This window comes from Stegostoma tigrinum, chromosome 49, assembly GCF_030684315.1.
Source record: "Stegostoma tigrinum isolate sSteTig4 chromosome 49, sSteTig4.hap1, whole genome shotgun sequence".
Classification (NCBI taxonomy): domain Eukaryota; kingdom Metazoa; phylum Chordata; class Chondrichthyes; order Orectolobiformes; family Stegostomatidae; genus Stegostoma; species Stegostoma tigrinum.
The window spans coordinates 2,727,411-2,799,159 of record NC_081402.1 but is presented as its reverse complement, the minus strand read 5'-3'; the positions used below and the strand labels follow the sequence as shown (position 1 = coordinate 2,799,159).

General features: G+C 51.9%; 3 protein-coding genes across 14 annotated transcripts in view; 1 reads left to right on the top strand and 2 right to left on the bottom strand.

Annotated features, from left to right (window-relative positions):
• Nucleotides 1–5,806, bottom strand: part of LOC125449941 (IQ motif and SEC7 domain-containing protein 2) — a 220,772-nt gene extending 214,966 nt beyond the window's left edge. For both annotated transcript variants that reach the window (XM_059643214.1, XM_059643219.1), the window contains exon 1: nt 5,125–5,806. In XM_059643214.1, the coding sequence (XP_059499197.1) occupies nt 5,125–5,540 (416 nt within the window). In that variant the 5' untranslated portion in view covers nt 5,541–5,806. The remainder of the gene's footprint in view (nt 1–5,124) is intronic.
• A 21,067-nt stretch (nt 5,807–26,873) lies between these two features.
• Nucleotides 26,874–62,357, top strand: LOC125449944 (UDP-glucuronosyltransferase 2C1-like). 7 transcript variants are annotated; one of them, XM_048525858.2, is made up of 3 exons: nt 44,774–44,801; nt 47,535–47,580; nt 60,245–62,357. In XM_048525858.2, the coding sequence occupies exon 3, from the start codon at nt 60,265–60,267 to the stop codon at nt 61,873–61,875; it is 1,611 nt and encodes a 536-aa protein (XP_048381815.1). In that variant the 5' UTR covers nt 44,774–44,801; nt 47,535–47,580; nt 60,245–60,264; the 3' UTR covers nt 61,876–62,357. The 7 variants fall into 7 exon arrangements, with proteins under 7 accessions (XP_059499159.1, XP_048381816.1, XP_048381815.1 ...); XM_048525860.2 differs by lacking the exons at nt 44,774–44,801; nt 47,535–47,580 and adding exons at nt 44,827–44,903; nt 45,230–45,291; XM_059643176.1 differs by lacking the exons at nt 44,774–44,801; nt 47,535–47,580 and adding an exon at nt 26,874–27,017.
• A 4,185-nt stretch (nt 62,358–66,542) lies between these two features.
• Nucleotides 66,543–71,749, bottom strand: part of cenpk (centromere protein K) — an 8,447-nt gene continuing 3,240 nt past the window's right edge. For 3 of the 5 annotated variants that reach the window (XM_059643180.1, XM_059643179.1, XM_059643178.1), the window contains 4 exons: nt 71,465–71,560; nt 70,912–71,044; nt 68,338–68,400; nt 66,776–67,324 (listed from right to left, as the gene is read on the bottom strand). In XM_059643180.1, coding sequence (XP_059499163.1) covers nt 67,166–67,324; nt 68,338–68,400; nt 70,912–71,044; nt 71,465–71,560 — 451 coding nt within the window. In that variant the 3' untranslated portion in view covers nt 66,776–67,165. Of the gene's footprint in view, nt 67,325–68,337; nt 68,401–70,911; nt 71,045–71,464; nt 71,561–71,749 lie in introns of all 5 variants that reach the window. The other 2 variants (XM_059643181.1, XM_059643182.1) reach the window with 2 other exon arrangements.

Sequence of the window (71,749 nt, the reverse complement as noted above, 5' to 3'; positions counted from 1 at the left end):
TGTCTTGCTACGACAGCTCAGAGTCAACCACCTGACTGTGTGGGGAGCAGGCAGGGAATCTGGAGTGATAATGGGAACTGCAGATGCTGGAGAATCCAAGATAATAAAATGTGAGGCTGGATGAACACAGCAGGCCCAGCAGCATCTCAGGAGCACAAAAGCTGACGTTTCGGGCCTAGACCCTTCATCAGAGAGGGGGATGGGGTGAGGGTTCTGGAATAAATAGGGGGAGAGGGGGAGGCGGACCGAAGATGAAGAGAAAAGAAGATAGGTGGAGAGGAGAGTATAGGTGGGGAGGTAGGGAGGGGATAGGTCAGTCCAGGGAAGACGGACAGGTCAGGGAGGTGGGATGAGGTTAGTAGGTAGGAGATGGAGGTGCGGCTTGGGGTGGGAGGAAGGAATGGGAGAGAGGAAGAACAGGTTAGGGAGGCAGAGACAGATTGGACTGGTTTTGGGATGCAGTGGGTGGAGGGGAAGAGCTGGGCTGGTTGTGTGGTGCAGTGGGGGGAGGCAACCTTCAGTTCACCTGGGCCATCTCCAGCACATCCCTCACCTTCCTGGACCTCTCAGTCTCCATCTCAGGCAACCAGCTTGTAACTGATGTCCATTTCAAGCCCACCGACTCTCACAGCTACCTAGAATACACCTCCTCCCACCCACCCTCCTGCAAAAATTCCATCCCCTATTCCCAATTCCTCCGCCTCCGCCGCATCTGCTCCCACGATGAGGCATTCCACTCCCGCACATCCCAGATGTCCAAGTTCTTCAAGGACCGCAACTTTCCCCCCACAGTGATCGAGAACGCCCTCGACCACTTCTCCCGTATTTCCCGCAACACGTCTCTCACACCCCGCCCCCGCCACAACCGCCCCAAGAGGATCCCCCTCGTTCTCACACACCACCCCACCAACCTCCGGATACAACACATCATCCTCCGACACTTCCGCCATCTACAATCCGACTCCACCACCCAAGACATTTTTCCATCCCCACCCCTATCTGCTTTCCGGAGAGACCACTCTCTCCGTGACTTCCTTGTTCGCTCCACACTGCCCTCCAACCCCACCACACCCGGCACCTTCCCCTGCAACTGCAGGAAATGCTACACTTACCCCAACACCTCCTCCCTCACCCCTATCCCAGGCCCCAAGATGACTTTCCATATTAAGCAGAGGTTCACCTGCACATCTGCCAATGTGGTATACTGCATCCATTGTACCCGGTGTGGCTTCCTCTACATTGGGGAAACCAAGCGGAGGCTTGGGGACTGCTTTGCAGAACACCTCCGCTCGGTTCGCAATAAACAACTGCACCTCCCAGTCGCAAACCATTTCCACTCCCCCTCCCATTCTTTAGATGACATGTCCATCATGGGCCTCCTGCAGTGCCACAATGATGCCACCCGAAGGTTGCAGGAACAGCAACTCATATTCCGCTTGGGAACCCTGCAGCCCAATGGTATCAATGTGGACTTCACCAGCTTCAAAATCTCCCCTTCCCCCACTGCATCCCAAAACCAGCCCAGTTCGTCCCCTCCCCCCACTGCACCACACAACCAGCCCAGCTCTTCCCCTCCACCCACTGCATCCCAAAACCAGTCCAACCTGTCTCTGCCTCCCTAACCTGTTCTTCCTCCCACCCCAAGCCGCACCTCTATCTCCTATCTACTAACCTCATCCCACCTCCTTGACCTGTCCGTCTTCCCTGGACTGACCTATCCCCTCCCTACCTCCCCACCTATACTGTCCTCTCCACCTATCTTCTTTTCTCTCCATCTTCGGTCCGCCTCCCCCTCTCTCCCTATTTATTCCAGAAGCTTCACCCCATCCCCCTCTCTGATGAAGGGTCTAGGCCCGAAACGTCAGCTTTTGTGCTCCTGAGATGCTGCTGGGCCTGCTGTGTTCAAACAGCCTCACATTTTATTATCAGGGAATCTGGAGTCATGTGTTGGCCCAGATCAGTGAGCCAATTTAAATCAAGGGGAACTGTGCTGGAGTTGGGAAGTACTAGATCAGCCACATTTGAATTGGGGCACCTCCTCATTCTGAAACTGTGCCCCTGCCACACTATGTTCTAGATTCTGCCCTCAACCCCTGCATGCGTATACAAGGCAGGGATACATCGAGGATCTTGTACACTCCATCTCTAACACTGCACTGCTGAATCTGAGCTCTGTCTCTATAGCAACAATGCAGTCAAAATTGGCCTCAGCATCCTCTCCCACACACATACTTATTCACACTCAATCACACAAACCTCTTCCCCTTTCCCCTATCACCAGCCCCTCCTGAAAGCCAAACCTGGCCTCAGGGAAGAGGAATGAGTCAGAGGCTGCAAGGCAGAAATGCCCAGCAACCATGCCTCAGAGTGGAGTGACCGGGCAGTGGCAGAGAGGAAGGGAGGGCCAATGTTGCCCACACACAATGTCCATTCTGGCCAAACAGTGTGCCCACTCTCCCTTGGAGTGGACCATTCACCCATAACTGCCCCATCCATGCTCCATCCCCAAATCCTCATATGGGGAAACACAAAATGCCAGCTGGAGACTGGTGCTGGGATTTAATCCAGTGTTAAATACAGACCACATGCACTAGCATATGCGAGCACACACACAAACATAGACATCAACAAATGCACACACACACAAACATACATGTTTACACTTACACATGCACACACACAAACACACACTCTCATACAAAACCGCATGCATACACACACACAAAAAACATGCACAAACATGTTCACAGATAAATGTGCTCACACATGCACTTGCACAAAACATGCAAACACACACATACACATGTACACATGTGCTCATGTGCACACACACACACACATGCACACTCATGCTCAAGCATACACACGTGCTTGCTCACTCCCGTGTGCACACACACTCAGGCGCGTGCACACACACACACATGAGCACATGCTCTCATACATGCTCTCACACATGAAAAAACAAATCCACAAACACACCAGACTCCCACAGGCATGCATTCACACAAAAAAAACAACACAGACATAAACACAGATTCACATACACAGACAAACATACAACACTCACACCACAAAAACACATGCTCTCACACAGACACCTCCAACTGCAGTAAAACAAAACAAATTGTTACAGCTGGATGTCTACCCCCCGCTGCAATGGCATCTATTCGAGTGCTGATTTTTAAAACAATCATTGATTCCCAATGCTTATCATTCCGGGGTTCCCAACAATCTACCCACATGCAAGCTGCAAAACACTGAGCTAGCTGGGGTAAGGATATGCTAAGCAGGTTTCAACGGGGATACTCAATGAAACAGTAACTGTTGGTGCAGGATTCCAAATATCGACGACCTCCTTAAAAATAAATTTAGTCTGAGCTGCCCCCAGGACCTCTCACTTGGTGCAAAGGCAGGAGTTAGTGAGAAAACCAACACAAACATGCACAGACACATTTCAGGGCTGTGTTAACAGCATATAGGAAAGAAGCAGTTGGCACAGCAATTAACCCTTTGCGCTCTCTCTCTCTCTCTCTACTGTCAGGCAAACAGATTCTGAGCTTCTTCCCCCACCAAGACAGTGAAATCTGCCATCACAGATACCTGACCAACCAAAATATTAACATCTTCACCACCACTTCCCCGTTATACATCCTGTCCAGTCCACACACCATCCTTCTCTTGGGACAAAGGTGGGAAGGGCAGAAAGGTTTAGTATTTCCAGGAATGGGCTCTTGCCCCAAACTAAGTTAGAGGGAGGAGACAGGGGGTTACAGGGGGTGATGATGGGGACGATGAGACGGGGTAGAGAGTGCCGTAAGGGGAAGCGAGGGAGTGAGAAGGGGAGAGAGAGGGGGTAAATGGGAGATGGAGAGACAGAGTGTGGGGAGGGGCATGGAAACATTGAGGAGGCAGTGGAATGAGGGTATGGGGAATATTGAGGGGAGGACAAGGCGGGGGGCGGTGCAAGAGGGAGTTGGGTTACATTGAAGAGGGAAAAGAAGGCTTTGGTGGTACAGGAATAGTGGCAGGGGCAGGACAGCCATGTACAGAAGGCAGGGGTCGATAGGGAAGTGTGTGTGGGAAGTGGTGGGTTAAGGAGAAGGGGCAACACTGCGATAGGGAGAGTTATGGAGGCAGGGGAGGGAGTTGAGAGAGTTTGGAGTCACCGAGACAGGATAGCGAAGGTGAGTGAGCAGTCAGCAAGGGAGAAGAGCTACCCTTACAGGTCCAGTGGCCGACCCAAAAAACCATCAACTTTGCCAAACGCTCCCCCAGCGGCTGGCCCACCAAAGCATCCTCCAGTCCAGTCCAGTCCAACTCTGACGGCAGATACGGACTGCTGTGCCCGGAGATTGGGGGAAGAAGGGGAGATGATGGGGGGAGGGGGGGGGGAATGATGGGGGGAGGGGGGGGGGAATGATGGGGGGTGGGGGGGAGATGATGGGGGGAGGGGCAGATGATGAGAGGAGGGGGAGATGATGAGAAGGGGGAGAGATGATGGGGGGGAGAGATGATGGGGGGAGATGATTGGGGGGGAAGATGATAGGGGAGGGGGGAGATGATGGGGGAGGGGGTGAGATGATGGAGGGGGGAGAGATGATGGGGGAGGGGGAGAGATGATGGGGGAGGGGGGGAGATGATGGGGGAGGGGGGGAGATGATGGGGGAGGGGGGAGATGATGGGGGGGGAGATGATGGGGGAGGGGGTGAGATGATGGAGGGGGGAGATGATGGAGGGGGGAGAGATGATGGAGGGGGGAGATGATGGGGGAGGGGGTGAGATGATGGAGGGGGGAGATGATGGAGGGGGGGCAGTATCCTGGTATAAAGAGAGACAGACTCCCACACGCGCGCTAGCGAAGCCTGTCATCCTCTCCCTCTGCCTCTCTCCAGCCCACCAACACACACTCACACTCACACACACACTCACACTCACACTCACACTCACACTCACACTCACACTCACACACACACACACACACTCACACTCACACTCACACTCACACTCACACACACACACACACTCACACTCACACTCACACACACACACACACACACTCACACTCACACTCACACTCACACTCACACACTCACACTCACACACACACACACACTCACGGCTTACTTGCTCCGCTGCGGGCTGACGGCACCGTCCGGCGGGTGGGCACTGCTGGTGATGCCCCCCCTGGTGGACTGGCCGGAGGGGGGGACGTTGGCAGCAGCAGCCGCCGATGTGGACGATGAGGCCGTGGGAGCGGAGGTGCCCGGGCTGGCAGCTCCTGCCCCGGTGGCACTGGCTCGCTCTGGCCCAGGAGTAGCAGCCCCGCCGCTGGCTGCGCTCCGGGTGCTGCCTCCCACCGCCTCCCCGCCGCCCCCTTGCCGGAGGCTGCGGTTCTCCCGGCTCAGGCGCTCCAGCTGCTCCTCCAGCTCCTCGATGCGGCGCCTCTGGTTCTCCAGCAGCTTCTGTTGGGTCTCGATGATGTTGTTGAGTTCCAGCAGATACTCCACCGCTCGGTTCGGGCTGTCCGGGGAGCCTTCCATCGCTGCCTACTGCCTGCAGCTACCAGGCGCCTGCCCCGTCCCCGGCTCGCCCAGGACAGCTGCAAAGGCCGGAGCAAAGCTGGTCTGCCCCTGCCCCCTTCTTCCTCCTCCTCCTCCTCCTCCTCCTCCAGCCCCTTCTGCTGCCTCTGCTCCTTCATTCACTCCATGCCCTGCCAGGGGCCGGCATCACAGCTCAGGCTGCCTTGCTCTCCGCCATTGCCAGCCTCCTACATCCCAGCGAGCGTCAGGCAACGCGATTACACCGCGCACAGAGGCACAGACTGAGAGAGAGAGGGAGGGGGTATCACACTGCACTGGATATACCCCCCTCCCCCTTCACTACACACAGGGAGGGGGGTATCACACTGCACTGGATATACCCCCCTCCCCCCTTCACTGCACACAGGGAGGGGGTATCACACTGCACTGGATATAACCCCCTCCCCCCTTCACTGCACACAGGGAGGGGGGTATCACACTGCACTGGATATACCCCCCTCCCCCCTTCACTGCACACAGGGAGGGGGTATCACACTGCACTGGATATAACCCCCTCCCCCCTTCACTGCACACAGGGAGGGGGTATCACACTGCACTGGATATACCCCCCTTCACTGCACACAGGGAGGGGGTATCACACTGCACTGGATATACCCCCCTCCCCCCTTCACTGCACACAGGGAGGGGGTATCACACTGCACTGGATATACCCCCCTCCCCCCTTCACTGCACACAGGGAGGGGGTATCACACTGCACTGGATATACCCCCCTCCCCCCTTCACTGCACACAGGGAGGGGGTATCACACTGCACTGGATATACCCCCCTCCCCCCTTCACTGCACACAGGGAGGGGGTATCACACTGCACTGGATATACCCCCCTCCCCCCTTCACTGCACACAGGGAGGGGGTATCACACTGCACTGGATATACCCCCCTCCCCCCTTCACTGCACACAGGGAGGGGGTATCACACTGCACTGGATATACCCCCCTCCCCCCTTCACTGCACACAGGGAGGGGGTATCACACTGCACTGGATATAACCCCCTCCCCCCTTCACTGCACACAGGGAGGGGGTATCACACTGCACTGGATATACCCCCCTCCCCCCTTCACTGCACACAGGGAGGGGGTATCACACTGGACTGGATATACCCCCCTTCCCCCTTCACTGCACACAGGGAGGGGGTATCACACTGCACTGGATATAACCCCTCCCCCCTTCACTGCACACAGGGTGGGGGTATCACACTGCACTGGATATAACCCCCTCCCCCCTTCACTGCACACAGAGTGGGGGTATCACACTGCACTGGATATAACCCCCTCCCCCTTTCACTGCACACAGGGTGGGGGTATCACACTGCACTGGATATAACCCCCTCCCCCCTTCACTGCACACAGGGTGGGGGTATCACACTGCACTGGATATAACCCCCTCGCCCCTTCACTGCACACAGGGAGGGGGTATCACACTGCACTGGATATACCCCCCTTCCCCCTTCACTGCACACAGGGAGGGGGTATCACACTGCACTGGATATACCCCCCTCCCCCCTTCACTGCACACAGGGAGGGCGTATCACACTGCACTGGATATACCCCCCTCCCCCCTTCACTGCACACAGGGAGGGGGTATCACACTGCACTGGATATAACCCCCTCCCCCCTTCACTGCACACAGGGAGGGGGTATCACACTGAACTGGATATAACCCCCTCCCCCCTTCACTGCACACAGGGAGGGGGTATCACACTGCACTGGATATAACCACCTCCCCCCTTCACTGCACACAGGGAGGGGGTATCACACTGCACTGGATATAACCCCCTCCCCCCTTCACTGCACATAGGGAGGGGGTATCACACTGCACTGGATATAACCCCCTCCCCCTTTACTGCACACAGGGAGGGGGTATCACACTGCACTGGATATAACCCCCTCCCCCTTTACTGCACACAGGGAGGGGGTATCACACTGCACTGGATATAACCCCCACCCCCTTCACTGCACACAGGGAGGGGGTATCACACTGCACTGGATATAACCCCCTCCCCCCTTCACTGCACACAGGGAGGGGGTATCACACTGCACTGGATATAACCCCCTCCCCCCTTCACTGCACACAGGGAGGGGGTATCACACTGCACTGGATATAACCCCCTCCCCCCTTCACTGCACACAGGGAGGGGGTATCACATTGCACTGGATATAACCCCCTCCCCCCTTCACTGCACACGGGGGGGGGTATCACACTGCACTGGATATAACCCCCTCCCCCCTTCACTGCACACAGGGAGGGGGTATCACACTGCACTGGATATAACCCTCTCCCCCCTTCACTGCACACAGGGTGGGGGTATCACACTGCACTGGATATAACCCCCTCCCCCCTTCACTGCACACAGGGTGGGGGTATCACACGGCACTGGATATAAACCCCTCACCCTTCACTGCACACAGGGAGGGGGTATCACACTGCACTGGATATAACACCCTCCCCCCTTCACTGCACACAGGGAGGGGGTATCACACTGCACTGGATATAACCCCCTCCCCCCTTCACTGCACACAGGGAGGGGGTATCACACTGCACTGGATATAAACCCCTCCCCCCTTCACTGCACACAGGGAGGGGGTATCACACTGCACTGGATATAACCCCCTCCCCCCTTCACTGCACACAGGGAGGGGGTATCACACTGCACTGGATATAACCCCCGCCCCCCTTCACTGCACACAGGGTGGGGGTATCACACTGCACTGGATATAACCCCCTCCCCCCTTCACTGCACACAGGGTGGGGGTATCACACTGCACTGGATATAACCCCCTCCCCCCTTCACTGCACACAGGGTGGGGGTATCACACTGCACTGGATATAACCCCCTCCCCCCTTCACTGCACACAGGGAGGGGGTATCACACTGCACTGGATATAACCCCCTTCCCCCTTCACTACACACAGGGAGGGGGTATCACACTGCACTGGATATAACCCCCTCACCCCTTCACTGCACACAGGGAGGGGGTATGACACTGCACTGGATATAACCCCCTCCCCCCTTCACTGCACACAGGGTGGGGGTATCACACTGCACTGGATATAACCCCCTCCCCCCTTCACTGCACACAGGGTGGGGGTATCACACTGCACTGGATATAACGCCCTCCCCCCTTCACTGCACACAGGGAGGGGGTATCACACTGCACTGGATATAACACCCTCCCCCCTTCACTGCACACAGGGAGGGGGTATCACACTGCACTGGATATACCCCCCTCCCCCCTTCACTGCACACAGGGTGGGGTATCACACTGCACTGGATATAACCCCCTCCCCCCTACCACTGCACACAGGGAGGGGGTATCACACTGCACTGGATATAACCCTCTCCCCCTTCACTGCACACAGGGAGGGGGTATCACACTGCACTGGATAGAACCCCCTCCCCCCTTCACTGCACACAGGGAGGGGGTATCACACTGCACTGGATATAACCCCCTCCCCCCTTCACTGCACACAGGGAGGGGGTATCACACTGCACTGGATATAACCCCCTCCCCCCTTCACTACACACAGGGAGGGGGTATCACACGGCACTGGATATAACCCTCTCCCCCCTTCACTGCACACAGGGAGGGGGTATCACACTGCACTGGATATAAGCCCCTCGCCCCTTCACTGCACACAGGGTGGGGGTATCACACTGCAACGGATATAACCCCCTCCCCCCTACCATTGCACACAGGGAGGGGGTATCACACTGCACTGGATATAACCCTCTCCCCCCTTCACTGCACACAGGGAGGGGGTATCACACTGCACTGGATATAAGCCCCTCGCCCCTTCACTGCACACAGGGTGGGGGTATCACACTGCACTGGATATAACCCACTCCCCCCTTCACTGAACACAGGGAGGGGGTATCACACTGCACTGGATATAACCCCCTCCCCCCTTCACTGCACACAGGGAGGGGGTATGACACTGCACTGGATATAACCCACTCCCCCCTTCACTGCACACAGGGAGGGGGTATCACACTGCACTGGATATAACCCCCTCCCCCTTTCACTGCACACAGGGTGGGGGTATCACACTGCACTGGATATAACCCCCTCCCCGCTTCACTGCACACAGGGAGGGGGTATCACACTGCACTGGATATAACCCCCTCCCCCTTTCACTGCACACAGGGTGGGGGTATCACACTGCACTGGATATAACCCCCTCCCCCCTTCACTGCACACAGGGTGGGGGTATCACACTGCACTGGATATAATCCCCTCCCCCCTTCACTGCACACAGGGAGGGGGTATCACACTGCACTGGATATAACCCCCTCCGCCCTTCATTGCACACAGGGTGGGGGTATCACACTGCACTGGATATAATCCCCTCCCCCCTTCACTGCACACAGGGAGGGGGTATCACACTGCACTGGATATAACCCCCTCCCCCCTACACTGCACACAGGGAGGGGGTATCACACTGCACTGGATATAACCCCCTCCCCCCTTCACTGCACACAGGGTGGGGGTATCACACTGCACTGGATATAACCCCCGCCCCCCTTCCCTGCACACAGGGTGGGCGTATCACACTGCACTGGATATAATCCCCTCCCCCCTTCACTGCACACAGGGAGGGGGTATCACACTGCACTGGATATAACCCCCTCCCCCCTTCACTGCACACAGGGAGGGGGTATCACACTGCACTGGATATAACCCCCTCCCCCCTTCACTGCACACAGTGAGGGGGTATCACACTGCACTGGATATAAGCCCCTCGCCCCTTCACTGCACACAGGGTGGGGGTATCACACTGCACTGGATATAACCCCCTCCCCCCTTCACTGCACACAGGGAGGGGGTATGACATGGCACTGGATATAACCCCCTGCCCCCTTCACTGCACACAGGGAGGGGGTATCACACGGCACTGGATATAACCCCCTCCCCCTTTCACTGCACACAGGGTGGGGGTATGACACTGCACTGGATATAACCCCCTGCCCCCTTCACTGCACACAGGGTGGGGGTATCACACTGCACTGGATATAACCCCCTCCACCCTTCACTGCACACAGGGAGGGGGTATCACACTGCACTGGATATAACCCCCTCCCCCCTTCACTGCACACAGGGTGGGGGTATCACACTGCACTGGATATAACCCCCTCCCCCCTTCACTGCACACAGGGAGGGGGTATCACACTGCACTGGATATAACCCCCTCCCCCCTTCACTGCACACAGGGAGGGGGTATCACACGGCACTGGATATAACCCCCTCCCCCCCTCACTGCACACGGGGGGGGGGTATCACACTGCACTGGATATAACCCCCTCCCCCCTTCACTGCACACAGAGAGGGGGTATCACACGGCACTGGATATAACCCCCTCCCCCCTTCACTGCACACAAGGTGGGGGTATCACACTGCACTGGATATAACCCCCTCCCCCCTTCACTGCACACAGGGTGGGGGTATCACACTGCACTGGATATAACCCCCTCCCCCCTTCACTGCACACAGGGAGGGGGTATGACACTGCACTGGATATAACCCCCTCCCCCCTTCACTGCACACAGGGTGGGGGTATCACACTGCACTGGATATAACCCCCTCCCCCCTTCACTGCACACAGGGTGGGGGTATCACACTGCACTGGATATAACGCCCTCCCCCCTTCACTGCACACAGGGAGGGGGTATCACACTGCACTGGATATAACACCCTCCCCCCTTCACTGCACACAGGGAGGGGGTATCACACTGCACTGGATATAACCCCCTCCCCCCTTCACTGCACACAGGGTGGGGTATCACACTGCACTGGATATAACCCCCTCCCCCCTACCACTGCACACAGGGAGGGGGTATCACACTGCACTGGATATAACCCTCTCCCCCTTCACTGCACACAGGGAGGGGGTATCACACTGCACTGGATAGAACCCCCTCCCCCCTTCACTGCACACAGGGAGGGGGTATGACACTGCACTGGATATAACCCCCTCCCCCCTTCACTGCACACAGGGAGGGGGTATCACACTGCACTGGATATAACCCCCTCCCCCCTTCACTACACACAGGGAGGGGGTATCACACGGCACTGGATATAACCCTCTCCCTCCTTCACTGCACACAGGGAGGGGGTATCACACTGCACTGGATATAAGCCCCTCGCCCCTTCACTGCACACAGGGTGGGGGTATCACACTGCAACGGATATAACCCCCTCCCCCCTACCACTGCACACAGGGAGGGGGTATCACACTGCACTGGATATAACCCTCTCCCCCCTTCACTGCACACAGGGAGGGGGTATCACACTGCACTGGATATAAGCCCCTCGCCCCTTCACTGCACACAGGGTGGGGGTATCACACTGCACTGGATATAACCCACTCCCCCCTTCACTGCACACAGGGAGGGGGTATGACACTGCACTGGATATAACCCACTCCCGCCTTCACTGCACACAGGGAGGGGGTATCACACTGCACTGGATATAACCCCCTCCCCCTTTCACTGCACACAGGGTGGGGGTATCACACTGCACTGGATATAACCCCCTCCCCGCTTCACTGCACACAGGGAGGGGGTATCACACTGCACTGGATATAACCCCCTCCCCCTTTCACTGCACACAGGGTGGGGGTATCACACTGCACTGGATATAACCCCCTCCCCCCTTCACTGCACACAGGGTGGGGGTATCACACTGCACTGGATATAATCCCCTCCCCCCTTCACTGTACACAGGGAGGGGGTATCACACTGCACTGGATATAACCCCCTCCCCCCTTCATTGCACACAGGGTGGGGGTATCACACTGCACTGGATATAATCCCCTCCCCCCTTCACTGCACACAGGGAGGGGGTATCACACTGCACTGGATATAACCCCCTCCCCCCTACACTGCACACAGGGAGGGGGTATCACACTGCACTGGATATAACCCCCTCCCCCCTTCACTGCACACAGGGTGGGGGTATCACACTGCACTGGATATAACCCCCGCCCCCCTTCCCTGCACACAGGGTGGGCGTATCACACTGCACTGGATATAATCCCCTCCCCCCTTCACTGCACACAGGGAGGGGGTATCACACTGCACTGGATATAACCCCCTCCCCCCTTCACTGCACACAGGGAGGGGGTATCACGCTGCACTGGATATAACCCCCTCCCCCCTTCACTGCACACAGTGAGGGGGTATCACACTGCACTGGATATAAGCCCCTCGCCCCTTCACTGCACACAGGGTGGGGGTATCACACTGCACTGGATATAACCCCCTCCCCCCTTCACTGCACACAGGGAGGGGGTATGACATGGCACTGGATATAACCCCCTCCCCCCTTCACTGCACACAGGGAGGGGGTATCACACGGCACTGGATATAACCCCCTCCCCCTTTCACTGCACACAGGGTGGGGGTATCACACTGCACTGGATATAACCCCCTCCCCCCTTCACTGCACACAGGGTGGGGGTATCACACTGCACTGGATATAACCCCCTCCCCCCTTCACTGCACACAGGGAGGGGGTATCACACTGCACTGGATATAACCCCCTCCCCCCTTCACTGCACACAGGGAGGGGGTATCACACTGCACTGGATATAACCCCCTCCCCCCTTCACTGAACACAGGGAGGGGGTATCACACTGCACTGGATATTGCACCCTCCCCACTTCACTGCACACAGGGAGCGGGGGGGGAGTGTCACACTGCACTGGATATAACCCCCTCCCCCCTTCACTGCACACAGGGAGGGGGTATCACACTGCACTGGATATAACCCCCTCCCCCCTTCACTGCACACAGGGTGGGGGTATCACACGGCACTGGATATAACCCCCTCCCCCCTTCACTGCACACAGAGTGGGGGTATCACACTGCACTGGATATAACCCCCTCCCCCTTTCACTGCACACAGGGTGGGGGTATCACACTGCACTGGATATAACCCCCTCCCCCCTTCACTGCACACAGGGAGGGGGTATCACACTGCACTGGATATAACCCCCTCCCCCCTTCACTGCACACAGGGAGGGGGTATCACACTGCACTGGATATAACCCCCTCCCCCCTTCACTGCACACAGGGAGGGGGTATCACACTGCACTGGATATAACCCCCTCCCCCCTTCACTGCACACAGGGTGGGGGTATCACACTGCACTGGATATAACCCACTCCCCCCTTCACTGAACACAGGGAGGGGGTATCACACTGCACTGGATATAACCCCCTCCCCCCTTCACTGCGCACAGGGAGGGGGTATGACACTGCACTGGATATAACCCACTCCCCCCTTCACTGCACACAGGGAGGGGGTATCACACTGCACTGGATATAACCCCCTCCCCCTTTCACTGCACACAGGGTGGGGGTATCACACTGCACTGGATATAACCCCCTCCCCGCTTCACTGCACACAGGGAGGGGGTATCACACTGCACTGGATATAACCCCCTCCCCCTTTCACTGCACACAGGGTGGGGGTATCACACTGCACTGGATATAACCCCCTCCCCCCTTCACTGCACACAGGGTGGGGGTATCACACTGCACTGGATATAATCCCCTCCCCCCTTCACTCCGCACAGGGAGGGGGTATCACACTGCACTGGATATAACCCCCTCCCCCCTTCATTGCACACAGGGTGGGGGTATCACACTGCACTGGATATAATCCCCTCCCCCCTTCACTGCACACAGGGAGGGGGTATGACATGGCACTGGATATAACTCCCCTCCCCCTCCACTGCACCCAGAGGGAGAGGCGGACTAGCCCCGCACTGGATACAACCGCCACAACACCCCCCCACAGCATACAGAGAGTGGGGGGGGGGCAGGCACTGCACTGGGTACAGTTCCCTGTAAACCCTCCCCCACGTCACAGTACACAGGGAGGCGGTCTGGCAGGGATTGCACTGGATATAAATCCCACAGCATACACAGGGCGTGGGGAACAAGGGCTGCACATGATATAAACCCCACTGGACAGAGAAAGGGGGTACAGGAACTGCACTGGATATAAATCGCACTGCACAGACAGGGGGGGCAGAGACTGCACTGGATACAAGCCATACTGCAAATAGACCACACTGCACTGGATATAACTGCTTTGCACAGAGTGGGAGGCTGCCATTGCACTGCTTATAACCCCCCACTCCACAGAGTGGAGTTGGGGCAGCTGGCACTGCATTGCATGTGAACCCTTCTGCACAGACAGACAGAGAGGGAGAAAGCTAGGTATCGCACTGGATTTAAACCCCACTAGATAGGGAGAGGCAGAGACACTGGGACACCACTTGACTAACCCCCACTGCAAGCAGACACACTGCACTGGATTTAACTCCCACTGCACTCAGACACACTGCACTGAATAAAACCCCACTGAGCAGAGAAAGAGAGAGAGAGAGGTAGGGACTGTACTGGATACAAACCCCACAGCACAGAGAGAGAGAGGCGGCCAGGCATTGAGATGGATATACACCCCATTGCAAGCAGAGACAGAGAGGGAGAGAGGTAGGGACTGCACTGGATATAAAACCCACAGCATACAGAGATAAGGGCAGGCACCGCACTTGATATAACCCCCAAGTGCAAACAGACACATTGCACTGAATATTGGATATAAACTCCAAAGCGCACAGACAGAGGAGCAGGGAATGCACTGTATATAAACCCCACTGCAAAGAGAGGGAAAGGGGGAAAGACAGGCAATGCACTGGATAGAAACCCTGTTGCACACAGCACAGTGCATTGGACATAACACCACTGCACAGTGAGTTGTGGGAACAGGCACTGCACTGGATATAAATTCCGTTGTACATGGTGGGGTGGGTGGAAGGACCATACTGGATATGAAGTCCACTGGGCATACTGGGTGAGAGGGGAATGTGGCCTGCACTGGATATGAACCCCACTGTACAGATGTTGTGGGGGGGTACAGGCTGACAGGAATGCACTGCACTGGATATAAACCTCACTGTGTAAATCCTGTCTTGGTTTCTAAATGAATATTTTGCATCAGTATTTACACCGGAGAACTTGGGGAAATAGACAGTGCTGACTTGAAAAGTGCCGATGTTACAGAAGGACTGGTGCTCAAGGTTTTAAAACATATAGAAGGAGATAAATCCCTGGGACCTGATCAGTGGTGGCCCAGAATATTGTGGGAAACTAGAGGAGAAATTGTGGGGCCACTAGCACAGATACTTATGTCATTAACAGCAACAAGTGAGGTGGTGCTGGAAGACTGGCAGCTAACGTTGTGCATTTCCTTAATGAAGGCTGCAAGGAAAAGCCATGGAGCTACAAACCCATGAATCTGACATCCGTGGTGAGTAAGTTGTTGGAGCACATTATGGCAGGCAGGATCTACATGCATTTGGAAAGGCAAGGACTGATTAGGGAGAGTCAGCTTGGCTTTGTGGGTGAGAAATCATGTCTCACCAACTCGACTGAGTTCTTTGAAGAGGGGACTAAGAAGGTACATGAAAGCAGAGTGGCAGATGCTGGCTACGTGGACTTTAGAAAGACCTTTGATAAGATTGTGCATGGTGGATTAATTGATAAGGTAAATTGATAAGGTTACGTCACGTGGGATCCAGGAAGAGCGAGCCAACTGGATACAAACTTGGCTTTACGATAGGAGACAGAGGGTGGCCATACAGGGTTGTTGTTCAGAGTAGAGGCCTGTGACCAGCAATATGTCCCAATGATTGGTGCTGGGTCCACTGTTATTCATCATATATATGAACGATTTGAGTGAGACCGTAGGAGGCATGGTTAGAAAGTTTGCGGATGATACCAAAATTGGTGGTATAGAGAAACAATGTAGAAGATTATCTACCGGGCCCATGGGCTGAGGAATGGCAGGTTGAAATTAATTTAGAGAAACGTGAGGTGTTGCATTTTGATAAGACAAACCAGGGCAGGATTTACACAGTCACTGATAGGATCTTGGGGAGGGCTGTTGAACAGAGAAACCTAGGCGGCACAGGTACATAGTTCCTTGAGATTGGCATCACAGGTAGACAGAGTGGTGAAGAAGGCATTTGCTACTTCAATGGTCAGAGCTTTGCATAGAAGAGCTGGGCTGTCATGTTAGAGCTGTGCAAGACATTGGTTAGGCCACTTTTGGAGGGCTAAGTACAATTCTGGTCACCTTGCCATCAGAAGTGTGCTATTACACTGAACAGGTGCAAAATAAATTTACAGGAACGATACCGAGACTATAGGGTTTGAGTTACACGGAGAGGCTGGATTGGCTCAGACTTTTGTCCCTGGAGTGTAGGTAGGAGGCTGAGGAGGGACCTTATAGAGGTTTATAAAATCATGAGGGCCATAGATAAGGTGAATAGCTTGGGCCTTTTCTGCAGGGTAGGGGAGTCTAAAACCAAAGGGCATAGGCTTAAGGTGAGAGGGGAAAGGTTTAAAAGGGACCTGAGGGGCAACTTTTTCACACAGAGGGTGGTGTCTGTATGGAATGAGCTGCCAGAGGAAGTGGTGGAGGCTGGTACAATTTCAACATTTAAAAGACATTTGGACAGGTATGTGGATAGGAACAATTTACAGGGACATGGGCCAAGTGCAGTTAAATAGGATTAGTTCAATTTAGGAAACCTGGTTGGCAGGGGCCAAAGGGTCTATTTCTTTGCTCTAATGCTCTAACTTCAGTGCTCTATGACTCTAATTCAATACAATCATGGCTGATCCAAGCATTGTCATGCCCACTTTTCTGACCTTTCCCCATAAAGCTTGACTACTCTATTGATCAAGAATCTATCTCAGTCTTAAATATACACAAGGACTCTGCCCCCACTGGTCTATGTGGCATGAAGTTCCAAAGTCTCTCAATCCTCTGAGAGAACAAATTCCTCCTCACCTCAATGTTAAATTGGTGCCCTTTTATTCTGAGACAATGCCCTCTAGTCCGAGACTTTCCTGTGAGGAAAGCATTCTCTCAGCATTTGCCCTATAAAGCTCCTTAAGAATCTGATTTGTTTCAATAAGATCACCTCTTATTCTTTTAAACTCCAGTGAGTAGAGTCCCAAACTGTTTAGTCTTTGCTTATAAGACAATCCCTCCATACCAAGGACCATCCGAGTGAATCTTCCCTGATCTGGCTTCTATGAAATGCTACCTTTCGTTAATTAAGGGGACCAAAACTGCTCACAATACTCCAGAGATAATGGGAACTGCAGATGCTGGAGAATCCAAGATAATAAAATGTGAGGCTGGATGAACACAGCAGGCCCAGCAGCATCTCAGGAGCACAAAAGCTGACGTTTCGGGCCTAGACCCTTCATCAGAGAGGGGGATGGGGTGAGGGTTCTGGAATAAATAGGGAGAGAGGGGGAGGCGGACCGAAGATGGAGAGAAAAGAAGATAGGTGGGGAGGAGAGTATAGGTGGGGAGGTAGGGAGGGGATAGGTCAGTCCAGGGAAGACGGACAGGTCAAGGAGGTGGGATGAGGTTAGTAGGTAGCTGGGGGTGCGGCTTGGGGAGGGAGGAAGGGATGGGTGAGAGGAAGAACAGGTTAGGGAGGCAGAAACAGGTTGGGCTGGTTTTGGGATGCAGTGGGTGGAGGGGAAGAGCTGGGCTGGTTGTGTGGTGCAGTGGGGGGAGGGGACAAACTGGTCTGGTTTTGGGATGCGGTGGGGGAAGGGGAGATTTTGAAACTGGTGAAGTCCACATTGATACCATTGGGCTGCAGGGTTCCCAGGCGGAATTTGAGTTGCTGTTCCTGCAACCTTCGGGTGGCATCATTGTGGCACTGCAGGAGGCCCATGATGGACATGTCATCTAAAGAATGGTAGGGGGAGTGGAAATGGTTTGCGACTGGGAGGTGCAGTTGTTTATTGCGAACCGAGCGGTCCCCAAGCCTCTGCTTGGTTTCCCCAATGTAGAGGAAGCCACACCGGGTACAGCGGATGCAGTATACTACATTGGCAGATGTGCAGGTGAACATCAGCCTGATGTGGAAAGTCATCTTGGGGCCTGGGATAGGGGTGAGTGAGGAGGTGTGGGGACAAGTGTAGCATTTCCTGCGGTTGCAGGGGAAGGTGCCAGGTGTGGTGGGGTTAGAGGGCAGTGTGGAGTGAACAAGGGAGCCCCTCCACCCACACATCAACGAATACAAGTCACGGTTGGACGTAGAACAGTTTTTCTGCCGCCTTCGCCTCCACGCCTACTTCTTCAACCGGGAACCTAACCCTCCCTCCACTGACCCCTTCGCCTGCATCCAACACAAGTCCTCCTCCTGGACACCACCCCCAGGCCTCCTACCTTCCCTCGACCTCTTCATCTCAAACTGCCTTCGAGACATTAACCGCCTCAACCTCTCCACCCCTCTCACCCACTCCAACCTCTCCCCTGCAGAACAGGCAGCCCTCCGCTCCCTCCGCTCCAACCCCAACCTCACCATCAAACCCACAGACAAGGGTGGCGCAATGGTAGTATGGCGCACTGACCTCTAAACCGAGGCCAAACGCCAACTCTCCGACACCACCTCCTACTGCCCCCTCGATCATGACCCCACACCCGAGTACCAAACCATCATCTCCAACACCATTCGTGACCTTATCACCTCAGGGGACCTCCCAACCACAGCCTCCAACCTCATTGTTCCCCAACCCCGCACGGCCAGTTTCTATCTCCTTCCCAAAATCCACAAACCTGCCTGCCCTGGTCGACCCATCGTCTCAGCCTGTTCCTGCCCCACCGAACTCATCTCCACCTATCTGGACTCCATTTTCTCCCCTTTGGTCCAGGAACTCCCCACCTACGTCCGTGACACCACCCACGCCCTCCACCTCCTCCAAGACTTCCAATTCTCTGGCCCCCAACACCTCATTTTCACCATGGACATCCAGTCCCTATACACCTGTATTCCTCATACAGATGGCCTCAAGGCCCTCCGCTTCTTCCTGTCCCGCAGGCCCGACCAGTCCCCCTCCACCAACACCCTAATCCGCCTAGCCGAACTCGTCCTCACCCTCAACAACTTCTCTTTCGATTCCTCCCACTTCCTACAGACAAAGGGGGTGGCGATGGGCACCCGCATGGGCCCCAGCTATGCCTGCCTCTTTGTAGGTTAGGTGGAACAGTCCCTCTTCCGCACCTACACAGGCCCCAAACCCCACCTCTTCCTCCGTTACATTGATGACTGTATCAGCGCCGTCTCTTGCTCCCCAGAGGAGCTCGAACAGTTCATCCACTTCACCAACACCTTCCACCCCAACCTTCAGTTCACCTGGGCCATCTCCAGCACATCCCTCACCTTCCTGGACCTCTCAGTCTCCATCTCAGGCAACCAGCTTGTAACTGATGTCCATTTCAAGCCCATCGACTCCCATAGCTACCTAGAATATACCTCCTCCCACCCACCCTCCTGCAAAAATTCCATCCCCTATTCCCAATTCCTCCGCCTCCGCCGCATCTGCTCCCACGATAAGACATTCCACTCCCGCACATCCCAGATGTCCAAGTTCTTTAAGGACCGCAACTTTCCCCCAACAGTGGTTGAGAACGCCCTTGACCGCGTCTCCCGCATTTCCCGCAACACATCCCTCACACCCCGCCCCCGCCACAACCGCCCAAAGAGGATCCCCCTCGTTCTCACACACCACCCTACCAACCTCCGGATACAACACATCATCCTCCGACACTTCCGCCATCTACAATCCGACCCCACCACCCAAGCCATTTTTCCATCCCCACCCCTATCTGCTTTCCGGAGAGACCACTCTCTCCGTGACTCCCTTGTTCGCTCCACACTGCCCTCCAACCCCACCACACCTGGCACCTTCCCCTGCAACCGCAGGAAATGCTACACTTGCCCCCACACCTCCTCCCTCACCCCTATCCCAGGCCCCAAGATGACTTTCCATATTAAGCAGAGGTTCACCTGCACATCTGCCAATGTGGTATACTGCATCCACTGTACCCGGTGTGGCTTCCTCTACATTGGGGAAACCAAGCGGAGGCTTGGGGACCGCTTTGCAGAACACCTCCGCTCGGTTTGCAATAAACAACTGCACCTCCCAGTTGCAAACCATTTCCACTCCCCCTACCATTCTTTAGATGACATGTCCATCATGGGCCTCCTGCAGTGCCACAATGATGCCACCCAAAGGTTGCAGGAACAGCAACTCATATTCCGCTTGGGAACCCTGCAGCCCAATGGTATCAATGTGGACTTCACCAGTTTCAAAATCTCCCCTTCCACCACCGCATGCCAAAACCAGCCCAGTTCGTCCCCTCCCCCCACTGCACCACACAACCAGCCCAGCTCTTCCCCTCCACCCACTGCATCCCAAAACCAGCCCAACCTGTCTCTGCCTCCCTAACCTGTTCTTCCTCCCACCCATCCCTTCCTCCCACCCCAAGCCGCACCTCCATTTCCTATCTACTAACCTCATCCCACCTCCTTGACCTGTCCGTCTTCCCTGGACTGACCTATCCCCTCCCTACCTCCCCACCTATACTCTCCTCTCCACCTATCTTCTTTTCTCTCCATCTTCAGTCCGCCTCCCCCTCTCTCCCTATTTATTCCAGAACCCTCACCCTATCCCCCTCTCTGATGAAGGGTCTAGGCCTGAAACGTCAGCTTTTGTGCTCCTGAGATGCTGCTGGGCCTGCTGTGTTCATCCAGCCTCACATTTTATTATCCTCAATACTCCAGATATGGTCTCACCAGCACCTTGGACAGTTACAGCCAGACTTCCCTCCTCTTATACTCCCACCCCCTAGAAATAAGGGCTAACATTCCATTAGCCTTCCTGATTACTTGTTGCACCTGGGTACGAGTCCCCCGGTGACTTAATGAGTAGGTTTGGGCTCCTACCTAAGGAAGGATGTGCTGGTGTTGGAGGCTGCCCAGACGAGGTTTACCAGAATGAGCCCAGGGATAAACAGCTTGTCATAAGAGGAGCAGTTGAGGCCTCTGCGTCTGTGCTCAATGGGAGTTTAGAAAGATAAGGGGAATTTCATTGAAACTTACAGTATACTGAGAGACCTGGATAAAATGGATGTAGACAAGATGTTTCTACTTGTAGAAGTGACTAGAACCCATGGGCACAGCTCAGAGTGAAGGGACTGAGATGAGGAGGAATTTCTTGAATCAGAGGCTAGTGAATCTGTGGAACTCGTTGCCGCAGAGAGCTGTAGAGGCCAAGTCATTGAGTGTTTTTAAGAGTGTTTTTAAGAGATAAATAGGTTCTTGATTTGTAAAGGGGTTACGGATTACAGGAAGAATGGGGTTGAGAAATGTATCAGCTATGATTGAATGGCAGAGCAGACGCAATGGGCCAAATGACCTAATTGAGCTCCTTCATCTTCTGGTCTTATGCAGCTTATCTCCACTTAACTAACATTCTGTCTTTTTGCCTTCCCTTCCAAAATGAACAACTACGCATTTTCTCACATTCCATCCCATTTGGCAGCAATTTGCCCACCGAGTGAACCTATCAACATCTCTCTGTAAGCTGCTTGTATCCGGCTCACGACCTGCCTTGCCACCTACATTTTTTGTGTTCCATCACTCAGTTGCTCCTCATGCCCCATCCCACAATCGTATCGTTGGCTGACAAACCCTCGGGTTTAATAACATGCCTTGCAGTCTTTCTGTGCAGCAAAATCTGCAGCAGGACAGATAAAGATAACTACTTCCATGAGTGAGGGATTCTAGAACTGTTGTGCTGGGAGTCTGAGAGTTAGGACCATACCATTAAGGAGAGATGTTAGGAAGAACTTCTACACACAAAGGGTGGTTGAACTCTCTTCTACAAACGACAGCAGATGTTCGATCTGGTGTTAATATTTAAATGTGATGAAAATAAATTGTTGTTTAGCAAAGATATGAATGAATAAGGGAAGGTGTCTGGAGTTAGGCTACAGATCAGCCATGATCTCATTCAAGGGCCAAACAGCTGAATGGTCCTCTCCAGTTCCAAATCTCCTCAGACATTCATCTCACACTCTCCTCTGTTCAGTGTTATTTGTGAGCAATGCTGACACCATGGATCTGAACCGAAGAGAGAGCCACGAACCTGCTCAGTCTGGTTCATGTCAATTTGGAGGGTGCTTTCCCAGTCATTAACAGTCTCAGCACTGAGGGCTGGTGACACATGGAAAGCTTGACTGTTAAGGAGAGTTGAGACTTTGACATTGGTGATGTAGTCATTAGCCCAGCAGTGAATCAACATCAGGAATGTTCATTAATTCCAACACTCAAGAACACTGCTGATGTCACTGTCCATTCCGTTCTCAACTAACGTAGAGGGTAACACAACAGATCAGGACTTAGGCCCCTCATCAAGAGAACCACTATCGCACTGGCCCTCTGACAGTGCCTGTTCCCTCAGCCCTGACTCTCCAATAATGTGGTGCTCATCAACACTGACACTTTGATTCCGTGGAGAGTGATAAGCCTGAATTGATTGTGGTCACATCTTTGGAGTGGGGACTTGACCCTATAACCTTTTAAGCCCACATCTGCGTAGTGACATCTACCCACACATATGAGCATCCAAGTTTGTATCTCCCCTTGTTTTAACAGGGACAGCTTTATTGTGCTGCAAAGAGTCATTGCAAAAACAAATATAATCACGAAGCTTGTCCGATCCATCCGAACTCCATTCTGCCCCACTTCTCCCAAACCATCACCCATCTGCACTCTCTACCTACATGCTCCAGTTATGCCCTGTTTTGTTGGAAGTAGTTAATCTTTAGAGGGTTGATGAACACAAGGGAAGTGTAGATGCATCAGGTCGATTGACATTCTGGAGACAATGTGAGAGAGAGGGACGCTGTTACTCTTCCCTGCTGAATCCTAAAAACCCACAAGTCAAAGAAACAGGGTACCAATTGGTATCTGCAACAGGTAGAGAGCCAAAAACAGGTTTCTGTCTATTGCCACCCAAAACAGTGGGGCCCATTCACAAAGTGCCCATCATCAGGGTCCTCAAGCCGTCAAGGTGTCCAATCCCGAACTACCAAAATTACACCTCCATCGTACAGACCCCACACAACACCCGCACACTGTCAGAGGGTCAGTGCTGGAGGAGTGGTCACTGTAAGAGGGACATTGCTGAGGGAGTGGTCATTGTAAGAGGGTCAGTGCTGAGGGGGTGGGCACTGTAAGAGGATCAGTGCCGAGGGAGCGGGGACTGTCAGACGGTCAGTGCTGAGGGAGTAGGGACTGTCGGAGGGTCAGTGCTGAGGGAGCGGGCACTGTCAGAGGGTCAGTGCTGAGAGAGTGGGCAGTGTCAGAGGGTCAGTGCTGAGGGAGTGGGCACTGTAAGAGGATCAGTGCCGAGGGAGTGGGTGCAGTAAGACGGACAGTGCTGAGGGAGTGGGCACTATTGGAGGGTCAGTGCTGAGGGAGCAGGTACTGGAAGAGGGTCAGTGCTGGGGGAGTGGTCACTGTCAGAGGGTCAGTGCTGAGGGACTGGGCACTGTCGGAGGGTCAGTGCTGAGGGAGTGGTCACTGTCGGAGGGTCAGTGCCGAGGGAGCGGGGACTGTCAGGGTCAGTACTGAGGGAGCGGGGACTGTCAGAGGGTCAGTGCTGAGGGAGTGGGCACTGTCAGGGGGTCAGTGCTGAGGGAGTGGGCACTGTCAGAGGATCAGTGCCGAGGGAGTGGGTGCAGTAAGACGGACATTGCTGAGGGAGTGGGCACTATCGGAGGGTCAGTGCTGAGGGAGCAGGTACTGGAAGAGGGTCAGTGCTGGGGGAGTGGTCACTGTCAGAGGGTCAGTGCTGAGGGAGGGGGCACTGTCAGAGGGTCAGTGCTGAGGGACTGGGCACTGTCGGAGGGTCAGTGCTGAGGGAGTGGTCACTGTCAGAGGGTCAGTGCTGAGGGAGGGGGCACTGTCGGAGGGTCAGTGCTGAGGGAGGGGGCACTGTTGGAGGGTCAGTGCTGAGGGAGTGGTCACTGTCAGAGGGTCAGTGCTGAGGGAGGGGGCACTGTCGGAGGGTCAGTGCTGAGGGAGGGGGCACTGTCGGAGGGTCAGTGCTGAGGGAGTGGGCACTGTCAGAGGGTCAGTGCTGAGGGAGTGGGCACTGTCGGAGGGTCAGTGCTGAGGGAGGGGGCACTGTCGGAGGGTCAGTGCTGAGGGAGCGCTTGTTGCCTGAGAAGTAGAAATTGCCTCAGTCAGATGTTGGGAAGCTGAAACGATTGTTTCCTCACCTTAATCCGAGCTTCATTCCCAAACTAGAGACTCCAACCAAATCTCGAGCAACTATCTGAGGCTACACTAGATTATTTGTAAGCTTTGCACTGTATTTATCTCTGACATGAATTTCTGACCTGATCCATATGCCACCCAAGCCCCGACTCCCTCTTCCTATCTGTCCCCTCCTCCAGCCCCCTCCCCAGCCTATCACCTCGTCCAGCTCCTACACCTCCTCCCTCTCCTTGTCACCTCCTCCAGCCCCCTATACCCCCTCCCTATCTCTGTCACCCCCTCCAGCCCCCTACACCCCCTCCCTATCTCTGTTACCCCCTCCAGCCCCCTACACACCCTCCCTATCTCTGTCACCCCCTCCAGCCCCCTACACCCCCTCCCTATCTCTGTCACCTCCTCCAGCCCCCTACACCCCCTCCTTATCTCTGTCACCCCCTCCAGCCCCCTACACCCCCTCCCTATCTCTGACACCTCCTCCAGCCCCTACACCCCCTCCCTATCTCTGTCACCCCCTCCAGCCCCCTACACCCCCTCCCTATCTCTGTTACCTCCTCTAGCCGCCTACACCCCCTCCCTATCTATGTCACCTCCTCCAGCCCCCTACACCCCCTCCCTATCTCTGTTACCTCCTCCAGCCCCCTACACCCCCCTTGCTATCTCTGTCACCCCCTCCAGCCCCTACAACCCCTCCCTATCTCTGTCACCTCCTCCAGCCCCCTACACCCCCTCCCTATCTCTGTTAACTCCTCCAGCCCCCTATAACCCCCCTTGCTATCTCTGTCACCCCCTCCAGCCCCCTACACCCCCTCCCTATCTCTGTCACCCCCTCCAGCCCCCTACACCCCCTCCCTATCTCTGTCACCCCCTCCAGCCCCCTACACCCCCTCCCTATCTCTGTCACCCCCTCCAGCCCCCTACACCCCCTCCCTATCTCTGTCACCCCCTCCAGCCCCCTACACCCCCTCCCTATCTCTGTCACCCCCTCCAGCCCCTCCCTATCTCAGTCACCCCCTCCAGCCCCTACACCCCCTCCCTATCTCTGTCACCCCCTCCAGCCCCCTACACCCCCTCCCTATCTCTGTCACCTCCTCCAGCCCCCTACACCCCCTCCCTATCTCTGTCACCTCTTCCAGCCCCCGACACCCCCTCCCTATCTCTGTCACCCCCTCCAGCCCCCTACACACCCTCCCTATCTCTGTCACCCCCTCCAGCCCCCTACACCCCCTCCCTATCTCCATCACCTCCTCCAGCCCCCTACACCCCCTCCCTATCTCCGTCACCCCCTCCAGCCCCCTACACCCCATCTCTGTCTGCTGCTCTGTTGATGGAAGTTGTCTGCTCTCCATTTATTTGCATCCCTCCCCCAGGGACGGCCTGCCTTACCTACTGAGGGGGGCCTGAGCTCTGGAACACCCCGCCTAAATCTCTGAACTTACCCTCTGCCTCTCCTTTGTACATGCCCTCCTTAAAAAGCAACCTCTTTGGCCAAGACCTTGGCTACCAGTCCCAAACACCACCCATGTGGACCAGGGTTAAACTTTATCATGTCCCTGTGATGCTGTGTTCGGCTGTTGAGGAGGATCAATGAGAAGAAGGTGGAAATGGCACAAATTGGTCCAGCTGGCCAAGTCCACCTGAACAGGAGAGCTCTGTGCGGTCAGATCACTGATCTCCAGATTGTATTGTCATTTTTGCCTGTTGGCCCTTGAAAGGGTATTTTTGCCGCTGAGTGGCTCAATGACAGCACGTAGATTTACATCTGGAGAAATTCTGGGTCTGGAAGGTGAGACCATTGGGCCTAGAAATATTGACACATTTTCTACTGGGATGGGGCAGCTGTGGCCAACAGTTGTAGAGTGTGAATGATGTGAATGAAAGGGTGGATTCTGGTCCTGAAAGGGTGAAAGTTTGGGCCTCTAAGTGGGCCCTGAAGGGTGAATGTTTGGCCTTAGTCCAACAAACATGTGGAAAAAGCACAGTAGAGCTGCTCCCTGCTTATCTTGTCCTTGGCAGTGTGTTCACCGTGGGTTCCCTCACCGAGGGGAGTGAGGTACATCCTATTTATAACTTCTTTAAATGACTCCTCTCTTCAAAGTCCACCCAAGTCTGGCTGTGCATAGCCCTCAGACAGTTCCTCTTGCTCGGGGATACCAAGCATCTACCGTGCTGTCTAGGAAGCTTGCTACAAGGGTCACCGAGGCAACCATTTCCATCTGAGTCAGGATGCGGTGGTGTGTTCCACAGCAAGGTAAGAGATGTTCAAGTTCTCCTCAAAGCCTCCTCGCGGGACCTCCGAGTGGCAGTATCCCTCCTGTGCCCTGTCGCTGAGAAGGTGAGCACAGGTCTCGGACTGAAGGTCTCCACCTGGAAGGAGCACACTGACCCAATGGGACAGACAGGTCCAAGCCCACGCAGGGTTCTCCACAGATTCAAGGAGTCATCGGTCTGCACATGTTGAAGGGTGAGAAGAGAGGGAGTGATAATGCAGGGTATAACAGCCTACTCACTTATCACATCACAGCAGGATACTCAATGATGTGGGCTATAAGTACAGCAGAAGGTGACAGAGATGGGCAAGGGTGTACAGTTGGTGGGTATTACAGAGATAGGGAAAGGAAGAGTGTAGGGGCTTCTGGGGCTTGTAGAGATCGGATGTGGTATAGGGACTGGAGGGGATTATAGACTTCGGGTGTGGTATAGGGGATGGAGGGGGTTATGGAGTTTGAGAAGGGTGTAGTGGCTGGAGGGGTTACGGAGATTGGGAAAGGAAGAGTGTAGGGACTGCAGGGGGTTATGGAAATCAGGAGGGGTATGAGGCTGGAGGGGGATATAGAGATCAGGTGTGGTATAGGAGTTGGAGGGGGTTACGGAGATTGGGAAGGGTGTGGTATAGGGGCTGGAGGAGGTTAGGGACAGTGGGAAGGGTGTAGGGGCTGGAGAGGGTTACAGAGATTGGGAAGGGTGTAGGGGCTGGAGCAGGTTAGGGAGATTGGAAGGGCTTTGGGGCTGGAAGGGGTTACGGAGATTGGGAAGGGAAGGGTGTAGGGACTGCAGGGGGTTATGGAGATCAGGAAGAGTATGGGGCTGGATGGGGTTATAGAGTTCAGGAAGGGTGTAGGGGCTGGTGGGGGTTATAGAGATCGGGTGTGATATAGGGGCTGGAGGGGGTTATAGAGATCAGGAGGAGTATGGGGCTGGAGGGGTTACGGAGATTGGGAAAGGAAGAGTGTAGGGACTGCAGGGGGTTATGGAAATCAGGAGGGGTATGAGGCTGAAGGGGGTTACGGAGATTGGGAAGGGTGTAGGGGCTGGTGAGGGTTATAGAGATTTGAAGGGTTTTGGGGCTGGAGGGGGTTATGAAGATCAGGAGGGGTATACGGGGCTGGAGGGGGTTATAGAGATCAGGAGGGGTATATGGGGCTGGAGGGGGTTATAGAGATCAGGAGGGGTATATGGGCATGTGGCTCCGTATTCTGCATCTAACTCCACACTATCCTTGACCTGGGTGGGTTTGATGGAGACAGTGTAGAGAGATCTTTACTCTGTATCGAACACTGTGCTGTCCCTGTTGCGGGAGTGTTTGCTGGGAGGACAGTCTAGAGAGAGCTTACTTTGTATCTAATCCTGTGCTTTCCCTGTCTTGGGAGTGCTTGATGGGGGAACTACACAGACGGAGCTTTACTCTATATCTGACCGCGTCCTTTCCTGCCCTTTCCCTGTAATCCTTGATTCCATGACTGACCAAGAATCTATCTATCTCAGTCTTAAATTTCCACAAGGACAGAGTCCCCACAGCTCCCTTTGGCAAGGAGATCCAAAAACCCTCAACTCCCTGACAGAGTTAATTTCTCCTCATCTCAGTCTTAAATTGACACCCTTTTATTCTGCCCTCTGGTCCTAGATTCTTCTGTGATGGGAATCATCCTCTCAGCATTTACCCTGTCAATCCCCTCCCCCGATGTTTCAATGAGATCACCTCTCATTCTTCTAAACTCCAGTGAGTAGAGTGCCAATCTGTTTAGCCTTTCCTCATAAGACAATCCCTCCATACCAGGGATATTTTTTCTATTCATTCATGAGATATGGTGTCACTGGTTCAGCTACAGTTTTCATTGCCCGTCCCGAATTGCACTTGAGAAGGTGATACAGAGTTGCCTTCTTGAACCATTACAATCCACAGGCTGTAGGTTAATGTACAATGCTGTTAGGAAGGAAATTTGAGGTTTTGACCCAGTAAAAGTGAAGGAATGATGATATATTTCCAAGTCAGGATGGTGAATGGCCTAGAGGGGAACTTGCAAGTATATATCTACATGCTGCCGTGTATCAACTGTCCATTGCCATTCCAGATGGAATTTGTCAGAAGTTTGGAAGGTGCTCGATAAGGAGCATTGGTGAATTTCTGCCATGCATCTTGTAGATAGTGCACACTGCTGCAACTGAGCATCAGTGGTGGACGGAACGGGTGCTTATGGATGTGGTGCCAATAAAGCAGCTGTTTTGTTCTGGATGGTATCAAGCTTCTTGAGTGTTGGGGCTGCACTCATCCAGGCATGCGGGGAGTATTCCACCGCCTTCCTGTCTTGTGCCTTGTAGATGGTGAACAGGCTTTGAAGAGTCTGGAGGTGAGTTATTTGCTGCAATATTCCTAGCTTCTGACCTGCACTTTTAGCCACTGTGTTTATGTGGTGAATCCCAATTGAGTCTCTGGTCAATGATAACATCCAGGATATTACTTGTGGGTGATTTGGTGATGCTAATGTTATTTCATGTCAAGAGGGCGATGGTTAGATTCTGTCGTGTGGGAGTTAGTCACTGCCTGGCTCCTGTGGGGTGTGACTGTAACTTGGAATTTGTCAGCCCAGCCTGGATACTGTCCAGGTCTTCCTGCATTTGAACATGGACGGCTTCAGTCGCTGAGGAGCGGTGAATGATGCCGATCATTGTGCAATCATCAGCAAACATTCCTACCTCTAACCTCACGGTGGAGGGAAGGGCAGTGATGAAGCAGCTGAAGATGGCTTGGCCCAGGGCACTATCCTGAGGAAATCCTGCAGAGGTGTCCTGAAGCTATACCAGGTACGACTCCGACCAGCAGAGATTTTGCCCCCTGCTACCCATTGATTCTGGGTTTGCTCGGCCTCCTTGATACCACACTCTGTCAAATGCAGGCTTCATGTCAAGGGCTGTCACTCTCACCTCACCTCTGGAACTCAGCTCTTTTGTTCATGTCTGAAGCAACGATGGGGCCACAGGAGGAGACTGAGATGGATCATCCACTCGGCACTTCTGGCTGAAGATGGTTGTGAATCCTTCAGCTTTTCTTTCGCACTGATGTACTGGGCTCTTCCGTCATTGAGAATGGGGAGATTTGTGGAGCCTCTGCCTCTGGTGAGTTGTTTAATTGTCGACCACCATTCCCGACTGGATGTGGCAGAACTGCAGAGCTTAGATCTGATCTGTTGGTTGTGGGTTCGCTTAGCTCTGTCTTTCACTTGCTGCTTTCGCTGTTTGGTGTGCAAGGAGCCCTGTTTGGTAGCTTCACCAGAATGACACCTCAATTTCAGTCATGCCTGGTGCTGCTCCTGCGCTCTCCTTTGAACCAGGCTTGATCCTCTGACTTGATGGTAATGGTTCAGTGGGGATTTGCTTGGCCATGAGGTTACAGATGGTGCTGGACTGCAATTCTGCTGCTGTTATGGCCCACAGTGCCTCATGGATGCCCAGTCTGGAGTTGCTGGGTCGTTCAGTCTTTCCCAGTTAGTGTGGTGATACTGCCATACCACACGATGGCGGCTATTCTCAAGTTGAAGGCTGGGCTTCATCTCCACAAGGACAGTGCGATGGTCATTGTTATCAGTATTGTCAGGGACAAGATGCGTCTGCAGCTGGCAGGTTGTTTAAAGATCAGCTCAAGCATGTTTTTCCCTCTTGTTGGTTCCCTCACCACATGCTGCAGACCCAGTGTTGTTTTTATCCTTTGGGACCGAGCAGCTCGATCTGTAGCACTGCTGCCGAGCCACCCTTGGTGGCAGACATTGATACACCCACCCAGCATACATTTTGTGCCCTTGCCACCCTCACCCTCAGTGCTTCTCCCAAGTGTTGTTCAACATGGAGGAGAACGGATTCATCAGCTGATGGAGAATGTGCATGGCAATCAGCAGCAGATTTCCTTGCCCATGTTCAACCTGAAGTCGTGGGTCTTCACGGGGTCTGCAGTCAACGTTTAGGACTCCCAGAGCAACTCGCTCCCGACTGTACACCACGGTGCCCCCTGTCTGCTGGGTCTGCCCAGCTGGTGGGACAGCACATACCCAGGGATGGTCATGGCAATGTCTAGGACGTTGTCTGTATGGTATGATTCTGTGAGTGTGACTATGTTGGGCTGTTGCTTGATTAACCAATGAGACAGCTTTCCCAATTTTGGCGTTAGCTTCCAAGTGTTAGTGAGGAGGACTTTGCAGGTCAACTGGATTATTTCTACTGTTGTCTTTTTCAGGGCTTAGCTTGATGCCAGGTGGTCCATCTGCTTTCATTTCATTGTTGAGACTTCATTATGATTGATACAACTGAGAGGCTGGCTAGGCCATTTCAGAGGGCAGTTAAGAATCAACTACATTGCTGTGGGTCTGGAGTCACCTGAAGGAGACCTGCCATTTGAATAAACATGTGAATAGGGAAGGTTTGGATGGATAATGGGCCAAACACAGGCAGGTGTGACTGGTTTAGTTTGGGAACATGGTTAGTGTGGACTACTTGGACTGAAGGATCTGTTTCCATGGTGAATGACTCTATCTATCTAAAGGGCATCAGTGAGCCAAATGGGTTTTTCAACAATCAACAGTTAGCTGCCTCCAACAAAATTATATCCTTCCTTAGATAAGGGAACCAAAACTCTTCATAGTAGTCCAGATGCTGTCTCACCAGCACCTTGTACAGTTACTCTTGCACTCCAACCCTGCCCCAAACCCCAGAAATAAGGACCAACATTCCATTAGCTTTCTGATTACCTGCTGCCGCTGTGTGCTAGCTTTCTGTGTTTTGTGTACAAGTTCCCCACACCCCCCAAAATCCGTTTGCAGCCTTTCTCCAATTATGCAGAGGCAATGAGGAACAGAAAAGGTGATACGGCAACGTGGACGGTGATGCGGGAATGCAGAGTAGAAATGCGACACAGGAACATGGAAGGCAATTTGGGGACGGTGGAAGGGATGGAATCGAGGCCACCAGCCCTGGTATCCAGGCAGCAGCGTTACACTGCAACACCCTCAGATTTAATGACACCATACTCACACCCACTTACAGAAAAACACAAAGGAATTTGGCAGTTTGCCACAGTTAGGGAAGATCTCGGCTGCGTGAGATATAGGAGTTGTGGAAGCTGCATGAATCGACTAGGGAGATAGGAATGGGAGGATAGTTTGGAAGAGTGTGATGGGGGAGGTTCGAGTGAAGACGAGAGGGCCCCTCTTCATCACTGCTTTGGCCTAAAGATTTGGTGCTTTCCTCAGGCTGGAGGCATAACCAATCCCAGATTAACAGCAAGAGAGATAACTGTTCTGCATTTACATCAACTACTGTACAATTAGATCCCAAAGGGTGACAGTTTTGTTAGTGACCCTATACACAGCTTAGTTATTAACCCACACATTGCCTGTCACTATAAACAGGGCCTGTGTGGAACACCGTAAAGAGGGACGGTCACAGCTGAAGAACCGCCAGACAATCGGAGGATCAATGCTGAGGGAGCGCCACAGTGTCGGAGGGTCAATGCTGAGTGAATGAGCACTGTTGGAGGGTCAGTGCTGAGGGAGCGCTGCACTGTCGGAGGGTCAGTGCTGAGTGAATGAGCACTGTTGGAGGGTCAGTGCTGAGGGAGTGGGCACTGTCAGAGGGTCAGTGCTGAGGGAGTGGGCACTGTCGGAGGGTCAGTGCTGAGGGAGTGGGCCCTGTTGGAGGGTCAGTGCTGAGGGAGTGGGCACTGTCGGAGGGTCAGTGCTGAGGGAGTGGGCACTGTCAGAGGGTCAGTGCTGAGGGAGTGGGCACTGTCAGAGGGTCAGTGCTGAGGGACTGCACCGTCAAAGAGGATGTGCTTTGGCTGAGATTCCTGATACTGCAATTAACATCCCGCAGCCCTCTCTGTCTCCACCTCCTCAAATAGCATAAGCATGTGCTCTGTGAAGAAGTCATTTTATTTGTAGTTACATGTTCCCCTCCTGCTGATGTCAACCACAGCCTCTTCACAGCCCTCGGAAGAGCATCTTCAAGGGCTCCTATCCCATCAAGAGCCCTTACAGGGGGATGCAGCCAGGAGCAGTTACTTAATTTCACTCAGTGAGTGCATGAGGTGTTTTAATGTAATTTCCTGGTTGCCGAGGGAACCAGTGCGCGCACACATACACACAGACACAGACTCACATATACAGGCACACAGATACACACACTCTTCCCAGTGCTGTAACTGAGTGCCTGCAACTGCCCACGCAGCTTACAACCATACAGTGCATGTGGGCTGCTGACTGGAGATGTGTGCATCATCTTACTACACAAGTCACAGACCACCCCCAGATCCCCATTCCGTCCCTGTTACCAGCTCACACTGTGTCACCCCAACCTCAACTCCTACCTGCCGTGAGGAGCACATCAACAAACACTGCGACTGAACAGCTCGCAATGAGTGCCAGAGACACCAGCAGAGAGCCACTTTACACAATGATGAGCCCCCAATGAGGGTGCATGCTGAGAGAGTCAAAGGGTCAGCGCTGAGGGGATGGGCACTGTCAGAGGGTCAGTGCTGAGGCAGCGGGCACTCTAGGAGGGGGCAGGCATTGTCGGACAGTCAGTTCTGAGGGACTGGACACTGTCAGAGGGTCAGTGTTGAGGGAGTGTGCACTGTTGGAGAACAGTGCTGAAGGAGCAGGCACTGTCTGAGACAGCTGGCACTGTCGGCAGGTCAGTGCTGAGGGAGTGGACACTGTTGAGCGATCAGTGCTGAGGACGTGTCAACCCTCAAACAGTTTGCCCCTCCCTCAGCATTGATACTCCAAGGGGTTAGAGGAGGTGACAGAGATAGGGAGGGTTGTAGGGGGCTGGAGGAGGTGACAGGGATAGGGAGGGGGTGCAGTACCTAGAGGACGTGACAAGGATAGGAACGGGTGTAGAGGCTGAAGGAGGTTACAGAGATAGAGAGGGATCTTGGGGCTGAGGGAGGTTACATGGATAGGTAGGGACTGCAGGAGTTTGCAGGAATAGGACGGGTCTTGGGGCTGGTGGAGGTGAACAGAGATAGGGAGGGGTTGTTGGGGCTAGAGGAAGTGACAGAGATGTAGGGGCTATATATGGTGTAGGGGCTGGAGGAGGTGACAAAGATAGGGAAGGCTGTAGGGGCGAGAAGAGGTCGCAGAGATAGGGAGGGGTACAGGGCTGGAGGAAGAGACAGAGTTGTTGATGGGGTATCAGATGTTCCTGAACCAGAACAAAATGTGGGGGAGTGACCATGGGTAGATGGTCAGAAGTAAATATGTTCAGTTCAGAAGGGAAGTTAAGTGCTGACCCATCTCAACGAGGGTCCAGCTGAGAAGATGAAGTGTAGATGAAGAGAAATTTCTCTGTTGCTGTCCTACAACCTGCCTGGAGACAGCCTAACATCTCTGTGTCCTGCCATACCATGCATGTCCATAGGGTGATAACACGGTATAGAGCTGGATGAACACAGCAGGCCAAGCAGCATCTTAGTAGCAGGAACGCTGATGTTTCAGGCCGAGACCATTCATCAGAAATTTCTGCTTGGCCTGCTGTGTTTATCCAGCTCTACACCTTGATATCTCTGATTCTCCAGCATCTGCAGTTCCTATTATCTCTGATACACTTCCATAGGGCGGTGCTCATCACTAGTAACGGCTCCCACTGTGTGATCATGGACTGACTGAATCTGCACTCCGGCCTCTTGGCGTTCAGATGTTTTGAAGCACTATCTGTAACACCTTCAGAAACAACACCCCACCTTATTTCTGACACTTCCTCCAGCCCCTACATCCTCGTCCCTATTTCCAACACTTCCTCCAGCCCCTACACCCCTCCTATCTTTGTAAATTCCTCCAGCCCCTACACCCCCTCCTTACTACCTGTAAGCTCCTCTCGCCCCTACGCCTCTTCCTACTTCTGTAACCTCCTTCAGCCCCACTCCCATCACTATTTCAGTCACCTCCTCTAGGCTCTACACTCTTCCCTTTCTCTGTTCCTCCTCCAGACCCTACTCCCATCCCTCTGTAATCCCACCCAGTCCCCATCAGCCTCCCTATCCTAATGGAGCACTGAACTGTTGGAAGGTCAGTGCTGAGGGAGCACCACACATTGTCTGAGGGTCAATGTTGAGGGAACGGACACTCTGAGAGTGTCAGTGCTGAGGAAGAGGGCCCTATTGGACAGTCAGTGCTGAGGGTATGCCACATTGTCAGAGGGTCAGTGATGAGGGAGCAGTACACTGTCGGAGGGTCAGTGCAGAGGGAGCGCTGCACTGTTGGAGGGTCAGTGCTGAGGGAGTGGACACCATCGGAGGGTCAGTGCTGAGGTAGTGTTGCACTATCAGAGCATCAATATTGAAGGAGGGCCACACTGTTGGAGGGTCAGTGCTGAGAGAGCGCCGCGCTGTGGGAGGGTCAGCGCTGAGGGAGTGAGCATTGTCGGAAGGGTTCCTTTGTAGTTGAGCTGTTAAACATGTCATTACTCCTCCAATGCCCACAAACAGCATCCCAACTTCAAACAATATCAACCATTACTCAGGGTCACAGGTCAGAATCCTGGAATTCTTTCCCTAACAGCACTGCAGCATGTCCCCACACTACACAGGGTCGGGCTACTCCTGTGGGTTAGGAAGACGGCTCACTCCCACCTTCCCAAGTGGCAATTAGGGATGGGTGGTGAATGCCGGTGCTACAAACAAGAACGTAATAATGAAATGAAAATAATATATCCCATGGCTACTATATCGAAAGACAGATCGGTCAATTCAAGAAAGCAATGTAGACGCCCCCAGGACGAGAAACGTTGCAGAGGCAGGTGGGTTGAAACAAGTCAGGAAGACCCTGCCTGAAAGGACAGATTATGCAGGAGTTTGCAAAAGGTGTTGGATAAATATGGAGCTGTGGGGAACGAAAGAGCTGGTGGGAATAGTGGAGATAATTAACACTTTTGAGGGTCCGAGTATGGACTTGATGGGCCAAAGAGCCTCCCGCAGTGATGAACAAACTGATGATTCTATTATTACCCATGTGATTATTATCAGTTCATTACACACACAGTACATAAGACAAACCAGCTGCTCTGAGTGACTGCACCACATTCCTGACTTGGAACAATATCAGCTGTTCCTTCAGTATTTCTGGATCAGAATCCTGGAACTCCCTCCCTAATGGCACTGTGTGGCTCTCCCTGCGCTACACGGGGACTGCAGCAGCTAACCACCACCTTTTCAAGAGACTATTAAGGCTGGGCAATAGGAGTTTGGTGCAGCCAAAAACTGAAGGAGGCCATTCAGCCTCCCAGACCCTACTGTTCTTTTCCAAATGATTGTGGCTGATCTGATTGTGGCCTCAATTCTCCACTTTCCTGTCTGTCCCTAACCCATTACTCTTGACTCCCTCCTTGATTGAAATTCTTTCTAGCTCAGCTATCAATAGATTCACTGACCTGGCCCTGGCTGCTGTCTGTGCAAGCTAGAGAATCCCACAAGACGCCTGACCCTGTGAGAGAAGACATTCCTCTTCACCTCTGTCTGAGGCAGCAGACCGCTCATGGTGAAACTGCATGCCCCTCTCGTTCTAGATGCCCCCACGAATGATGGGGGGAGGAACACCCATTCAGTCTCTGCTCTGTGAATCCCACCACCGCGCCCCCCCCCCCCCCCCCACCCCACCACAGGATCTGTGATGCTTCAATGCCATCACCCTCTCATTCTTCTTAACTCCAATGGGGACTGGTCCAACCTGCTCACCCTCTCCCCAGATGACAGAACCTCCCCCCACCCCCTCACTGCGGGACTGAGTGTCCCATTTTTTCCTCTCCACATCGGACAGTGCCCCATTCTCACGTCTCCCTGCCGGATGCAGGAGCTAGTCCCCCATTCTGCCCATTCCCTGTCAGAGCAAGTCCCCCATTCTTCCCCCTCCCTGTGGGATGTGGGGGCAAGACCTCCATTCTGTCCCCTTCCCCTGGGAGCAAGACCCCATTCTCCCCTCTCCCTGCGGGATGCCAGAGCAAGTCCCCCATTCTTCCCCCTCCCTGTGGGATGTGGGGGCAAGACCTCCATTCTGTCCCCTCCCCCTGGGAGCAAGACCCCATTCTCCCCTCTCCCTGCGGGATGCCAGAGCAAGTCCCCCATTCTTCCCCCTCCCTGTGGGATGTGGGGGCAAGTCCCCCATTCTGCCTACTGCCACTTTTCTCCCCACTCCATGTGGGTCTGAATCTCCCATTCTCTCTGTGGGAGAGAATCCCATATTCTGCCCCTCTCCAGGGAGGGGAGAGAAGAATTTTTTTCCTGAATGAATTTGTTATCTACTCTCTAATTTTCATGAACCCTTGTCTCACAAGAGGAGACACACTCTCTGTCCCCACTGTAGCCAGATTTCTCATCATTTGGATGAGCTCTATTAAGTTGGCACTTCCTCTGCAATCTGTTCCCTGGGACGCACTCTAAGACAAACTTCGACTGTGCCTGGAGGACTATCAACTTGGTGATAGATGCTCTTTGGTCTGCCAAAACCTTGTTGGTCTTCCAGAACAAGGAGTTGACCCTGATTGAGTGTTGCAGGCTGGCACATTCCAAGTCACACCACTGTCTGAGGTCTTCCTGCTGAAAGTAAATGGGGTCCGCTCAGTTATCAGACCCTCCCGATGCTTCAAACACATGTAAATATAGTCTTGTACAAGTAATAGATGCCTCTGGTTTATTTGTTAGATAGAGTCAAACTCGTGTTCACTTGTTTCCTTGATATGCTACTGTACAGAGTGAACTATTTCTGTGACAATGTATATAATGTATATATAAAGATATATAAGTATATTTTTGAAATAAAAAAAAGATGAGGGCAATGTTGGCAGAGTTAGTAAATGCTACAAGTCCCGCATTGACCCCTCGAGAAGGAACCTTCTTAACCTGCTGCAGTCCATGTGGTCCAGGGACACCCCACAATGCCACTACAGAGGATCCAGTGACACTGAAGGAACAGCCAATATTGTTCCCAATCTTCATTAACAGGGGCATACAGTACAAGACCAAGGAAGTGATGTTGGGCTTGGACAACACACCTATGAGACCTCAGCTGGAGTACTGCACACAGTTATGGTGGGTACCTTATAGGAAGGATGTGAACACATTGGAGAGACTTCAAAAGAGGTTTCCTAGATTGGTTCCAGGGATGAAAGATTTCAGCGATGAGGATAGGTTGAAGAAGTTGAGCCTGTTTTCCTTGGAGGGAAGGAGATTGATGGGAGATTTGATAAAAGTTTTCAAAATCATGAGCAGCCTGGACAGAAAGACAGGGAGAAGCAGTTGCCACTCATAAGGAACAAGAATGAAGAGACATAGATTTAAAGTGATGTGCAAATGAAGCAAGCCTATTTGTGCAGGGAGTAGTTAGGGAATAGAACACACTGTCTGGAAATACGATGGAGACAGGTACAATCAAGGCGTTCAAGAAGGTACTGGATGGTTGTTCTGATAAACATAAAGGTGTATGAATTTCAGCAAAAAGCAGGTGATTGGCCTGAGGAAATAATACTTACTCAATAAAGAACCAGAGCAGGGAGACGGATGGAGGGGGAATGGGGTAAAGGTCCAGAGGGGGAGACGGATGGAGGGGGAATGGGGTAAAGGTCCAGAGGGGGAGACGGATGGAGGGGGAATGGGGTAAAGAACCAGAGGGAGAGACGGATGGAGGGGGATCGGGGTAAAGAACCAGAGGGGGAGACGGATGGAGGGGGATCGGGGTAAAGAACCAGAGGGGGAGACGGATGGAGGGGGAATGGGGTAAAGGCCCAGAGGGGGAGACGGATGGAGGGGGAATGGGGTAAAGGCCCAGAGGGGGAGACGGATGGAGGGGGAATGGGGTAAAGGCCCAGAGGGGGAGACGGATGGAGGGGGAATGGGGTAAAGGTCCAGAGGGGGAGACGGATGGAGGAGGAATGGGGTAAAGAACCAGAGGGAGAGACGGATGGAGGGGGATCGGGGTAAAGAACCAGAGGGGGAGACGGATGGAGGGGGATCGGGGTAAAGAACCAGAGGGGGAGACGGATGGAGGGGGAATGGGGTAAAGGCCCAGAGGGGGAGACAGATGGAGGGGGAATGGGGTAAAGGCCCAGAGGGGGAGACGGATGGAGGGGGAATGGGGTAAAGGCCCAGAGGGGGAGACGGATGGAGGGGGAACGGGGTAAGGAACCAGAGGGGGAGACGGATGGAGGGGGAACGGGGTAAAGAACCAGAGGGGGAGACGGATGGAGGGGGATCGGGGTAAAGAACCAGAGGGGGAGACGGATGGAGGGGGAATGGGGTAAAGGCCCAGAGGGGGAGACAGATGGAGGGGGAATGGGGTAAAGGCCCAGAGGGGGAGACGGATGGAGGGGGAATGGGGTAAAGGCCCAGAGGGGGAGACGGATGGAGGGGGAACGGGGTAAGGAACCAGAGGGGGAGACGGATGGAGGGGGAACGGGGTAAGGAACCAGAGGGGGAGACGAATGGAGGGGGAACGGGGTAAAGAACCAGAGGGGGAGACGGATGGAGGGGGAACGGGGTATGGAACCAGAGGGGGAGACGGATGGAGGGGGAACGGGGTATGGAACCAGAGGGGGAGACGGATGGAGGGGGAACGGGGTAAAGGACCAGAGGGGTAGACGGATGGAGGGGGAATGGGGTAAAGGCCCAGAGGGGGAGACGGATGGAGGGGGAATGGGGTAAAGAACCAGAGGGGTAGACGGATGGAGGGGGAATGGGGTAAAGGCCCAGAGGGGGAGACGGATGGAGGGGGAATGGGGTAAAGGCCCAGAGGGGGAGACGGATGGAGGGGGAACGGGGAAAAGAACCAGAGGGGGAGACGGATGGAGGGGGAACGGGGAAAAGAACCAGAGGGGGAGACGGATGGAGGGGGAATGGGGTAAAGGCCCAGAGGGGGAGACGGATGGAGGGGGAATGGGGTAAAGGCCCAGAGGGGGAGACGGATGGAGGGGGAATGGGGTAAAGGCCCAGAGGGGGAGACGGATGGAGGGGGAACGGGGTAAAGAACCAGAGGGGGAAACGGATGGAGGGTATTAGGATAAAGAATCAGAAGGGTGATGGTTTAATGGGGAATGGGATAAAGAACCAGAGGGGGAGATCAATTGATGAGAATCAGGGAACAAACCAGTGGGAGAGACAGAGACGAATGGTGGCATCACTTTCAATCAGAAATTTCAATAGGAGGGAACAAACTGGGGGGGGTGGGGGCTGTGTGTGTGGACATACGGGGTGTAGGATGGTGACAATGTGGATTAATCCAATAGCTCTGTGAAAGAGGTGACATGTAGGGTATGAGCCAAATGGCCTGCATCTGTCCTCTACTATATTATGATGATGGCTTCTTGCTCACTGAGTCTTTGAGAAGATTGTGCAACTCTCCCTTACAGCTTCACCTGACCTGCTCCGACTGACTCCGTGCCAAGGGAAATGTATTTTGTGGAATGTGGACTGGCAATTTTGCTATGCGCTTCTAGAACATTCTGTACCCAGAGATCAGATATCGACTGCCGCTATCATACCACAATAGCATGGTAGACACCCGGCGTAGCATTCATTCCAAACTGGTGCCAAAGTGACCATCCCTTCCGATTGGAGTGTAGTGGGAGATCCCAGAGGAGGACACAGCTAGCTGGTTGGTAATTTAATCAGCCATGAATCTGAAACACATTGCCAATGGGTTTCCATGAGGAGCTGGTGCGAAATGGTGCAGCCTGGATAGCTCACTTGAGCAAACAGCCACTGCCTGGCTGTTGGTTAGGGAGACAGAACTCTCACCTCATGCATGGCCCATAGTATCCTCCGCTAGCCAGGCCCAGTCTTTCCTGAACGCAGCATCACCAGGTCTCAAGGCAAAGACCATTCTTGCACTTCATTCGCACTCAAAATTCACACACAGCCTTCTTAAGGCCGGTTTTAACTTCTCTGGAACCTCCTCCAGCATCTACGCTCCACCCTATCCCTGTAGCCTCCTCCAGCCCCTACATCCCCTCCCTATCTCCATCTTCTCCTCCTCCGGCCCCCTACATGCCTCCCTATCTCTGTCACCTCCCCCAGCCCCTACACCCCCTCCCTATCTCTGTCACCTCCTACAGCCCCTAACCCCTCCCTATCAGTGTCACTCCCTCCAGCCCCGTACACCCCCTCCCTATCAGTGTCACTCCCTCCAGCCCCTTACACCCCCTCCCTATCAGTGTCACTCCCTCCAGCCTCTACACCCACTATCCTCCACCTCTTATACAATGCCTCACGAGCCTACCCTGATTCCAATTGCTCTACCATTTAGTGCTGTGCCTTCAGGTATGGGGGTGGAGCTCTGAAGTCTGGAATGTCCTCCCAAAAATGGTTTAGCTTTTCGTCACACCCCTAGTCTGTCCTTATGCTGCATGGAGTCAAACCTGTTCTGTCCCTTCGGAATGCCAAAGTCACCTTGCCATCGGTGAGCACCACCACTTTCAAAAGCTTGTCTGAGCTCTCCCCCAGCCATTCTTTCACTGTCGTTGGGTCAGAATCCTGGAATTCCCTCCCTAATTAAACTATCCCTAAACCACACAGGGACCGCAGCAGGTCAAGAGTGCAGCTCACTATCACCTTCTCGTGGGACAATTATAGGTAGATAACATATGTTGGCCTTCCAAACATATTTCTTAGGCATCAAGTATTTTTGAAATCTAGCATGTAAAATTGAATCAGCAGGCAGTTTATTGAGAGCGCTATCAGTTTCACTGCCCCATAGTCAAGCAGCTCTGTTTGAGTCCCATATTTTGCACACTCAGTTTAAACTGATAATAGAGATAATGGGAACTGCAGATGCTGGAGACTCCAAGACAACAAAATGTGAGGCTGGATGAACACAGCAGGCCAAGCAGCATCTCAGGAGCACAAAAGCTGACGTTTCGGGCCTAGACCCTTCATCAGAGCATGTGAGCTCTGATGAAGGGTCTAGGCCCGAAACGTCAGCTTTTGTGCTCCTGAGGTGCTGCTTGGCCTGCTGTGTTCATCCAGCCTCACATTTTGTTGTCTTAAACTGATAATAGCCTGGGTTTGCACAGTCACTGTAATCCTGGAGAACCTTTCAAGCCTCTTTGCAACTGCATAACAATGTGAAAACGTTGGGTGAAAGGGAGAGGTGATGAAAAGCACACTTCTGAACGGAAAATCTTAAAGGGGAACAGACAGAGAGTGTGAGAGAGAGAGAGAGCGAGATGCAGAGATCTGATGCCGGGAATTCCAGAAACCAGACAGCAAGAACTGCAGACGCTGGAGTCAGAGATAATACAATGTAGAGGTGGAGGAACACAGCAGGCCAGGTAGCTTCAGAAGAGGAGGAAACTTGACGTTTCGGGTTGGGACCCTCCTTCAGAAACATTCTAGAGCGTAGGCACTTCACACCTCTATCCCGGGAGCTGAAGGCACTTACTTTAATGGCAGAGCAATGGGAATCGGGGACAGTATGCCAGAAGACAGAATTTTGAGAGTGTAGCCATCACAGAGGGTCTTCAGATGTGGCAGAAATAGGGAGGGGGTGTAGGGGCTGGAGGGGGTGACGGAGATAGGGAGGGGGTGTAGGGGCTGGAGGGGGTGACGGAGATAGGGAGGGTGTGTAGTGGCCGGAGGAGGTGACATAGGGAGGGGTGTAGGGGCTGGATGAAGTGACAGAGATAGAGAGGATGTGTAGGGGCTGGAGGAGATGAAAGAGACAGGGAGCAGTGTAAGGGCTGGAGCAGGTGACGGGGATAGGGAGGAATGCAGGGGCTGGAGCAGGTGACAGGGACAGGGAAGAGTCTTCAGGCTAGAGGAAGGTACTGAGACAGGGAGTGAGGTGGAAACACGAAACATGAATTGCAAAGCACTGATATTGCCAAACAGGGGGATGCCAGACAATGGAAGTGACAGGTGTAAAGGACTTGGAGCAAATAAGAACAGAAGCAGGGTTTTGGGTGATTGGAGATGTAGGACAAAGATTGTGAGCATCCTGCCTGGAATGTGTTGCAACAGCTGATAATCTCACCATCTTAAAACATTTCCAGTGCAGGGGCAGTACAGGGTTAGATACAGAGAAAAGCTGTCTCTACACTGGCCCCATCAAACACTCCCAGGACAGGAACAGCATGGAGTTAGATACAGAGTAAAGCTCTCTTGACACTGTCCCCCATCAAACACACCCACTATTTCATTTAAATACTCCCAGGGTAGAGCAGTGCAGGAAGGGAATACTACATGGTCGGAGATACCAAGTTGTGGAGCTGGATGAACACAGCAGGCCATTCAGCATCATAGGAGCAGGAAGGCTGACTTTTTGGGCCTAGACCCCTCATCAGAAGGGTCTAGGCCCAAAACATCAGCCTTCCTGCTCCTATGATGCTCCTTGGCCTGCTGTGTTCATCCAGCTCCACAACTTGTTATCTTGGAATTCTTCGGCATCTGCAGTTCCTGTTATCTTCATTACACGGTCTGAGGTTGGTTCAGAAGGAGTGCCACACTCTCAGGATGGCCATGCTGATGAAGGGTGAGTGCTGAGGGAGCACTGCTCCGTCGGAGGGCGAGTGTTGAGGGAGCACGACAAAATTGGAGAGAGTACCACAGTGTTGGAGGGTGAATGATGACGGAGTATCTTATAGATTTGACTCTCAATCCAAGGTCTGACTGGCAATCAGGTGTTCAACATCTCGCAAATTCTCCTGGAATGACAGCCAGGAGCCCAGTAGCCAGTTTAATATCCTACCCTCAAACATCAGCCCACTTCACCCAAGTGGACTACAGTCGTGGTGCAGAATACAAACTGGGTCCGATTTTGCAAAGGCCAAATAAAATTTCAGCTTTATTCCATTGCCAGCAGCCCTTGAGGCCCCTGACTGAGATTAGGAAAAGAGCCGATCTGTCTAAATTTTGTCAAGTTACATCAAAATTATGTTGCATGCTGGAGGAGGCTGACTGACCATCTATCATCATCAACCCAACATTCTGTTGCCTGCAATCTCCAAACTAGCCTTGTGCTACACCCCTAATGCCTTGCTCCCCTTTCCCTGCATCATTCTTTGCACGTCTTGACTCTCAGAGCTGCCTCCCTGAACCTTGCGGTAGACCAAGACAGAAGTGAGAAGCCATGAGTAGGTGGGGCAAAGGGTTAAGTATTCCCCTCAGAGTGAGGAAATGTGCCACCTAGAAGTCCAGCTGCCCTCACACCCAGGCGTTATCACCTAGCCGGCCTCCGTTTTGATAAATCATGCCTTGCTGATCATCACCGGTCTCACAAATCCAATTGTTCAGGTGATGACTGACACCTTGGCCCACGAAATCACACCTGAGTTAGTATCAATACCAGGGTGGGGTGGGGGCATTTCAACAGGTTTACACCACACAGCAGTCTCACTGCATGTACCTTCTTGTCGCTAGCCGTTGGCGTGGCTGTTCCCTCATCCCTGTCTTGTCTTGTACAAACTCAGCGCATATGCATTCCCCTGCCTCTGAAGAACCCCACCACCACTCTAAGACAGCTGACAACAAGGGATGAGGCAGGGGTTGGGGAACAGGGACCACGGGACCCCCTGGTTGACACCCACCCTATCCCGAGTGATAGCGAACAAAAACAAGGGCACGTCTCATTCCTGGTGACATCTCCAATTGTACCTGCCCCTTTGAGGCATCAGGGATCTGGCTGGTTGCCAGCGCTAGGAAATGAACCAATCCCTTATAACCTGAGAGTTGCTCAGAGCACTCTGAGTTTACACAGAGCTGTTGACAGATTCTGCCTTTCACCAGCAGGTAAGCCGTCCCATTCTGTAAAGTCCACCGCGTCTGACGGCACACTAACAGGGTTGGCAGGATGTTAAGGAGATTCAAGTGAATCCAGGGCCGTTGCCCCAGGTATGATCAGTCTGGGAGCGATGCTCAGGAGCCAGGCAGCATTTTGTTCTTTTTCAACGCTTTAAACGCTTCTTACTGTTCTCAACTTCAGCGGACGAGCTGAAACTATTGCCACCAAACTCCTGGCTGGCTACACATCTTTCGAAACCCACACTGCGCGGCTCAGTCTTAATGCTGCTACCCACTCTGTTTTCATTCAGACGGTGGCCAGATTAACCCCAATTCCCTGCTCGCTGCCTTGCCTTGTCCCACTGTGGCAAAAAACTTCCGCTTTCACATGTGCATGTCCCCATTCAAACCTTTGATTTTGTCTTTCTGCCTCACAGGCACACCGTGACTCAAAAGTTTTCTTCTGGCACACAAGCCATCTGTGTGCCCTAAATTGGCAGTAAGTGTTTGCTTGTTCTTTATATCAGTTTGATTGCCTTGTCTCTGCCACCCTCCTCCAGCCCCCGGCACCCCCTCTCTTTATCCGTCACCCTCTCCAGACCCTACACACCCTCCCTATCTCTGTCACCCTCTCCAGCCCCTACACATCCTCCCTATCTCTGTCACCTTCTCCAGCCCCTACACACCCTCCCTATCTCTGTCACCTTCTCCAGCCCCTACATCCCCTCCCTGTCTCCGTCACCCTCTCCAGCCCCTACACACCCTCCCTATCTCTGTCACCTTCTCCAGCCCCTACACACCCTCCCTATCTCTGTCACCCTCTCCAGCCCCTACACACCCTCCCTATCTCTGTCACCTTCTCCAGCCCCTACACACCCTCCCTCCCTCTGTCACCTTCTCCAGCCCCTACACCCCCTCCCTTTCTCCGTCACCCTCTCCAGCCCCTACACACCCTCCCTATCTCTGTCACCTTCTCCAGCCCCTACACCCCCTCCCTGTCTCTGTCACCCTCTCCAGCCCCTACACACCCTCCCTATCTCTGTCACCTTCTCCAGTCCCTACACCCCCTCCCTGTCTCCGTCACCCTCTCCAGCCCCTACACACCCTCCCTATCTCTGTCACCTTCTCCAGCCCCTACACACCCTCCCTACCTCTGTCACCTCCCCCAGCCCCCAGACCCCCTCCCTCATGCCCTAGCCCCTCCCTTTCTGTCCCCTTCCTCATTTCCTAAGACCCTCCCCATCTCTGTCACATTCTTCCAGTCCCTACACCCCTCCCAATATACATGTTCTCCTCTGGCCCCTACACCTTCCCTGTCTCTGTCACCTCCTCTTCTAGCTCCTGTGACCTTCCCCTTCCCTGTAACCTCATCCGGCACCAACACTCCTCTCTATGTCTGTAACCTCCTACAGCACATACACCCCTTCTTGTCACGTTTCTCCAGCGCCCAGACTCTTCTCTGTCCCTGTTACCCCATCCTGCAACTTTTACATCCCTCCCTATCTGTATATCCTTCTCTAGCCCTTACAACCCCTCCCTATCTCCGTCACCTCCTCAAGCCCTTACACCCCCTCCCTATTTCTGTTACCTCCTCGAGCCCTTACACCCCCTCCTTATCTGTCATTTCCTCCAGACCCCTACACCCCTCCCTATCTGTGTCACCTCCTGTGACTCTCCAAAGTCTCCTCAAGTTCCACATCTCGAACTCCCCAATTCCCATTGCTCCACCTTTGGTGTCCATAACTTCAATTGGCTGAGGGCCCTTGAGCTCTGGAATTTCCTCCACAGACCCTCTGCATCTCTCAGTTTCTCCGCAATTAACACTCTTTGAAAACTGCCTTTAGGAGTGTGACTCTCGTTGCTAGTCTCCAATATCTCCTGACAAGTCTCAGAATCAGATACGTATTATTGCAGTAGAGTTGCTTGATAGAGGACATTCTTTTTGCAACTCAGTGGTAGAAACCACATCAGATGAAAAAAATTCTCATACAACGAATGAGCATTCACTGAAAAGGAGGACTTGAATTTCTATAGCAGCCAGCACATCCTAAGAATGTACCAAACATTTTCTAATCACTTAAATGACCGAGTGAACTAGATGTTAATGCAAGTTCCAGCTGTGGAAATAATATCTCAAAATGTCAAACTCACTGTTAACAACTGGCTTCATGTACACTTTGACATGAGGTGGACCACCTTGCCAGGGAGTGTTCAATATTTCCAACCCCATGCTGTCCCTGGGAGTGTTTGATGGGGGCGTGGGGAGGGGGTGACAGTGTAGAGGGAGCTTTATTCTGTATTTAACCCTGTGCTGTCCCTGTTCTGGGAATGTTTGATGGAGGGGGGAGGTGCAGAAACAATGTAGAGAGCTTTATTCCGTATCTAACCCCATTCTGTCCCTGTCCTGGGAGTGTTTGATGGGGGCGTGGGGAGGATGTGACAGTGTAGACGGAACTTTACTCTGTATCTAACCCTGTGCTGTCCCTGTCCTGGGAGTGTTTGATGGGGGCGTGGGGAGGGGGTGACAGTGTAGAGGGAGCTTTATTCTGTATTGAACCCTGTACTGTCCCTGTCCTGGGATTAGTGGCATGTCTGACATCCCTTTCCTCTTGAAATGGATCTTATTCCCCTCGATGCTGTCTGCAATTGGCAATGATAACTAGTGCCTATCACTCAGCTGACAACTCCCGCAAGCTGTTACAAGCCGAGCCACCTTACGGAGTTGTGGTTTGTATTTTGCAGGATTTTGAGAATGATAAACAAAGTTTGGATTTAGCCTGTGCTGGAGGTGAGAAGCAGTGCGGAATAAACTCTGGAACACAGGCAGGAGAGAGGAAGAATGAGGGCAAGTGTGATCAGCACAAGGTGCAAGTTCTGGCTCTCTTCTAGCACCAATCACATCTCAGCTCCAGGGCTGGGGTGATACAATCCTACATGGTGCTGGAGGCCTCTGTTCTGTGACACAATGGATTGATGAGCGGTGGTGGGGGGGAGGGAAACAGAAAATGCCAGGCCCACCTGCCCAGCGCCTGTTGTGATACTTGGTTCGCCTTGAATTAAAATGAGACACCGGTGGAGCAAGGACTGACGTGTGCTGAAGGGGCTTCCCAGTTCAAGTTGTACACCACAAATTCCAGCAGGGACATTTGCTATTGCTGGAAATTCATGCAAATATCTGAGATCAACTTGATTGAATTTTTCCAAGGTCCCTCATGGTAGGCTCAACCAGAAGGCTGAGGAATGGAATCCATGGTGACTTTACCATGTGGATTCAGAGTTGACTTCCCCATAGGAGACAGAGGGTAGTAATGGAAGGGTGTTTTTCAGGCTGCAGGTCCGTGACTAGTGGTGTTGTGTGGGAATCCATACCGGGACCTCTGCTGTTTATGATATACATGACTGACTTGGATGAAAATGTAGATGGGTGGGTTAGTAAGTTTGCAGACGATACAAAGCTCAGTGAAGGTGTGGACAGTGGAAAAGGTTGTCAAAGGATACAGTGAGATATAGATCAGTTGCAGATATGGGCAGAGAAATGGCAGATGGAGTTTAATCAGATAAATGTGAGGTGCTGCACTTTGGGAGATCAAACATTAAGGAAAGGTTTCCAGTTAATGGCAGGACTCTGATCAGCACTGACGTACAGAAGGATCCTGGGGTTCAAGTCCATAGCTCCCTGAAAGTAGCCAGGCAAGTGGACAGAGTGGTAAAGAAGGCGTATGGCATGTTTGCCTTTATTGGTAAGTGAACTGAGTACAAGAGTCAGAATGTCATGGTGCAGCTTTATAAGACTTTGGTTAGGATATACTTAGAGTACTGTGTTCAGTTCTGGTCATCACATTACAGGAAGGATGTAGAGGCTTTAGAGAGGGGTGGGGTCTGCACAGATCAACAAGACAGAGTGTGAATATGGTGAGAGAGAGAGAGAGAGAGAGAGGAGGGAGAGAGAAAGTGACAGTATGTGATAGAGACAGAGTGAGAGAGAGAGACAGAGAAAGAAAGAGAAAGCATCAGTGAGAGTGACTGAGAGAAATAGAGAGACAGTGAAAGAGAGACAGAGATAGAGAGGTTTACCAGGATTAGAGGGTATGAGTTTAAAGGAGAGGTCAGATAAACTTGGGCTGTTTTCTCTGGAGCAGTATAGGCTGAGGGAAGATTTGATAGAAGTCTATAAAATTATGAAATGTACAGATAGGGTTGACGTTCAGAATCTTTTTCCTAAAGCTGAAATGTCTAATACTAGGGGACTTACATTCAAGGTGAGAAGGGAAAAGTTCAAAGGAGACATGAGGAGCAAGCTTTTTACACAGACAGGGATAGGAGTCTCGAATGCACTGCTGGTGGTGGAAGCAGATACGATAAAGACATTTTACAGACTTTTAGAAAAGCGTACGAATATGCAAGGAACAGAGGGATATGGACCAAAGGCAGGCAGATGGGATTATTTCCATTTGGTGCCATGCTCGGGAAAATGTCATGGGCTGAAGGGCCTGTTCCTGTATTATTCCATGTTATATCTCTGCCCACGTCAAAATAACAGCGCTGGACCTTGCAAGGGTCCATAAATGAGCGGCAGGAGTAACTCAACAGGGTTCATAGCAGGGACTTTTACTCAATATCTAACCCCATGCTGTGTATGATGGGGGACATTGTACAAGGAGTTTTACTCTGAATCTAACCCTGTGCTATCCCTGTCCTGGGAGTATTTGATGGGGACAGTGTAGAGAGAGCTTTACTCTGTACATAACCCCCTGCTGTCCCTGTCCTTGGGGAGGCCAGCCAAAGAAATCTCTGATCGGGCTGTGCATGCCTCCTCCCATGAGCACAGCCCGTGACTAATGTGCTCAACAAAGCAAGAGCTTCTTGTAGAGGCTGCTGTCAAATCACACTGTAATCACCCCTTTCCACTCCCCAAGGGGGCAGGGGGGGCCCCTGTGGTATCCAGCTCCTAATGCGTTCCGCACCTTGGGTGCCTTCACACACTGGATCACGGTCAGCCAGACCTAAACTTCTCGGTGACCAAGACCCAGTCAAGTGCCATAGGCTCTCTTCAGGGGGGTACAGTCTGCACAGATCAATAAGACAAAGTGTGAATATGGTGTGTGTGACAGAGAGAGATAGAGAGAGAGAGAGACAGACAGACAAACAGAGAGAGTGACAGGGACAGAGGCAGTGACAGTCCGTGATAGAGACAGAGAGAGAGAGAGAGAGAGAGAGACAGAGAGAGACAGAGACAGACAGACAAACAGAGAGAGTGACAGGGACAGAGGCAGTGACAGTCCGTGATAGAGACAGAGAGAGAGAGAGAGAGAGAGAGAGACAGAGAGAGAGAGAGAGAGAGAGAGAGACAGACAGACAGACAGACAAACAGAGAGAGTGACAGGGACAGAGGCAGTGACAGTCCGTGATAGAGACAGAGAGAGAGAGAGAGAGAGAGAGAGACAGAGAGAGAGAGAGAGAGAGAGAGAGAGACAGACAGACAGACAGACAAACAGAGAGAGTGACAGGGACAGAGGCAGTGACAGTCCGTGATAGAGACAGAGAGAGAGAGAGAGAGAGACAGAGAGAGAGAGAGAGAGAGACAGACAGACAGAGACAGAGACAATGACAGAGAAAGAGAGAAAGTGTCAGTGAGAGTGACTGAGAGAAAGAGAGAGACGATGAAATAGAGGCAGAGATAGAGAAAGCGGCAGCAAATGACAGAAAAAGAGAGTGATAGAGAGAGTGAAAGTGACACAGAGGCAGGGGGAGAGTGACAGGGAATAAATGACAGTGAGAGGGAGAGAGGGACAGAGGGAGAGGGGGGGAACAGAGATAGTGGAGAGAATCAGAGAGAGAGAGAGAAAGAGAGAGAGCGAGCGAGAGAGAGAGAATGACAGCATGGTGGCTCAGTGGTTAGCACTGCTCCCTCAGAGTACCAGGAATTCGGGTTCAGTTTCCTCCGGATGCTCTGGTTTCCTCCCACTGTCCAAAGATGTACAGGTTAGGTGGATTGGCTAAATTGTCCAGGGATGTGCAGGCTAGATATTGCAAAATGCAGGGTTACAGGGACAGGGTAGGTGTGGACTCAATGGCCTGCTCTGACACTGTAGGGATTCTATATCTAGAATGACAGTGGGAGAGAGTGCAAATGAGACAGAGGAAAAGCAGACTGAGAGAGAAGGAAAATATTCCATTCCCTTCTCAGCCCATGTCACCCCCTCCACAATTACTGAATCACAGACCGGGTGTCTCAACAGTCAGTCCCCAACATTACACAAGGAGTGAAACTAATTGGAATTGATTAATGATAACGCCATTCTGAAATGTGATATCCTCACACGGCTTGACATCACCTTTTCTCTCTGGTGCAGACAGATCACATTGAAATCGCCCAAAGAGTGTGGGATAGCAGGATATGTGGTCTGGAGACAACACACAGTGCCATTAAGGTGGAAGAGTTGCAGGGTTTTGATCTGGTGCCACTGAAAGAGCAGCCAATATCATTCCAAGTTGGGATTAGTGTTTCTGGTGGGTTTGGAGGGGGCTTGCAAGCTTCTAGCTGTAAAGTGTCTTTGACGTTACCTTCACAGGAGCATAAATCTGACTGTGGGCCACATCAAAAGACATTAGGGGCATGCAACAAAATGTTTGGTCCAAGGAGTCACTATTTAAGGAGCATCCTAGAGATGGGAGGGATTTGAGAGAAAGAAAGAGAGATAGAGGGTGAGAGGGAGAGGAAGAGAAGGATTTAGGGAGGGAATTCCACAGACCCCAGGCAGAGCAATGGGAATCAATGATGCTCCAAGGATGGAAAAGGGAACAGCACAAACATTTTGGGGGGTTAGAGCAGCCTATAGATAGAAAGGGAGAGCTGTAGAGTGGACAGGCAGGATTTGGGAGGGGTGTAGGGAGCTGGAGCGGGTGACAGAGATAGGGAGGGGGTGTAGGGAGCTGGAGCGGGTGACAGAGATAGGGATGGGATGGAGGGGGCTGGAGGAGGTGACAGAGATAGGGATGGGGTGTAGGGGGCTGGAGGAGGTGACAGAGATAGGGATGGGGTGTAGGGGGCTGGAAGAGGTGACAGAGATAAGGAAGGGGTGTAGGGGCTGGAGGAGGTGATAGAGATAGGGAAGGGGTGTAGGGGCTGGAGGAGGTGACAGAGATAAGGAAGGGGTGTAGGGGCTGGAGGAGGTGACAGAGATAGGGAGGGGGTGTAGGGGCTGGAGGAGGTGACAGAAATAAGGAAGGGGTGTAGGGGCTGGAGGAGGTGACAGAGATAGGGAGGGGGTGTAGGGAGCTGGAGGGGGTGACAGAGATAGGGAGGGGGTGTAGGGGCTGGAGGAGGTGACAGAGATAGGGAGGGGGTGTAGGGGCTGGAGGAGGTGACAGAGACAAGGAAGGGGTGTAGGGGCCGGAGGAGGTGTTAGAGATAAAAAGGGGTAAGGTGGTTTCTGCACTGTTGGATTGTATCTCCTAAATAACCTGTCAGATCTGCAAAGTCAGCAGTGATTCAAAGTAGATGGTCTGGGTCCACCACGGGTGCAATTGTAAGATAATAAAATGTGAGGCTGGATGAACACAGCAGGCCAAGCAGCATCTCAGGAGCACAAAAGCTGACGTTTCGGGCCTAGACCCTTTATCAGAGAGGGGGATGGGGAGAGGGAACTGGAATAAATAGGGAGAGAGGGGGAGGCGGACCGAAGATGGAGAGTAAAGAAGATAGGTGAAGAGAGTGTAGGTGGGGAGGTAGGGAGGGGATAGGTCAGTCCAGGGAAGACGGACAGGTCAAGGAGGTGGGATGAGGTTAGTAGGTAGATGGGGGTGCGGCTTGGGGTGGGAGGAAGGGATGGGTGAGAGGAAGAACCGGTTAGGGAGGCAGAGACAGGTTGGACTGGTTTTGGGATGCAGTGGGTGGGGGGGAAGAGCTGGGCTGGTTGTGTGGTGCAGTGGGGGGAGGGGACGAACTGGGCTGGTTTAGGGATGCAGTAGGGGAAGGGGAGATTTTGAAACTGGTGAAGTCCACATTGATACCATGTGGCTGCAGGGTTCCCAGGCGGAATATGAGTTGCTGTTCCTGCAACCTTCGGGTGGCATCATTGTGGCAGTGCAGGAGGCCCATGATGGACATGTCATCAAGAGAATGGGAGGGGGAGTGGAAATGGTTTGCGACTGGGAGGTGCAGTTGTTTGTTGCGAACTGAGCGGAGGTGTTCTGCAAAGCGGTCCCCAAGCCTCCGCTTGGTTTCCCCAATGTAGAGGAAGCCGCACCGGGTACAGTGGATGTAGTATACCACATTGGCAGATGTGCAGGTGAACCTCTGCTTAATGTGGAATGTCATCTTGGGGCCTGGGATGGGGGTGAGGGAGGAGGTGTGGGGACGGATGTAGCATTTCCTGCGGCTGCAGGGGAAGGTGCCGGGTGTGGTGGGGTTGGAGGGCAGTGTGGAGCGAACAAGGGAGTCACGGAGAGAGTGGTCTCTCCGGAAAGCTGACAGGGGAGGGGATGGAAAAATGTCTTGGGTGGTGGGGTCGGATTGTAAATGGCGGAAGTGTCGGAGGATAATGCGTTGTATCCGGAGGTTGGTAGGGTGTTGTGTGAGAACGAGGGGGATCCTCTTGGGGCGGTTGTGGCGGGGGCGGGGTGTGAGGGATGTGTTGCGGGAAATACGGGAGACGCGGTCAAGGGCGTCTCCCGTATTTCCCGCAAGAACCCGGCACCTTCCCCTGCAACCGCAGGAAATGCTACACCTGTCCCCACACCTCCTCCCTCACCCCCATCCCAGGCCCCAAGATGACATTCCATATTAAGCAGATGTTCACCTGCACATCTGCCAATGTGGTATACTGCATCCACTGCACCCGGTGTGGCTTCCTCTACATTGGGGAAACCAAGCGGAGGCTTGGGGACCGCTTTGCAGAGCACCTCCGCTCAGTTCGCAACAAACAACTGCACCTCCCAGTCGCAAACCATTTCCACTCCCCCTCCCATTCTTTAGACATGTCCATCATGGGCCTCCTGCAGTGCCACAATGATGCCACCCGAAGGTTGCAGGAACAGCAACTCATATTCCGCCTGGGAACCCTGCAGCCACATGGTATCAATGTGGACTTCACCAGTTTCAAAATCTCCCTTTCCCCCGCCGCATCCCTAAACCAGCCTAGTTCGTCCCCTCCCCCCACTGCACCACACAACCAGCCCAGCTCTTCCCCTCCACCCACTGCATCCCAAAACCAGTCCAACCTGTCTCTGCCTCCCTAACCTGTTCTTCCTTTCAGCCATCCCTTCCTCCCACCCCAAGCCGCACCCCCAGCTACCTACTAACCTCATCCCACCTCCTTGACCTGTCCGTCTTCCCTGGACTGACCTATCCCCTCCCTACCTCCCCACCTATACTCTCCTCCCCACCTATCTTCTTTTCTCTCCATCTTCGGTCCACCTCCCCCTCTCTCCCTATTTATTCCAGTTCCCTCACCCCATCCCCCTCTCTGATGAAGGGTCTAGGCCCGAAACGTCAGCTTTTGTGCTCCTGAGATGCTGCTTGGCCTGCTGTGTTCATCCAGCCTCACATTTTATTATCTTGGAATTCTCCAGCATCTGCAGTTCCCATTATCACGTGTGCAATTGTGTTGTGTGAAACTTGGCATACTGCAATATTAGAATTGTGACCACACCTCACAACAAATATGTTGTTATTCACTGAGATATTTCTCATTCTGTCCAGGCAGATGTGAATATACTTGGCTTTCAAAAGCATGCCACAAAATCAGATATTAAACATACCTCTATGCCCATACCTGCAGGAGCTGTACAGACATTACATCAATAGCATTCTCAATATCATTAGAGCCAATGCCTGCCTGTCCCTGTATTATTGCCAGCATCTTCAATAACTCTTTCAGCCTGTTACACAGAAACAGGAGGCCATTCAGCCCTGCCCTGGAGCCTGTTATACAGAAACAGGAAGAGGCTATTCAGCTGTGATGGTTGGTGTACAGTGCAGGCAATGAATATTCACACTGTTGCACTGGGTCTGAGCCTCAAAGTGTTTGTTATATTCCAAGGTACAGGTTAACTGCTTGCCTTATATAAGATAACAAAGTGTGGAGCTGGATGAACACAGCAGGCCGAGCAGCATCTTAGGAGCACAAAAGCTGACGTTTCGGGCCTAGACCCTTCATCAGATCTGTCTTATGGTGTACTGTTCTGTATCAGATATTCTTTAAAAGGTGAGATATATCCATTGTAGAGCAAATTACTACAGATTCTGGAATCTGTAATGAAAACATGAAATGCTGGAAATGACAGTGGGTCAGGCTGCATCGGTGGAGGGAGAGAAAGCTAATGTTTCAGTTTTGGATGACTTTTCATCAGATTTGGTCTCTGATGAAGGGTCTAGGCCCGAAACGTCAGCTTTTATGCTCCTGAGATGCTGCTGGGCCTGCTGTGTTCATCCAGCTCCACACTTTGTTATCTTGGATTCTCCAGCATCTGCAGTTCCCATTATAACTGCTTGCCTTAGCCTGGTTGTGAATTAGAAGAACTGAGTGAGGTCGGAAACTCTAACTGTTTCCACCACACCTTCCCAGTAAATGGGAGCTAGTTGACTGAGCTTGCAAGGTAACAGCGGTTACATCACTGGATGGAGAATAACCTAATATTTTGAGTCTAGATGATTTTTCCTGATCCCAACCTCCCTGTAGCCAGTCATTTTGACACAGCATCCTGTTTGCATGTCCACTTGTCTGTCCTCGGCATATTGCAATGCTCCGGTGAATCACAGCGCAAACTGGGGGAACAAATCTGATCTTGAGACAATACACTTTACAACCAAATCCGATGAAAAGTCATCCAAAACTGAAACATGAGCTTTCTCTCCCTCCACCGATGCAGCCTGACCCACTGTCATTTCCAGCAGTTCCTGTTTTCAGTACAGATTCCAGAATCTGTAGTAATTTGCTCTACAATGGATATATCTCACCCTTTAAAGAATATCTGACACAGAACAGTACACCATAAGACAGTCACAGTGGATGTGAAATGAGCTAACATCAATATCCTGCTCAGTAAGATCCAATTTTAAAAAACGGTGAGCTCATCTGTAGCAGTGTTATTGAACATAGGGGAAATGTTCATCAAATCAGCTCTGTAAAAAAACAGACACACACCCTCAGGGCAGGTACACCATGTCGTTAGATATAAAGCCTCTATATGTTGTTCCCATCAACACTCCCAAGACAAGATCAGTTGATACAGAGGAAAGCTCCCTCTTCTATTTTGAAACTGAATGTAAAGCCCCCCTTGACACTGCCCCCTTCAAACACTGCCAGGAGATGCACAGCACAAAACATGGTAATGCTCCCACTGAATTGTCCCCATCGAACACTCCCAGGAAAGAGACAACATTGGGCAGCGTAAAGCTTCCGCTACTCTTTTAAAATTGAAAGTAAAGCTTTCTCGACATTGCTGCACCCCCACGCCCCCACATCCAGCACTCCCAGGGGAGAGACAGCACGGGGTTAGATACAGAGTAAAGGTCCCCATTACACTGTCCCCTTCAAACACTCCCAGGACAGGGACACCACAGGGTTAGACACAGAGTATACTTACCTCTACCACTGTTAAACTGAAAGTAAAGTACTCTCTACTCTTACGGTAGGGTCCTGAGTAGATTAGATTAGATTCCCTACAGTGTGGAAACAGGCCCTTCGGCCCAACAAGTCCATATCGCCCCTTCGAGCATCCCACTCAGACCCATTCCCCTATAACCCACACACCCCTGAACACTATGGAAAATTTAGCATGGCCAATCCACCTAGCCTGTGCATCTTTGGACTGTGGGAGGAAACCGGAGCACCCGGAGGAAACCCATGCAGACACGGGGAGAACGTGCAAACTCCACACGGACAGTGCCCGAGGCTGGAATCGTACCTGGGTCACTGGTGCTGTGAGGCTGCAGTGCTAACTACGGAACCACCAAGCCGCGAGTAGTGTTGCGAGAACAGACAGACCTTGAGGTTCAGGTGCAAAGTTCTTTGAAATTTGCATCACAGGCAGATAGGGTGATTAAGATTGGCATGCTTGCCTTCATTGCTCAGGCCTTTCAGTATAGGAATTACAATGTCAGAACTTTGGTGAATCCTCTTCTGGAATACTGTGTGCAGTTATTTTCGCCCTGCGATAGGAAAGGTACTATTAAATTAGAGGGGGTTCAGAAAAAAATTACCAGGAGTGAAGGGCTTGAGTTAAAATAAAAGATAGGCTGGGTCTTTTTTCACGAGAATGTTGGAAACTGAGGAGTAACTTTATGGAGGTTTATAAAATCACAAGAGACATCGATAACGTGAACAGCAAGGGTTTTCTCCCCCTAGGATGGGGGAGCTCAAACCCAGGAGCATATTTTGAGATGAGAGGAAGATGTTTTAAAAAGGGCTTGAGGGGCAATGTTTTTTCGGCACACAGTAGTTGTTGTGAAGAGTGAACTGCCACAAGACGCACAGTTGCAATGTTTAAAAGATGTAAGATCTGCAGCAGCAAAAACTGGCATATGTTAGCAGTATTTGTAATTTTCTGATGAGGGGTCCGGGCCCGAGGCGTCGGCTTTTGTGCTCCTGGGATGCTGCTTGGCCTGCTGCGTTCATCCAGCCCCACACTTTGTTATCTTTGTAATTTACGTTGGGTTTCAGAAATTTTTGGAACTAATAGGGAAATTTAAGTCAACTAGTTGAGGACAGACCCTGAAATTGTGCTGACTTTGATCTTTGTTCTCGTTTACGATGATGTGGGACAGTAGAATAGTATCCTAGTTCTTTGAGAAGGTGACCAAACAGGTAGATGAGAGTAATCCGGTTGATGTGGTGTATATGAATTTCAGCAAGGCGTTCGATAAGGTTCCCCACAATAGGCTATTGTACAAAATGCGGAGGAATGGGATTGTGGGAGATATAGCAGTTTGGATCGGAAATTGGCTTGCTGAAAGAAGACAGAGGGTGGTCGTTGATGGGAAATGTTCATCCTGGAGCGCAGTTACTAGTGGCGTACCGCAAGGGTCGGTGTTGGGTCCACTGCTGTTTGTCATTTTTATAAATGACCTGGATGAGGGCGTAGAAGGATGGGTTAGTAAATTTGCAGACGACGCTAGGGTCGGTGGAGTTGTGGATAGTGATGAGGGATGCTGTAGGTTGCAGAGAGACATAGATAAGCTGCAGAGCTGGGCTGAGAGGTGGCAAATGGAGTTTAATGCAGACAAGTGTGAGGTGATGCACTTTGGTAGGAGTAACCAGAAGGCAAAGTACTGGACTAATAGTAATATTTTTTGTAGTGTAGATGAGTAGAGAGATCTCGGTGTCCATGTACACAGATCCTTGAAAGTTGCCACCTCGGTTGACAGGGCTGTTAAGAAGGCATACAGTGTTTTAGCTTTTATTAATAGAGGGATCGAGTTCCGGAACCAAGAGGTTATGGTGAAGCTGTACAAAACTCTGGTGCGGCCGCACTTGGAGTATTGTGTACAGTTCTGATCACCGCATTATAAGAAGGATGTGGAAGCTTTGGAAAGGGTGCAGAGGAGATTTACTAGGACGTTGCCTGGTATGGAGGGAAGGTCTTACGAGGAAAGGGTGAGGGACTTGAGGCTGTTTTCATTAGAGAGAAGAAGGTTGAGAGGTGACTTAATTGAGACATATAAAATAATCAGAGGGTTAGATAGGGTGGATAGGGAGAGCCTTTTTCCTAGGATAGTGATGGCGAGCAGGAGGGGGCATAGCTTTAAATTGAGGGGTGAAAGATATTGGACAGATGTCAGAGGTAGTTTCTTTACTCAGACAGTAGTATGGGAATGGAACGCTTTGCCTGCAATGGTGGTAGGTTTGCCAACTTTAGATACATTTAAGTCATCATTGGACAAGCATATGGACGTACATGGAATAGTGTAGGTTAGATGGGCTTGAGATCGGTATGACAGGTCAGCACAACATCGAGGGCCGAAGGGCCTGTACTGTGCTGTAATGTTCTATGTTTGGATAAGTACATGAATAAGAAATATTTGGAGCTATATGGGTCAAACTCAGGCAGGTGGGACTAGTTTAGTTTGGAAATATGTCAGTGTGAAACTGTTGGACTGAGGGGTCTGTTTCTGTCTGTATGACTCTGTGACTAATGCCTCCTCTACTAATTCTACCCTTTTAAACTGGAAACAAAACTTCCCCAACACTCTCCCCCATCAAACACTCCCAGGGACAGGGGCATCATGGGGTTAGATAGAGAGTAAAGCCTCCTCTGCACTGACCCATTCGAACACCCTCTACACTGACCCATTCAAACACTCCCAGGGACAGCGGCATCATGGGGTTAGATAGAGAGTAAAGCCTCCTCTACACTGACCCATTCGAACATCCTCTACACTGACCCATTCAAACACTCCCAGGGACAGCGGCATCATGGGGTTAGATAGAGAGTAAAGCCTCCTCTACACTGACCCATTCGAACACCCTCTACACTGACCCATTCAAACATTCCCAGGGACAGGGACATCATGGGGTTAGATAGAGAGTAAAGCCTCCTCTACACTGACCCATTCGATCATCCTCTACACTGACCCATTCAAACACTCCCAGGGACAGGGACATCATGGGGTTAGATAGAGAGTAAAGCCTCCTCTACACTGACCCATTCAAACACTCCCAGGGACAGCGGCATCATGGGGTTAGATAGAGAGTAAAGCCTCCTCTACACTGACCCATTCGAACACCCTCTACACTGACCCATTCAAACACTCCCAGGGACAGGGACAGGGACAGGACATCATGGGGTTAGATAGAGAGTAAAGCCTCCTCTACACTGACCCATTCAAACATCCTCTACACTGACCCATTCAAACACTCCCAGGGACAGGGACATCATGGGGTTAGATAGAGAGTAAAGCCTCCTCTACACTGACCCATTCGAACATCCTCTACACTGACCCATTCAAACACTCCCAGGGACAGCGGCATCATGGGGTTAGATAGAGAGTAAAGCCTCCTCTACACTGACCCATTCAAACATCCTCTACACTGACCCATTCAAACACTCCCAGGGACAGGGGCATCATGGGGTTAGATAGAGAGTAAAGCCTCCTCTACACTGACCCATTCAAACACTCCAACGGACAGGGACATCAAGGGGTTAGGTACAAAGTCATGCTCCATCTATACTGTCTCTATCCAACACTACCGGGACAGGGACAGCACAGGACTAGATACAGAGCAAAGCTCCCTCTACATCGCTCCCCCATCAAATACTCCCACGAGAGGGACAGTACAGGGTTGGATACAGTAAAGCTCTCTCTGCACTGGCCCAGGAGACACTTCCAGGCCAGAGACATCACACTGAGACCATCCTCAGGTAAGAACCCAATCCCACGTTTGTGCCTGAATCTGTCAGCCAGTTGCGCAGTTGTCTGTAATGATGCTTTTGTTTTAAATGGCCCACAGGAGTTTGGACATCACCGACAATGGCTCGTGGGAGTTTGGAGAGTTGGGGAAGCTGGCTGAAGATCGCCATGGTGATGTCAATGCTGTATCCCCTGGCCTGCTGCTCCAACATCCTGGTGGTACCAGTGGATGGCAGCCACTGGCTCAGCATGCGCCTGCTCCTGGAGGAGCTGCATGATCGTGGGCACAACATCAGCGTGCTGCACTCATCCTCCAGCTGGTACGTCTCTGAGGAGCCCTCCCTCTTCCACTGCTTCACTGTGTCCATGCGCAGCAAGCTGGGCATTGTGGAGGACCACCAGATGGTGTCACAGTTCTTGCTGGAATCGCTGGAGATCCTGCGGGGCGGGCGGACCTTGACCACCTTCATACGCAACACACAGATCATCCGCAAGATGTTGTGGGACACTCACCACCAACAGCGGGAGTTCATTCGGCTCCTGTTCGAGGATGGCCAGCTGATGGAAAAGCTGCGAGCTGCCAGTTTTGCCCTGGTGCTGACCGATCCCTTCTTCCCAGCCGGGGTAATGCTGGCCCATCACTTGCAGCTGCCTCTGGTCTATCAGACCCGCTGGTTGGCCAACGGTGATGGCCATTACCTCATAGCCCCATCGCCCACCTCCTACGTGCCCGTGGTGGGCTCATGCTACACCCACAACATGCCCTTTCTGCAGCGGCTGGCCAATGCCGTACACTACCTCACCACTATCAAGTTGGCTGGTGCCTTGATCTACCCTAGCTACAGGGAGCTGTGCCACCGGTTCCTGGGGCCAGGGACCGACATCGAGGCACTGATGCAGCGTGCCGACCTGTGGCTGATGAAGGTGGACTTTGTCTTCGAGTTCCCACGGCCTACCATGCCCCACGTGGTCTACGTGGGGGGGTTGCACTGCCGACCAGCACGTCCACTGCCACCAGACCTGGAGGAGTTTGCCCGCGGCTCCGGCGAGCATGGGGTCATCTTCATGTCCCTGGGCACCATTGTGACACAGCTCCCCGCTCAGCTGGCAGCCATCATTGCTGAGGCTTTGGCCCAGCTGCCCCAGAGAGTGATCTGGAAGTATCAGGGCGAGAGGCCAGCTAACTTGGGCAACAACACCCTTCTGGTGCACTGGGTACCGCAGAACGACATCCTTGGAGACCCCCGAACCCGGGTCTTTATCTCCCACGGTGGCACCAACGGCATCTACGAAGCCATCTATCACGGAGTGCCTGTGTTGGGCCTGCCGCTGATCTTCGACCAGTATGACAACTTGGTGCGGCTGGAGAGCCGGGGAGCTGCTCGCACTCTGGACGTAGCCCACCTGGATTCCCAGCAGCTGCTGGATGGCCTCACCGAGGTCCTGAACCAGCCCTCGTACCGGGAGGCCATGGCCCGGCTCTCGGCCCTGCACCGTGACCAGCCGCAGACCCCACTGCAACGTGCAGCGTTCTGGGTAGAGTTTGTCCTGCGGCACGGCGGAGCTGCCCATCTGCGCCCTGCCTCCTTTGGCATGCCCTGGTACACCTACCACAGCCTGGATGTGGCATTGTGCTCGGGCATTGTTGCAGCCTCCCTCACCATGCTCACCTTCCTAGCCCTCAGGAGGCTTTACCAAGCCTTGAGGAGAGTGAAGGAGAAACAGTCCTAACATGGGGCTTTGATCTGTCAGTTAGCAGGGTTTTGGGGGCACGGGAGGTGGGGGCAGGGGGGTTTAGATTCTTTATATCTGGTTGAACAGCTATGTTTCTCTTCACCTGCAAACACTCCTTTTTTCTGCAGGGTGGGCTGACTGTTTTACTGAAGTTGGCATCGCCAACACCCACCAATTCGGCAGCACTTCCATGGGGCTTTGAGCAGGTTGTCGTCAGGTGGTGGGTTCGGGAAGGGTCAACACATAGCTCAGTGCTAATGCACCCACCATTGTGAGTCCACAACTGCTCCCAGCGTAGGTACAGTGGTCAAAGGTGGGGGTGGGGGTGGGTTAGGGCAATGGCAGAGTGCTACCTTTACTTACTTGGGGGATGTAGGCATTCCTGGTTGTATTACTGCTAGACTATTAATCTAGAGACACAGGTTATGATCTGGAGACCCTCCTTGGCTACGGTGGAACAAGAATTCAATAAAAACATCTGGAACTAAGACTCTAGCCTTAGGAAACTTGTTAATTATGGGAAATTCCATCTGGTTCACACATGTGCTTAAGGGAAGGAAGTCTGCCATCCTTAGTTAGTCTGAGCCTACATAGGACTCCAGCGTGCAGCAATGTGATTGATTCTTAACTGCCCTTTAATTGGGGAAGGACTATAAAGTGCTAGATGAATAACAAAAATTCTCACAGCTGTTAACACTTTCCTGGGCATGCTTGATGGGGACAGTATAGACTTTATTTTAATGTTCAAATGAATAGATGGGTCTTTACACTGTATCTAACTCCATGCAATCCCTATCTGGGAATGTTTGTTGGGGATGATGGCGTAGAGGATGCCGTACCCTGTACCTATCCCTGTCCTGGGAGTGTTTGTTGGGGACAGTGTAAAGTGAGCTTTACTCTGTATCTAAACCCATGCTGTCCCTGCCCTGAGTGTTTGTCAATAGAGTGTGGAGCTGGAGGAACACAGCGGGTCAGACAGCAGAGGAGCAGGAAGTTCGACATTTCAGGTTGGGGCCCTGCATCAGGATTTTCTTTTAATGTAGCCACAGAAGAGGTGAGGGATGGTGCCAGTGTAACAGTAGAAGTGGGACTGTTCCACGTATACTATGAAAATGATAAGCATAGCTTGGACCCAAACAGGTGTCCATATCAATCCCTTTAACTTGTAGGATGTGGGAGCAGTTGAAGGATAGGTTGTTGAGGGTAAGGTGTTCGATTTAGGGACTGCCTAGGGGAGTTTTACTCTGGATCGAACTGCACTGTGTTTGAGACACTCATACTGTCCACATTAACTTCACTGTGAGGATTAGTCAGTGGTTTTCTGAATGGCAAATACACACCACCCTCTGGGCTAACGTTACCATTACCAATTAATATTAAAGTACTTTCCACTTCAATACTCATCCCCTAGAGCTCTGTGCTGAGAGAGCGGACAAGAGGGAAGGAGAGATGACAGAGAGGAGTAGAGAGGAGACAAGGAGACAGAGGAGAGTACAGAAGAAATGAGAGAGGAAGATGGGACAGGAGAAGAGAGATAAAGAGGAAAGGGGGGAGGAGATTGAGAGAACAGGGGAGGAGAGAGAATGAGAAGACAGGGTATAGTGGAGAGGGGAGAGAGACAGAGGCATACAGAGGAGAGGAAAGAGGGCACAAGGGACCAGAGGACGGAGGCAGAAAAGTGGAGAGAGACAGAAAGAAGGAAACAGGAATTAATTGAACGAGATGGAGGAGGATGAATAGAGACAGTGACAGGAGAGCTAGTGAGTCACAGTCTGAAGATAACAGGGCAGGACACTGAGGACTGAGATGAGATGAGTCTTTGCGCAGAGTACTGAGCCAATGGAACTCTCTGCCACAGACAGCACTTGAGGCCGAATGCTTTCAAGGAATTAGATAAGGTTGTTGGAGCTAAAGGGAGCAGACGAAATGGGGCAGGTTTAAGCTAGAATAGCAGGGGTGTGGAAACCTAAGCAGAATGAGAAGGTAAAGAGGGGAAAGAAAAGAAATTAATACAGTAAAATGCAAAAAAAACCCATGGACAAGGGTAATCAATGGCGAACCGATAATAGGTCAGCACAACATCGTGGGCCTAAGGGCCTATACTGTGCTACACTGTTCTACATTCAAAACAGAAATTGCTGGAGAACCTCAGCAGGTCTGGCAGCAACTGTGGAGAAAAATCAGAGTCAACACTTTGGGTCTAGTGACCCTTCCTCAGAACTGTCAATGGCAACAGGCAAATAAGGCCAAAGAAACACTACGATGACTGAAACTTGCAAAGAGACAAAGCCTAAATATATGAAGCATTTGAATAAGGGTAGACAAATTGTCGGCACATTCAAGATAAACTAATATAATTCCCCTGCCTTTATGGAGACATGGCTACAAGGAGATCAGAACTGGGAGCTTAACATTCAGGGATGCTTGAATTTTTGAAAGACAGGAAGGAAGGAAAGGTGATGTAGCATTATTATCAGAGGTCAGAGCCAAAAAAAGCAGGCACTGAGCGAGGGCCAGCACTGAGGGAGCACCGCACTGACAGAGGGTCAGCGCTGAGGGAGCACCGCACTGACAGAGGGTCAGCGCTGAGGAGAGGCAGAAGCGGGCCATTAGTGGGTTCACCTCCCCAGAATCCAGGTGGATTATCTTTTTCCTTGGCAACATCATTCACATCCAAAACACGCAATTCATCAGAGACACCCACACTTCCCTGAATTACAACAGGACATTCACTAGCAACATGATGTGGGAGCTCATGATGGACAGAGATTTAGCCTTCAATTCACTTTGAACCTGTCACCAAGTTGGGGCAGACGTGATTCAAGACAAATTCCCATTCAAGCTGTGCAATTCGTCCCCTGGATGTGAGTTTGCTCTCTGAACTGGAAGCTTTTAGGAAGTACCTGTTTCCTAGGCATTCATGCAGGAAGTACAGCTGTTCGCGGGTGGCACTCTGTCAGATGGCACTGGTTTCCCATCTTGGGGCCAGTTTTAGCATATTGCGCCCATAGGTGCTAGCGAGTTTTGAGAAGATTTGTAGCGAGCAAACTCACATCCAGAACTTCAACCTGAGCTAGAAATCTTCTCAAAATTCTTCCCCTGCCGAGCCCCCACAATCTACCCACCCTAATACACATTTGCACATCACCATTTGTCTTCAAATATATAGACAAGAATGAAGGGATAGGTAGAGGATGTGGGCACTGTCTCTGTTCCTAAGCCCAGTGGCTCGGGGGCTGCTGAACAGAGTAGATAGGGAGAAGCTGTTCCCGCTTATAAAAGAAACAAGAATGAGAGGGTGGAGATTTAAAGCGATGTGCAAATGAAACAAGAAAAACTCACCAAATGAAGTGTTAGGGTACAGAATGATGCCTGCAAATGTGGTGGAGGCAAGTTCAATTGAGGAGATCATTGGATCTTTCGTGGGGTAGTAACGGTGTGCAGAGGAATGGGGAAAAGGCAGGAACTTGGTAACAGAACTGAGTACTATCGTCTGAATGGCTCCTCCTGCATCATGGCTATTAGCATTCTGTGATTTGCGCTCTCTCCTCCCACCCACTCCAATGATAACACTGCAGGTGCAACACTGGCTAATTGGACAACAATGCCTCTCTCCTTTTAGATATACTCTAAGCTAACGATAAAAGAACATAGTTAGGTTTGAATGTTCTGGCAAAAACTGCCTACAGCACAAGGATGGCAGTTGTTTTCTGGAACATAAAATGGGCAATAGAAAGATCCCCGTTAAAGGTTCCAGAGATGACCGATTTGAGCAAAGTGAACAGCTTCTGGAAAAGCTGGAACTGTTCTCCTCAGAGAAGCCATGAGGTACAGGTGCCAGAGTTGGACTGGGGTGGACAAAGTCAGAGGTCTCATGAAACCAGGTTATAGTCCAACAGGTTTGTTTGAAATCACAAGCTTTCAGAGAACTGCACATTCATCAGGTGAAATTCCTCAAAGTTCAAGAGAAAAACAGAGAGTCTGACTCAGAGTGCGGGAGGGGTCACAGCCAGAGCAGAGGGGGAAAAACCATTCCTGTTGTTGGAAGGATTGAGCGTCAAAAGGGGACACAGATTGATGGGAATTAGCCAAAGGGCAGACACAGGAAGAAACACTTTCATGCAACGAGCTGGGTCAAGCTCTGGAATGCATTAGAGTGACCACAATCAACAGTTTTGAATTGGTTCAAGCTGAAGAATAAATATTAGTGTGGAAAAAGCACCTATTCCCCCACATGACTGACATGCTAATCCCTATCTGCATCACTCGCTCCGTCCACCCTGATGCACAGTGGCAGCAGTGTGTACACTCTACAAGATATAGTGCAAGTATAGAGGCACCTCCAGCAGCAACTTCCAAATACACCTGCGAGAAGGGCAGCAGCCACAGGTGGAGGAAAACCACCCCCTTCAGGTTCCTCTGAGCCTTCACACGACACACACCACCGCTACTCAGAACAACATCAGCCATTCCTTCACCATCACCCAGAAGGAGCTCTTTTCTGTTTCTGTCCCTGTGCTAAGCCTGGAAGCGTTCGATGAGGACAGTGTTTAATCTGTAAATTCCTCAGATTCAGTGACACCTCCCAACTCAGCCGACACAAAAGTCTGCCGGCCTTTCAGAAATCAAAAAGTGGAAAGCAGGAGGCAAAGTCATGTTACAAAAACTTTAATGAACAATACATCAGGAGGAATTTTGCAAGGTCACGGTAGAGTCGTCAGTATGTGGCACACCGGTGTGGGTTGGGGGTGGGGGGGTGGTGCTGTGAATCGGTGTCGCTGGCTGCACGGCCGCATCTCAGAACATTCCGCAGCACAGGACAGCAGGGTCTGGGAGCAAGGATCGTCCGGCAACAAGTCTTCTACTGTGCGACAGTGCAGAGCTGTCTCCATTGGTGAAGGGTTTCGCTCTTGCCTCACTCATAAGCAATGGGAAACGGATCCTGGGAGGTGAGGGGCGATTTGTCCATCCTGTAACAATATGGTCCACATGTCGCCTGCAGACGTAGATGGAAGAACTACCGGACAAAGCAGCTCACGTTAGGGACTCCCAGGGGGCAGAGGGGGTAACAGATGGCATACACACTCAAACTGTCCAGAATTGGCGGAGATAGACAAGGTGAGGGGAAATGGGCTCCCACCCATTGTGTCCAGGCAGGCATAGCCAGACAGGAGGAGAGGAGCAGGGCTGGGAGATGGCAAGATCAGTCCAGCGCTGATGGCTGTCGGGAGAGGGTGAGGGGACTCAAGATTTGGCCGGAAGCATGCTCCCAGGCCCCCGCCTCCAGCTACTGGTCGAACTCCTCCAGGCGGATTCGGTGGGGGTCGTCAGGGTGACGTAGGACCACCCCGTAACGCAGCAGGGCTTCGATGAAGGGTGGCCAGAAAGTATCATCCAGCTCCAGGTAGGGATCGTGAGGACTCTTCATGGCCTTGCTGATGAGGCACTGAGAGAGAGAAAGAGGCAGACACACAAAGACACGTGCGGATGGGGGTCAGGCTGCACTCAGACGTTGATCAAATCCAAACCATACAACAAGGACCTGACAGAGTGGGCAGCATTCAAAGATGGACCGGCTGAAGGTCTTCTTGTTGACAAAGTAACGCCTCCTCCAATGTTTAAAACGCCAATGTGCTGCTGACTGGCTTCCCAGCCTCCAGCAAAGTAACACAAAACTAACCCCTGCCCCAAAATTTGATACCCTAATGCTCACAGAGTCCCTTTCACTCATTCATCCGTCACTAACTCCACTGCACGGAACAAACTGGAAGGGCCCACCCCCCCACAACACCTCCCTGTCGCCATCACGCCCCATCCGGCCCCCTATAGCCGCTCCCTATCTCCGTCATCTTCCCCAGCCCCCTACACTCCTCCATCCTCGTCTCTGCTCACCTCCTTCTATTCTGAGAAGTCTGTGCTTGTCCAATTCTGGTCACTTTCACATTCCACGATTTTATCATTCTACCAGTCCAGTCGTGCCTTGAGCTACACTGGGCCCTAATATCTGGAATTCCATCTGTAAAACCCTCCCAGGTGTCTCTCCCTCGCTATCTCATGCATTGAGATACTGCTTAAAATTCAACCTCCTTGAGCAGACGACAGTTAGATTTTGTTTGATTAATGCTCCTGCAGAAAGAAATATCTACTCACTGTACTGTGCAATAGTTGCATGTTAGCTCTAAGGCTGGTCTCTGTACCTAATACGTAGGTGCTTTGCATACCAAATCTAGACCCAACGACCCCCAATGCGGTACTGAGGGTGTAATGCACTGACAGAGGCATTTAAACCAGAGTTATCCCCAGTCTTGATCACAGTCTGGGAGGGTCAGTCTCGACTCACATTGGAAGCACAGGAGGTGGTTACCAGCCCCAGGCCAAACCTCCAATCCCACAGTAGCCTGCAGAAAACTGCAAAACTCCCCCAATGTCCCCACCCACCCCATTGGCCACAATACCCACCTCAAGGATCTCATGAAGCGTGATGAAGTTGGTTGAGCCTTTATCTCTCTCAGCGGCCAATCTCTGGAAAGCAAGAAGTCATACAAGGGTTAATGATGGTCCTTAAGCCGGAACCTGCTTCCCTCACTACCCCAGCACCTCATAAAGCAACCGGCTTTTGGCTTATCGCATCTGGACTGGCCCTTTAAGTCAGCAGTTCACCTAGTGTCACTTCACTGTAATAGGAACTCAAAGCTGACAGTTGAAGAATACATCGAGGCTGAAATGTTTTGATGGAGACTAGGTCATGCAAGGATTGCAGATATGTTTTTGGAATGTGAAATATGCAAAATAGAAAGCTTCTCCCAGGAATGACAAAATTCAGAATGCGCTGAGGGATGTGGGTGTCTTACTCCATGAATATCAGGAAAGTAGCATCTGTGCATAGCAGGTAATACAAAAGGCAAGTGGAATTTGTGAATTTATTGCTAAAGGAAAACAGTATGAAAATAGGAGCGTAGATGTAGAGCTGGATGAACACAGCAGGCAAAGCAGCATCAGAGCAGCAAGAAAGCTGACATTTCAGGTCTGGACCTTTCTTAATAGGGACGTATTACTACAACCGCATAAGAAACTGGTGGGTCCAATGGGTTTTGCATACAGTTTCGGTCCTTTTACTTGAGGGGGAATGTATTGGAATTGGAAGCATCTCACAGCAGGCTAACTACATTGATTTCAGAGATGAGGGGCTCGTTTTGTAAAAAGAAATTGCATAATTTAAGCCTATACTCTCTGGAGAAAGATGAAAGTAGATTTAAAATCGGGATAATTAAAATGCTAAAGGTGATTTCAACGTAGTTATAAACTCGGTATTTCTCCTTGTCAGGCAACGTAGAACAAGAAATCAGAGTTTTATCATAAAGGGTAGCAGATTTAAAACAGAGATGAAGAAAAATTACTTCTTTCAAAAGGGTCATGAATCTGTGGAATCCCCCCAGTGGATGCCAGGACATCGAGGAGGAGGTAGACAGCTCTTTAATTAGTTCTGAAGAACTGTCACTGGACCTGAAACGTTAACTCTACTTTCTCTCCATACATGCAGCTGGACCTGCTGAGTTTTTGCAGTAATTGCTGATTTGTTATTATTCTTTAGATGAGGTCAAAGGGTCATGAAGAGCAGGCAAGAAAGTAGGGTTGACACCAAGATGAAATCAACCAGGATTGTACAGTTCCAGTCCCTAGGGGCCTCAACAATGTGGGCAGTGAAGAAACTGGGAATGCTGTCCTTGGAAGAGAACAACAGGACAGGCATTTAAGTGAGGTGTTCAAAATTCAGGGACGGGCCTGGAACACAGCGGAAAGGGAGAAACCATTCCTGTTAGTGGACAAGGATTGGGAGTCAGAGAGGACAAGGATTGAAGGGCAACATGAGGAGAAAGGCTTTCATGCTGCGAGTAGTTAGGGTGTGGAACACGCTGCCTGAAAGCATGGAGTGAGGCGAAGCTTCTGATGCTTTCAAGATGTAATTGTGTAGTTATTCAGAAAAGAACAACCCACCGGGCTAACTTACAGGGAGAAGGCATGGAAATGCAACTAAGTTAATTACAGATTTGGATGGCCATAGCCGATGGGCCAAATGGCCTCTCCCCTGCATTTCTATAACAACAATTTTCTGAGAAACCCATTATCTATCAAATGGTCAAGGTGTGCACTGACCAGGGCACAGCAAACACTCAACACAGAGGCAAACGCCGTCTAACACTGTGAGGTGTATGTTGAGCAGATTGCATCAGTACTGGGGGAGGTGTAGTGCAATAACCCTCAGGCATTCTCCGAGACTGACTAACCAAACACTGAAATTAAAACTGAAGGTGCAGGAAAACCGGGCAGAAAGTGCCCGATGTAGCTCTCTGCACATGCAGATGGAGTTTCTGCCCTGCAGACACTCAAGATCACAGTGCTGAAGATACAAAAGCTTAAACACACGTACCAACAGATTCAAAGATAGCTTCTTCCCTGCTGCTATTAGACTCCTGAACTGACCTCTCAAATTTTAAATTTAACGTTAACCTCACTGTCTGTGCACCTTCTCGACAGTTAAAACTTTGTATTCCTCACTCTGTTCTATTACACTAACGCAACTTGTACGGTACAATCTGCCTGTACTGCACGCAAAACAAAACATTTCACCATACCTAGGTGCATGAGACAATAAATCAAACCAAAAAATTTTAAAAAAAAATCAAAAGAGGGAATAATCTTTGAGGCCACAAGAATTTGAAGGGACTTCGACAGGGGAAAGGCCGAGAGATCATGCCGACTGGTTGGGAAATCTAAAACACAGGGGAGGGCACAATCTCAGGATGACTCAGCTGGGGAGAAATGTTTTCACTCAGAGGATGATGATTCTTTGGCATTCTCCACCCTGGAGGACATGGAAGCTCTATCCGCAATTTTTGGACATCAAAGAAATCGAGAGCATAAGCAGATTTGAAGCCCAATATAAGTCACCATCAAACTGAATGCAAAAGCAGGGTCAATGAGACAAATAGCAGTCTCCTGCTCCCACTCTCGGGTCCAGCACCCAATGCTTACCACCGTCTTTGACTGAGTGTCTGTCTCACTGGGGGGAGGGTAATGCACATCCAAGAATTTTCCGAGAGCAGACAGGAGCTCATCCTTCCGATTAATCACCTTCTCCAAGCGGCTTTTCAACTTCTGGAGCTCGCTAAGGTACAGGAAGGGAGAGCAGAGGAAATCAACTAAGGCATTAGGCAGTCTGCACCCAAATGAGGAGCTGAACAACTGATAAAAACAGTGCTGCCTCACGGATAAACACTGGCCTAACAACATCAAGATAATTCACCCAGCTCCCCACTCTTCCACCACAAACGACGCTGGGACGCACTTGAGCACAAACAGTGGCCTGAGGTTTATCAACAACACAGCGTGGCATTCTCTTGGCATTGACTCTCCAACAGCACAGCACTTCCACAGCACTGACCCTCCAACAGTGCCCTCTCCTCCATGCTGATAGTGTGGTGGTGGAACTATACATGAAAAGGGGCAGAATGGTTGGGGGTGGTGTGGAAGACAGTATAACGCACTCAATATCCAGCATATCCCGTCTCAAGGGTCTGTCCCTCACCTGTTCTTGGTGATAACACGGAAGTCCGGCTGATGGTCAAATCGCTCCTGCACGGTCTTTTCCAACTCCAGCTGTTCATCAAGCCACTTCTGCTCCCTGCAAAAAAAAAGTGTCCCGGGAGAAAAGAGGATCTTGAAAAGTATGAGTTTGAGGCCGCTTAGCCTTCTCTTTGAGGCTGTTACACAGGAACAGGAGGAGGCCCATTCAGCCAGCTGCTCATTTAACAAGATCATGGTTGATTCCTCTGCAGGTCCATTGGATGCCTCTATTCTAATTTGCCATCTG

What these genes read in the sequence shown, in the direction of transcription:
- LOC125449944 (XM_059643176.1), top strand. Translation starts at nt 26,993, where the DNA reads ATGCGGTGGTGTGTTCCACAGCAAG. An exon ending in GTGGTGTGTTCCACAGCAAG is followed by an intron (nt 27,018 to 60,244) that starts GTAAGAGATGTT and finishes AATGGCCCACAG; the next exon opens with GAGTTTGGACATCACCGACA.